This window comes from Electrophorus electricus, chromosome 16, assembly GCF_013358815.1.
Source record: "Electrophorus electricus isolate fEleEle1 chromosome 16, fEleEle1.pri, whole genome shotgun sequence".
Taxonomy (NCBI): domain Eukaryota; kingdom Metazoa; phylum Chordata; class Actinopteri; order Gymnotiformes; family Gymnotidae; genus Electrophorus; species Electrophorus electricus.
Window position 1 is genome coordinate 16,757,708 of NC_049550.1, and position 61,653 is coordinate 16,819,360.

Sequence of the window (61,653 nt, forward strand, 5' to 3'; positions counted from 1 at the left end):
GAGAGAAGTGTGGGTAATTGAGCTGTACAATAAGTGTCCTGATCAGGAGAGTTTGATGGTAGTGGAGCACTAGCAGAACCAGTATGTGTAAGATCACAGAGGTTTGTGGGTAATTGGACTTGGTCATAAACAGCTTGGGAGGGACCAGAGGGGTTTGTGGGTAGACTGACAATAGAGTAGACTGTAGGAGCTTTAGTGTCTGAGACAGCATGACTTCTGGTGTCTTTCACACTAGTTCGGTATATGTGATGCATACCTCCTATGGTGTGAACAGCTATGACGAGTTTACCAAATAAATAGATTTGGAAGGTTTATATTATGGAGACAAAGAAGACTCCACTAAAACCTATAAAATGGATACAAAGGGAAAGCCTTTTGAAAAAAAAATTAAATTCAGTAAATGCGAAAGAATGAAGATGGTCCCTCATCATTGCAAATATGGTTACATGATGGTAAGTAAACTTGAACTTATTTTGGAAATACTAATTTAGCATATAAATTCATCTTATAAGTATTGCAGTTGAAACCAGTATTATTTACAGTATTATACATTTACTGGTCACTTTATTAGACACATAACCATGTTGATGGGTTATCACCTCCATTTGACTGCACTCCAGGACATTTATTATTATTATTATTATTATTATTATTATTATTATTATTACATTTACATTTGCGGCATTTAGCAGATGCTCTTATCCAGAGCGACTTACAAAAGTGCTTTGTCATTTACTCATAGAATAAATCCTAGTACAGTACAGCAGGTTATTATTACAGGTTATTATTATTAATATTATTATTATTAGTTTTAATTTGTGGGTGGTGGGGTAACTATAATCTGTGTAGCTCTTACTCTGGTACTAGGTCTATCTTGGTATAAAGGCTACAGTTCTATTAAGGATGATCAGTGGAAACTGGATGCACCTGATCTCAGTTTTGAGTGTCATGGCAAAGGCTGTGAATACTTATGTACATGTGATTTTTAAAAAAAAATAAATTTGCAAAAATTCCAAACTAACTTTTTTCACTTTGTCATTATGGGGTATTGTGTGTAGAATTATGAGGGAAAAAATGAATTTAATCCAAAATCTGGCAAAAGGCAAGTGCTGTGAATACTTTCTGAATGCACTGTATATTCTCTTTGAAAACAGCTGGGTTGAGGATCAAGATTTAAATCCAGATTGGTCCTTGGGCAATTTTTCAGTACTGATGATAACAATTTGACCTCAGAATGCTTCAATAACCCCTGGTGTAATTAGAAACAACTGAAAAACAGTTTGATCAGTAAGTCCTTCTTCTAAGCCAAACTACTAGCAGCATCATTCAGTGAATGGAGGTCTTTAATAATGATCAACATCAGCTGTCAGGCATTACAAGAAGTCAACCTTTACCACTAAAATAATAATTTGTAATAAGTCCTAATTTGTACATGTAGACAGAGGTCTTGCAGATGATTTATAAAAAAACAAGCTGCACAAATGACAACATGTATTTAAATACATGTGTAAAGAAGATGTTTGTGTGTACTAAATGTTTCTCATTTTTAAAGCTCAGTGGATTAGGAAGATCAACTTAAACAGGTATTTCTGCGTTTTATCAATTTCGCATGTGTTTTTACACACATAAAACTTTTATAAACTAAGACCTCCAGCCTAAGGATGCATGTTGCCATTTTAGTTAAATACATGGGCTCACACACACACACACACACACACACACACACACACACACACACACACACTCACGCTCACGCACACGCACACGCACTCACACTCACACTCACACTCACACGCACACGCACACTCACACACACACACACACACACACACACACACACACACACAAAAAAAAAAAATACACTCTGTACATTGCTATCTGATAATAATATAACTTCTCTTGTTGTTTTGCAGGCATGACAGAGCTGATCCTTGTAGGTTCAATGCCAATCACCACTAGACAGGTATCAGGCCTTGATCTAAACCACATGCCATCCAGTGGACAGGGACAGTACTGAGGACAAAGTCAAATGTGATGCTAATACTGTTGTATACCTACTCTCTCCCAGAATTTTGTTAATGTTTCTGAAGGACACTCAATCTATTAAGGAGACTAGATATGCATTTAAAATGGCTGCAGAACACTGAATAAAGTGGTACTATGCAAACTTCTCTATAGCTACAATATTTGTGCTATAACAATTCCACAGTAATGTAGAAGGTTTCAACATACTTTAGCTTGACTGTATTGATGAACATAGATAGAATCTTTACACAAATTGTTCTTCTGCAGAATGAGTGCATCTATCAGGAGATTGAAGATCAGGAGCTGAGAACTGCAGTAACGTCCACACTCACCACTGTCTACAGCACAGTGGGGTCTTCACACACTGTAATCTACTCCAGTGTAGATGAACCGTCTGACTCCATCACATACTGCACTGTAAATGTGTCTTAGCAAAGCACAACCCACGCACTAAACTCCAATGAAGCTGAGGACTCTGTGATTTACTCCAAAATGACCTTCTAAGTGTAACCAAAAAACCCAGTCTGTCCACAGTCATCAACAGAGCAACACATAAGACTGAACAACGGCTCATTTAATCATCCATTTAAAGGTTGCAAACAGTTGACAACTCAGAAAAACTCTTCCCTTAAAAACTGCATAGCTATCATAACAGTCTATGCACAGCTGATCTGGGGAGGTGCAAGCCACAGAGTAATTGTAAGCAGAAGACACTCAGAGTAAGTGTGGGGAGAAGACAACACTCAGGGTAAGTGTGAGGAGGAGAAGAGTAAATATTTGTAGGTATTCGGATCTCCTTACTCAACTTGTGGAGCTGGCAGTACTGCACTGTTTAAAACTCTCAAACGAACGTTTGCCAGTGAGCTGATTCTGCACACAGGACTCTCAGTAATAATATAATAATATACATGTATCATGTAAATGTTATTCTGTTTGTTCTGTTTTTGTGGCAGTGGAATTTACCTGATGAGTTCAGGAGGAAACATTGCCATCTGGTGGAAATAATATGCTTTTTATATTAATATGCTTTCTGATATATTAAAGGTTTTCGTGTGTAAAAAACCTTTTACAAGCTAAAATAAATTGTCCAAGTGGATCTAATAACAGGGTGCCTAAGACAGACTCTAACAAGAAATTATGTGAAATGTATGCCTACTGTATGTGTATGTGTTTGCATGCGCATATATGTGTGTGTGTGTGTGTGTGTGTGTGTGTGTGTGTGTGTGTGTGTGTGAGTGTGTGTGTGTGTGTGTGTGCTTGTGAATTAAAGAAAAATGACAAAGTGAGGGAAAATAGGAGAAGGTGACTGTATATTTTAAACTCTGTATAACACAAAACACTTCCCTCAGTACTTAGTTATTCCAAAATCACAGACAGACACACCCAGTTCAGCACAAATGGCAGCCACACCCTACTCCTGCTGAACTGACCAGAGTATGTTTACAAGGGAGTCTATTGTAACAGGTACCACCTTAGGCCTTTTAAAAAGCAACATCACTGGTGTCAATAAACTACAGGTTTATTAATGCAATTTAACAACCATAAATGTACATACATACATATACACACACTAACACATTGTTCTGCATCGGACTAGTGCTGAAGTCAAACCTCACACAAATAAACTATGCACTCCTGTTGCAGTCTTGCACATTATCCTACTTGCTGTACTAAACCAGCACTGTACTCTGAACTGTTCTGGCTGCTACCGGTGACTGCTATGTTCAGGGTAGCATGTCACTGTTTCCTATGCACAACTGGCTTTACATATGCCCAGTACTGTGTACTGGACTAAATAATTGCATTGTCTACTCATTTTGTATTTGTCCTGTCCTGTATTTATTATTGTTTATTTAATGACATTTTTGCACTATATTGTACTGTTTGCACTTGTGTAGCATGTTGTCTGTTGCACTGTTGTTTTGTGTTGCACCATGGTCCTGGAGGAACATTGTCTCGTTTTTGTTGTGTACTTGTATATAGCTGAAATGACAATAAAACCTCTTTGAACTTTGAACTTTGAACTTGAATAAAGTAAAATACAATGAGCGGAAAATCTGGTTCTGCATTACAAGCACAAAGGGCTTCACTGACATTTAACGTGGTCACCATCACACATGTACATAAATCACTTCGTCAATACAATTCATGATATTTTAGCTTATTTCCACACCACGCCTAATAAATCCCTGCCATAAAATTCATTGCACTCACACCATTCAGATGAGGAAAAACACATACAAGTAAAACCTCATTTTACTGTGTGATTATTTTTCCTCAGAAACACATGATAAGTTATTAGGCTATACAGTCTATGCTGACAAACCTGTTGCACTCAGAGATTAAGTGTGTAGACATACTCTACTGCAGCTGTACTCGTACTGCAGCTGCAGTGATGCTCACTGAACTCTAGATGGCAGTACTGGTATGCTGTACTCTGGCATGGACCTTTGACTAACTGGGAATATCTTAACCTCTTCCTTTTCCTCTAGGGGGTACAGTCCCTGCTTCTCATAGGTGTGTGAGTGATTTGATTGTAACATGCTGGTTTCTGTCTGTAAAGAGTCCTTGTGTTGAGAAAGGTACTATATAAATGTGTCAGATAAGTGAAAGTTTGAAGTTTGGATACATTAAACTCTACTGGGTAAAATTGCTACAGGGGAATGGGGACCAGACAGAGGGCCCATTTAGCAATGCCAGGTTGCATAAAATGTTTTTACCACTAAATGGCACAGTGGTGCAGCAGAGTGTACAACTGTGGAACCAGCTACCAATAACTGTACAGCTCTTTGTTTGTGACAATGTGTCAAACAAAACATGAATCTTTTTTAACCTAAATGGAAACAAACAAATAAATAAGATGAGTTCGTCATTATCACAGACTATTTAGGACAGACAGCATCTGAGACCTTAGTCTTTGTCATAGCAACACAGACACATACAATACAGTTGCTGCTTTGGTCTGATGTACAGTAAAGCAAAAAGTCTAAAGTAAAGGAAAGCACAACAGTATATATATGAAATAATGACACACACAGGAAAAGGTGCAGGGAGGCTTAGAAATGAGTCTGAGAAAAAGAAAAAGGAAGTGGCAGGAGCTCACTGTGGCTTTTTTGTTTTTCTGAACATGCATATTGTTTATAAAACACCTGGACAAAACATGTCCAAGACTTCCTTCACATCATTGTTTAACATCAGTGTGTTCACCACTGTGTGTGAGGTCACATTAGGACTTAGGTGATGGCTCTCCAGATATATACTACACCTGATCTTGGACTACGTCACACTCTCAGTGAACTCAGTTCAGTCACACTCTGAAAGAAAGATAGAAAGAAAGAAAAGAGAAAGAAGTGAGAAATCCAAAGACAGAGAGAAGAGCTCTGAAAAAATGAGAGAGAATAGAGGCGGTGATTGGTTACACACACCACTTTAAGCAGTGATGAGAACTGAAGGGGGAAGTGTCAGACTATGAGACAGTTCTCACAGAACTCTCACCACCCAGTTCAACATGTGGACACTTATACTCGTCTTGTCCAGTCTATTCCCAGGTGAGTTGTCCATTTACTGCTCACTATCATCAGACAGGTTCAGCACATTATTAGTTTACCTGCCACACAGAGAGGGACTTGGTAGTGAAGTGAATAGTCATAACAGTGGATCTTCTGCATGTACTGTACATTACTAACACAATGATTTATTTTACAGCTGTAACTGCTGCTGTAACTACAGTAACTGGATACAAGGGCCGTTCAGTTCAGATCAGATGCCCCTATAAGTCTGGATATGAAACCCACATGAAGTACCTCTGCAGAGGAGAGTGTTATACTTTCTGGACTAAAGACATCCCTGTTGATTCTAAAACTGCTAAAGATGAGAGATTCTCTCTGAATGATGACACAGCAGCCAGAGTCTTCACTGTTACCATCACTGATCTGAGATCTGAGGATGGAGGAAAATACTGGTGTGCGACACAGCAGACACTGCATGATGACTACACAGAGATTCTGTTAGTGGTTAAAGTGGGTGAGTGATGAGCAGATAAGGACAATTATGATGATGATGATGATGATGATGATGATGATGATGATGATGATGATGATTAACTGAGGCAATTATGTGAAGTAGGGATTTATAATACATAAAAAACAAGATTTTTGTGTGTACTGAATATGAGAAATATTTGAAATTTAGAAGTCTGTTTCTGTCTTTCAGACACACCTATGAATGTTATTGTCTCACACTCCACCTACACCCCTCCAACACCTGATCCCAGCACATCGGTGTATACTGAGTCCACATGGTCATCTGGAGGTAGGCAGAGGTAGAAGGTAGACATCTATCTATTTACATGCCTAACAAGGGGTTTTTACATCTCCTTTGCTATGTTTTGATCATACGGTTTATAATGTCCCACTGTTCTTTTTACCGCTCACACAGTAAATGATGTAAACCTCCAAACCAACAGTCCCTCACTCCATGGTATGTACCATTGTCAGGCTGAACAGGCTGCAGTTCAGTCGAGTGTAGTTTCAGTAAAACAAAAGATTTACTGATAAAAGCTCACAGACCAGGAGGACATTACAGAAAACAAAGTAATAAACAGGCAATGATGAAAACTATTACAGATATCCATGTTAATTCTCAATCTGGAAAAGCAAAGAGCGTCTAAGATCCAGCAGTTAATGTACTGGACTAGTGAGCAGAAGGTTGCTGTTTCAAGCCCCAACATTGCTAGGTTACCACTGTTGGACACCTGAGCAAGGCCACTCTCATTTGCACATGTAGTTGTTCACTATAAGCTTTTCTTTTTTTGAATGAACGCTAACGTTAAATGCTGTAGAAAATTCTCTCTGAATGATGTAACAGAAGGCTGAGTCTTCAATATTACCATCACTGATCTGAGATCAGAGGATGGAGGAATATACTGGTGAGTGACGGTGTAAACACTGCTTGACCAATACACAGAGTGTGATTAAAAGTGGTCAGTGTAAGACAGGGGACAATAAATTAATTCTTACTATTAGAATATATACATATTCTTAAACACTGATACTACCCTGCTAAATAGTACCTCAACAGGAATATAGAAATATAATCAAATAATCACTGTGAATATGAATAGCTTCACATGGACCAAGTAGGCAAGTAGTTTAATGGTTCATATATGTTGGGCTGCTTTTATACACTTTGAGTTTGGCAGTTCTTTAACATGAGATAGAGACAGAAATAATGAGAGAGAAAACAAGCACAGCACCACCATAGAACCGAGAGAGACACAGGAAGTGTTGCCATGGTTACATATGAGTTTGAACCATGCGACTCACCACTGCGGGTTAGAGTGTGAAGAGCTTCTATTTTCTATAACTGTCATGTGTCCTGTCCAGCTGAGATGTTTGTCCTTAGCATTTTACAGTAGCATTCACTTCTTTAAAATGAACCCTCTGTAATAATGGCTTTCTACCTGCAGTTCTCTGTGATTCATACAGGATCATTAGCTAAATGTAATCATTGTTTTCCACTGACAACCAAATTTTTTCCTGAACATGGTTGTGAACTCCTGTCCACTGTCTCTAAGTAAGATGTAAGTAACACTGGATTTTTGAGAAACTTAATGTTTCAGCTGTAATGTCATCTTTTAATACTTCCAGCTGCATCTATATAAAATTATTAACATTAAATTCCAAGATGAATGGAATGTATCTACTTGCATATTTCCTGAAACCTAGAGTGTAATCTCACTGGTGTAGATTCCTGTGAGCTGTTCCTGAGCCATTTCAGTGGATAGCAAACTACACTCTATTACATAGGAAGGATATGCTTCTGTGAAACACAAAACTCACCACAAACTTATAGAAACTGAATTAATTATGGTAAAGAGTAAAAGCTAAAAACCTCTCTGTCAGTTTAGATGGCAGGCAGGGCCGTGAATAACATCACTAAAGGGACTCTATCTATCGCCCTCACACACTCATTCCTACACACTTTACACACACACAGCACATTTTATATAACAGCACAGCATATATGTACATCACTGTAGCATCTGTATGTCAACAACTATAACCCCAGCCTTACTGCTAGAGGAACCCCCCCCCAAAAAAAAAAAAAATAAATAAAAAATAAAATAAAAATACCAATACACGGTTAATATAATAATATCTTTCAGTAGGCATAGGTTTTCATCAGTGATCATGCTGTCAGTGAGTGTCATGTTCCTTCCTTTCTGTCACAGTCATGGGTGGGAATAACAGAAGTGGGCCACAGAAACAACATGCTGTAAAAATGCACAGTCAATGTTCAGAGGGAGATTCAACTTTGTTATTGCTCCAGTACAGTACAGTACCTATAATGTGTGTTCTCTCTGACACATACAGTATGTGCTTCTCTTACAATGAGTATGCTCACCACAACTTGTGCAATATAAAGTGCTGAAAATGTTCCAAAAAATATGAACTCTGCAAAGTGCATTTTGTTGCCTGTACTGGTCATGACCTGCATGACCTTTTGCTCTCTGTGTGCATATTTCCTTGTACAGTATTTCCAGGTCTGGCTGTGTATTTCTCTATTGGTGCTGGTTTAGTGTTGGTAACTGCTGGTGTGATTATAGCAATCTACTACAGAATAAAGAAAAAAGGTAAAATGCACTTTAAATTACAAACATAAGATGACCATATGCTAAACATATTCTGAATTACAATCAGTCGTTAGTGAAGAGTTCGGTGTGTAGACACTGCAGCACAGTGACTATGAAATAAGGTTTAGAATGACCTTTTGAATTCAGGGGTGTTTATGTTGGTGAATCACACAGGAATCTTGTCTTCAGAAAATGAGAAACATACTCGCATACATGCTCAGATAAATATTCAGATACATGATCAGTTACATGTGGGAATCTGTTCAGGTTCTTGTCCTGGCCAGTCGAGATCATTCCACTCTTTAGCTTTAAAAAAGGCTCCATCTGAACACAGCAGTATGTTTGTGGTCATTGTCGTCCTGTAAGATAAAGCAACACAGAGTCTTGAAACATCTGGAAGATGCTTTGTGGAAGTCGCTGTTGTAGAACAGTACATATGTTTACATATGCTTTTTATAACATGTAGCTTGACCTTTCTGTTCTTCAGTACCACTTCATCAGTGGTTTATCTCTTATTGCAAACACTTATGCTGGAAAGTTGTTTGTTGTTTTCTTTCACACAACTATATCTTGAACTATATCTATATCTTGATTGTTATCTGATTTCTGGTATAAATGTGTGTATCATTTAATTAATGCCTATAGTATCCACTATAATTGTAGAAAACCTGTTTCAGCCCAAATCCAGTATACTGAAGTGGGAGATCAGAGCAAAAACCAACCAAAAAAACCCTTATGGACAAATTCTAATTGTGGAGTCTGTATTAATACTCAGTGTATTAAAACTAAATATATTAATTCTCTGTCTGTTAATACTTAGTAGTGTTAATACTCAGTGTGTTAATACTCTGTTTGTTAATACTCAGTGTGTTAATACTCAGTGTGTTAATACTCACTCAGCTTTACTACACCTCTACTTTTTCTCTGTTGCCCTCATTTTCTCCCTACAGACCCAGAGACAGTAACACAGTCTAGAGAGGTGGGTACAAAGTCACATGATAAAATATGATCACATGATTTGCATCAGTCATTCATTAGACACATATCTACAACTGTTACATTTTAATTTGATCCCTTTCAGATAAATGAAGATTATGTAAACATCTCACCAAATTTTGCTTTTGAAAATAACCAACCAGAGTCTGTCTATCAGAATTTTGGCCTCAAAAATAATCATTAAGATTCCGTATAATAAGTCTGAGCCCAGAGACTAACCACAATCAACTTAGTCTAAAGAAGATTGATCATTTAGTTAAAAGCTTCAGAGGTGTCTTACATTTACCAGCTCACTACTGTTCACCTGTGTAACTGATTACCTGTGTAACTGATCATCTGTATACCTGTACATGTTGTTTCGTTAACTGATTTATGTAAGCATTGCGTAACTCTACTTAATTAGAAAAGTAATTACATTACAGCAATACAACCTATTACATTTACCACAGTGGTCTCTGTATAGAGAGGTAAAGTATTAAAATTAAACAAATAACAGACAGTATGATTTTGTTCAGTATAAATCAAAATGACAGTGCTTATCACCATGGTCAGCTCCAACAACACTGACCCAGACAACACAACTAATTCCATCTTTGACTCAATATTCGATCAGCCTGTGTACAAGGAAGAATTTAGGACCCTGATCCAGAATCCCTCACATTAATAATATGTAATGTGTTCAGTGTTTGTTGAAGCTTCTGGAGCATGCAGTAGATTAAAGGGTAACAGCTCACACTGAAAGAGTGACGGACCACACGCCACAGGAAGTGGTGTGCCATGCTCTTTGGAAAAGTAATTAATAATATTAGTCAGAGAATAGGAAGTGGTAAAGACAAAGTGCACATAATGTGTAAAGTACATATAATATATAGACAAACATACACATAGTGTTTAAAGTACACATATATATATATATATATATATATATAAATGTTCACATTATGTTTAAAGTGCATATGATATATAGACAAACTTACACGTAATGTATGTACTCTTCAATGTAAAATAATGTTGGTTGAAACCAAATGTTCCCCTTAAATAATATAAACAGCAAAATGTTAAGGTTTAGTTTATGTACTTGAGTTAGGGGAGCTTACACTGTTGCTGATTAATGTCCCCATGTGCTAAACAGAGGCAATAGTGCCATCTAGTGGAAATGTTCTGAAAATTAAAACCCTGTTCTCCTGCAGCAGGGTGCAACCTAGTGATGTATAATAAACACACGAGTGTTCAGATTGAATGTTGTTTCATGGAATTATTACAGAATTTTAATTCCACAAACTTGACAGTCCATGAGCGTACTAAGGAATATATGATTACATTTTTTAAAAATGTAACAACGACCTTCAGTAACAGAAATACAATTCTCTAAAGTTTTACAGGTCTGTGATTGAAGTGTTTGCAGGTTCTCATTCAACACAACCAGAAAATGTGGTTGATGTGGGTCTCAGTGATGCCACATAGACTACAAAGTGTTCTTTGGATCTCCATGAGAAGACTGAATAATATCCAGAGGCTACCAAATAGTGAAGTGTGGTGTATCTCTCCAGAAAACCGTTAGAGTGTTATCTCACTGGTGTAGATTCCTGTGAGCTGTTCCTGAGCCATTTCAGTGGATAGCAAACTACACTCTATTACATAGGAAGGATATGCTTCTGTGAAACACAAAACTCACCACAAACTTACAGAAACTGAATTAATTATGGTAAAGAATAAAAGCTAAAAATCTCTCTGTCGGTTTAGATGGCAGGCAGGGCCGTGAACGACATCACTACAGGGACGTGACACACCCGGCCCGGCTCAAACCACATTATCTCACTCTACCATATCACACATCCCTGTCACCTCACCCTCACACACTCATTCCTACACACTTTACACACACAGTATAACAGCACAGCATACATGTACATCATTACCTCTGTAGCATCTGCATGTCTACAACTATAACCCCAGCCTTACTGCTAGAGGAACCCCCCCCCAAAAAAAAAAAAAAAAAATTCTATTAATGCCAGTCTATTTTTCACTGCCCTCAAAAACAGAAATGAGAGTTTTTTTATATGAGTTAAGCCATAAGAAGATGAACAGAGTTAGTAAGCCCAGATACAGTGGTAGGGACCTATATAGACAGACACACACAATCTCTAACACACATCTAATCTAGGAGTTGGAGGCAGTAAACATAAAGCTGAACTCAGAATCTTCATTCTTCTCATCTTCACACTGCACGTGATCTCAGGTATGAAAATCAATATTTAATCATTATTATCAGCAGGGTGAAATATAGTCTTTGTTTAGATGGTCACTTTTGGTGAATTTTTAGATCTTACTGGGGTCTCAACAAACGTAACTGGATATTTGGGAGTCGCCATGAAGTGCAAAGATGAGACTTAAAGAGTTAACACAAACTCAAAGATAGTTTGATTAGCAGTTCATTGCCACTGTGTGTTGACTGAATCAGAAATGCATTTTGAAATGTGTAAAACAGGAAGATCAGAGGCCTCACTGTGGAAGTCAATAAAAGGTACGAGTGTGGAGCTGATGTATACTTGTAGTCACATTTGTTCTAAAGTGAAGCACACATTTAAATTATAACCAGCATATTACTAAATAAAACCCATAAGGGAAGATCCTCTAACCTTTCACCTTCTTAGAAATATGATATTGGCATGTTGCCAAACACCAGCAGCAGTTGGAGCTCACTCCCTCTTGATAGCTGTGAGTAACATCTTCAGGAAAGAGCAATCCTTGTGTTAGCAACAACAGACGCATGGGTGACACTACAGCAGTACAGTTTCTGAAGATGAAGCAATAGAACAGTGACAGAATTAATTTTCAATATCGGTAACCACAAAGACCTCATAGAAATACATTTTTTTTTCCACTTTTACTTGGAAGTCTCTGAGTCACTAGAGTTTCTGAGCCACAGAAGTCCTGAGTGTCCTTATGACAGTGTGACTGTAAGGGTTGGCACCAGGCACACTACTAATCAGGCTTGATGCCCAACAGCTGGGGTAGATCTATATAAGCCCAGTGACACAGTCACTCAGTGTTGGGTCTTTGCTAAAGTTTTGATCCAAGCTCATAGCTGGTAACTCTGGGTATTGAGGTCTGTGAGCCCTTGTGCTACACCTCTCTTCTGCGCTGTGAGGGTGTCTGTGTTTTTACATGTCCCCTCCCTTCTCCAGTTGTCCCCTCTTGAGTCTGGTTCTCTCCCAAGGCTCCCCTTAGCCACTAAAGGTCCTCCCTCTTTTCTGTTTTTGTTTGGGAAGTTTCAGAGTTTGGTTTTCCCCAGTGCATCGGGGCTATCATTCTTCCCGTGGCATCCTTTGTTTTCCCTTTTCCACGCTCAGCCTGGTGTTTAGTTTTTCCTCCTGTTTTGTCATCCTCCATTCCTGTGAAGTGCGATATATACGCGCAGGTTGTTTTAGTCTAGCGGGAGCTCGTTTGCTTTGCAACAAAGTGGTCGGGGTTAGATTCCCTACTGTTGTTTTTTTTTTACTTCTCTTGTTTTACCTGATCTAAGATCTAATTGTTTTGCACACGGGCCCACCTTCATTAAAGTGTGATAACTCACCCAGCAGTGTCAGGGTCATCACCTCTCTGTCCTGGGTTTGAGCCCCATTACAGTGACATTGTAATCATCCCATTTAAGATCACACCCCTCAAACACATGTTACAGTACTGATGATCAGTGGTACAATGGTCTTATAACTGATAACATCTCCCAGGGAATTTCATACAGTGGCATACAGAAGGTGCAGAACAAATCAAACCAAGACTAAAACACAGCTGAGAAAAAGGGAAGGATGAATTGAAACAAAATGAACAACTTCAACATGAAGCTGTTGCTTACATGGATGTTTGTCATGTCTTTCAGATACAGGAGAGTCCAAGGATATGGAGTCTATATCAGTGACTGCATGTGGAGGAGGAGGAGTCACCATCAAGTGCAAATATGAGGATGAATACAAAACCAAACTGAAATCTTTCTGTAAGAATGTAACAGATCAGTCATGTTTAGATCAAATAACAACAAATCCAAACAGTACATGGACTCATAAAGACAGATTCTCATTTCGTGATAACAGAAGTGTAGGATTCTTCAGTGTGTTTATCAGAGAGCTGAGTGTAAATGACACTGGAACATACCAGTGTGCTGTTAATGTATCTGATCAACTGCACACCTACACTGAAGTGAAGCTCAATGTAACAGCAGCTTAGTAGCGTGTAACATAGAGTTTAGCCACAAACGCTTTCAGAGAGAATAACCTAACCTCCAAACTGCACATTTGTTCTAGATAAGAGCGTGTGTTAAAAGCCAAAAATGTAAATGTACACTGGTTAAGCTAAACTTGATATTTTCATGGGTTTGTAGCAGTAAGGGAAGTGTGTCTGAAGTAGATCTGATCTCTGAATCAGATCATTGTTTTATGAATTCCTAAACCAGTCATCATCATGTCAGTCAGGTTAATACCAGTAAAGCAAAAAGTGTCACATTTCCTTTTTTATTATGATTATATTATTAATATTATTATTATTATTATTATTATTATTATAGTATTACTTTTTTATTAGGATGGTAAGTTCTAGAATAGAAATATTAAACATTGTTAATAAATGCAAATGTTTTGATCTGATAGGTCTGCACTATGGAAATCCCATCAATAAGACCTGCTATCTAGGAGGAAGTGTGAACATCAGCTGCAAATACCCAGAATCCCACAAGAATGAACCCGTTTTTCTGCAAGAGAGTGAACACTGCTGTTGGTTCTGATAAAACATTTGTTAATAAAACAGAGATACATATAACTAAGGGAAACATATCACTGTATGATGACAGAGAAAAGCAAATCCTGACTGTGACTATTAGATATGTAACAGTGCAGGACTCTGGTACATACTGGTGTGGAGCTACATCAAACTGGAAATCGAATCATGGATACCGGGTTTATAGTATACAGATCTACCTGAGAGTTACAGGTGAGTAGATAACATGACCTGTGTAATATTTGTTGTTTTCACAATGTAGAGGAAATCATGTTCAATTGTTCATGCTAAACTTGTCTAATATGTAAAGTCTAGTGTCTGTAGGTAGTTGTGAGCAGTTTGTTCACTGCTCCTGTCTGACCTGGGTGTCTGATCAGCAATTAATACTCTCTAAATGAGAAGAGTCTCAATTAGAAGTTGACCATTAGTATCCATCTAATTTATTCTGCTAAATGTATCTTCACTTAACAGTATTCAGCAGGTCAAAGCAAATGTGATCTGCATCAAACACATTCATAAGTGTGAGAGTCAAATGAACCACATATTTCATTACACGTTCAGAAATCTGTTAAAACACACATAGCCTTTTACTTTAGTAATCTTTAAGCTTTAAAGTGCTTGTCCAGAAATACAACCACGAACACCTCCATCATTTACAACCGCAGAGTATATAAGCAACTCCATGCACAACATCTGAAGCAACTGTCACATTCTCTTCTACAGCAAATCCATTAAAATATGTTACAGATGCACTGGACACATGTCACTGTCCACAGTCTATACCAATAATAACATGGACTCAGATTATCTGTCACTCCTGTGTTTATTTTTCTATTTATCCAGAGATTCCTGTTTCAACCTCATCATCACATTCATCATCATGCATCAGTCCACAGTTCACCACACCAACCACATTCTCAGGATCCAAACACACATCAGCTTCCTCTCCTGGTACAGGTGCTGACACACTGTATCAGGACTGTACAGCATGGAGTGAAACTACTCACATACTGTCAGCTTCATCAGACACTTCTGAATGATCAGGATAAAGGTTAAATGTGATTGGTTCACTGATTATGACTCTGTGTCCTCTCCAGGATTTCCATCTTCCACTGTGATCAGTGTTGTGTGTGTGATTCTGGTGCTGCTTCTGATGGGAACCTCATTCCTCATAGTGGCTCTCAGAAAGAGAAGCAGGAAGGAGCAGGGTATTACTACACACACACACACACACACACACACACACACACACACACACACACACACCCTTCAAAAATGATCACACAAAGCAATACTTATCAATCAACATGAGGATAACACATTCAAATCTGTATGTCCAGATGTGAGTGCAGCATTTATGTGTCCTGTAAGCATTGTACATTATACACATTTATTAGTCATGAACAGAACTCATTAGACCTAAGAGCTGCCTGCTGTTTCCCTCTGCTGGCTAGAAATTGACATGAATGAGCACTGATAAAATATGGAATAAAGACAACAAACTAAAGCCTATGTATTCCACTGTTTATCTGCATTTGAATAGTATCTACAGTTGAAGTGTTTAATGTGCTCAATATCATGTATTCATGTAACATTTTATTATTTAATTTATTCATTTGTGATTAATTCCTTAATTCCTTCTCAGCATCGTCCAAGGGCCAGTCCGTCCAAGACTCCTCACACAGCCATGGGGTGAGTCATGACTGTGGGTCATTAGCAGGCCTACACCTGTAATAGAATTACAATGCCTTTTCTAGCACAGTCACAAGGAGGCCTGATGTGTGTGAGCATGGTTACATACAGGCTACAAGAAATCTTAAATCTGCATGTCTTTATTATTTAAATTTATAAAATAATAAACAGATTTAGCTTTAAGATTTCAGACAAACATAAAAATGTAAAAAAAAAAAAAGAAAAGAAAGAAAAACAACAGTTCCAAATGTGTCTCCAGTCCAGTTTCTAGTGCATTTCTCATGACAGTGCCTGTTGCTCCCTTATACTGTATTTACACCTGCTACCTCTGACACCACACGGTGTTCAAACTGGGCAAAGCAAAGAAACTACAGACACTAGTGACCTTACTATGCCTCCAAAAATGAATTTTCATACCTCACATGAATGAAAAAAACTAGAAGACAAAAAAAAATCAATATCATAGTTTAAGTTCAAGTTCACCTTTTTTTCTTATTTCTTTGAGGTTCGACTTTCTGTCTGTGGCTATGGGGATATTAAAGACATCAGAAGCCATTCTGTCTCAGACACTGGAGCTCCTACAGTCTACTCTAATGATTGTCTACTCACAAATCCCTCTGATCCCTCGCAAACTGTTTATGCAAATGTGCAGTTACCCACAAACCCCTCTGATCTCTCCCAAACTGTTTATGCAAATGCACATTTACACACAAACCAGTTAGAGCCCTCCCAAACTGTTTAGGCAAATGTGCAGTTACCCACAAACCCCTATGATCTCTCCCAAACTGTTTATGCAAATGCACAGTTACCCACAAACCCCTGTGATGCTCCATGTACTGTTGACACTACTGCTCAGTACCATTAAACTCTCCTGATAAAGACATTTATTTCATGGCTCAATTACCCACAATTCTCTCTGATTCCTTGGTGTATGACACTCACAGTTTGAAATCTAATTGCAGTAACAGTAGTCAGCATTCTGAGGCAGGAAGGCACCAAGTCCAAATTGAATTTTGCATAACATATTGCCTGCTTAGGTTCCTCCATGAAACCGAGTTTGGAAGGCAAAATTGCTATATCCTCTGCTGTCCAACATCTCTCATAATCCTGTGTGTCACTGATGATTCGTCAATGTGCAAAACATGTCAGAAGCACCAGTGATGTGGTGGACAGCATTTTGTAAATGTTTCTTGACAAATATTACTAAGTTATTTATATTTATAGAAATATTTATATATTATATTTCTGACAGGAAATAGGCAGTAATCCAAGCCAGTATAGCCAGTAAGATGTCTTGCTAACATTAGCATAGCATGTTATTTGTAATTGTTTTAAGGTAACATTTTATTTCTATTGAGAAGTTCCTTGTGTAATCTTTGTATATTCAGTGTTATCTTCAATGAATTATGAAGATACACTTAGATACAGTTAACGGTTATGTTAAAATTCCACTGAGACTAACATATTTTTCTGTGTTAGCGAACTTTAACAGGGTGATTTTCCTTATCACTATTATGTTAGTCACTCCATCAGTTGATAGTCAGCTGTTGGTATTTTGGCAACTCCCTTTGAAGTGTGTCCTGAACATGGTTCAGTTTGTAGGGAACTTCATACCAAAATGTTGGCACAATACGAACTATATTTTTTTCATGTTCTTTTATATCTCCTTTTCATTCAAATGTGTGTGTGGTTTTTTTTTTATAAAGTCTGCTTGAACTTTACGCACGTGTCATGACCAGATTGTAGCTGTTATGTTTCAGCAGAAACAGGCAAGAGGCAGAATGCAAATGCAATTGGTGGCTTAATAAGTGAGGGTAACAAAATATGGAGGGTAACAAACCGAGGCAAAAGGAAACACAAACATAAATAATACACAAACGGAACAAACAGAAAATAAATGGCGAGCGTAATCAAAATACCACAGAACAAAAGTTTCAAAAGACTTTTGTCACTTCAACTATATACAAGTACACAGCAAAAACAAAACAATGTTCCTCCCAGACGATGGTGCAACATAAAACAAAACAGACAACACTCTTCATTAGTGCAAACAATACAATACAGTGCAATAATGTCATACAATAAATAAATACAGGATAGGATGCTGCAGCACCTTTTTTCCAGATGGCAAAAGGGTGAACAGTTTGTGTGAGGGGTGTGTGGGATCTCCCACAATGCTGATGGCTTTACAGATGCAACGCGTCATGTAGATTTCCGGGACAGCGGGAAGAGAGAACCCAGTGATCTTCTCAGCTGTTCTCACTATTCTCTGAAGGGTCTTGCGATCAAAAACAGTGCAGTTCCCAAACCAGGTAGTGATGCAGCTGCTCAGGATGCTCTCGATAGTACCTCTATAGAAGGTGGTGAGGATTGGTGATGGGAGATGGGCTTGCCTCAGCTTCCAAAGGAAGTAAAGATGTTGCTGGGCTCTCTTGGTAATGGAACTGGTGTTCAGGGTCCAGGTGAGGCTCTCCACCAAGTGAACACCAAGTTCCTTGGTGTTCTTGATGATCTCCACTGAGGAGCCATTGAGAGCAAGTGAGGAGTTATCTTTCCTTGCTCTTCTCAAGTCTACCACCATCTGTTTTGTTTTGTCAGCAAGGTTGTTGACCTTGCACCAGCTCACCAGTTCTTGCACCTCCTCTCTGCATGCTGATTCATCATCCTTGTTGATGAGACCCACCACAGTCATATCATCAGTGAACTTGATGTGGTTGAAGCTGTGCATTGCTGCACAGTCACGGGTCAGCAGTATGAACAGCAGAGGGCTGGAGTGTAGTGGAGATGGCATTATCTGTAGATCGGTTGGAGCGGTACGCGAACTGCAGGGGCTCCATGGAAGGGGAAGCTGGGTCTTGTGTCTCATGACGAGTCTCTTGAAGCACTTCACGATGATGGATGTGAGTGTGACGGGACGGTAGTCATTGAAACACGACACCGTGGGCTTCTTAGGCACAGGGATGATGGTGGTAATCTTGAAGCATGTTGGGCCAACAGTGCAGCTCAGAGAGATATTGAAGATGTCTGTCAGGACATCTGCAAGCTGGTCAGCGCATTTTCTGAGCACACAACCTGGGATGTTGTCTGGTCCAGCAGCTTTCACAGTCAGGCACAGCACCTGGTCATTTTTACGGAGAGATGGACTTTGCCATGGTAACATTGTTCTGTGCTTCAAACCGTGCATAGAAGTCATTCAGTGCATCTGGGAGGGAGGCATCACCATCACAGGAAAGTAATGTTTCCCTGTAGTTGGTAATGGCCCGAATACCCTCCCACATGCGCTGTGTGTCACCAGTGTCTCTGACGTGTCCTCTCGTTGATGGAATTTAGGCAGTACTGACTTGAGATTTGTGTGGTTGAAATCTCCGACAACAATAAACAGTCCGTCTGGGTGAACGTTCTGCAGTTCACTAATCGCTCCATACAGTTCCTGGAGAGCCTCGCGTCTGTTCGCGCTGGGTGAATGTACAGCGTGATTCTAAACATGGAGGTGAATTCCCACGGTAAATAAAAAGGTCTGCATCTAACAAACTCCACCAGCAGTGACAAGCACACAGTTTTTACACCAGGTCTCATTGATATAAACGCATTTACCGCGTGTTTTACCGGAGAGTGCGTTGTCTCTATCTGTACGGATTGATACTAATCCCTCCATCTGAATGGCGGCATCTGGAATGCTGTAGCTGAGCCACGTTTCAGTAAAGACTAAAACACAGCAGTCTCTGAACTCTCGCTGTGTAGTCTGCTGGAGTTTGATGCAGTCCAGTTTATTATCCAAGGAGCAGACATTTGAGAGGAATAGAGATGGTAGAGCTGGTCTGCTAGGATTAGCTGTTATTTTAGCACAGACCCCAGCTCGCTTCCCCCACTTCAAGCTAACTTACCAAAATAACCGACAACCTAGGGAACAAAACACAGGGCTTAAACAACCAAAACAATCAGGCACTAAACAAATAAAGGTGAACATGGGAACAGTGAAAACTAAAACAATGAATAGAATAAAGGAACAGACGGGGGAGGAGAAAATGAAACCAAGGAGCGGAACGAGGAAGTAAAGGAAAACAGACATGATAGGGAAACTAAAGAAACAGTGGCACCAGGAGGGTGGCCATTTATGACAGTAGCTTAGTACAACTACAACACGCTAGATGGCACAATGGGTCATCTATGGTTGGATCATGTTTGATCTACTGGCTTGGCTTTTGTACTGAATCTGCAGAGGATTCTTTCATGTTTTGACAGGGCAAAAAATATCTTTATATTTCATTCACATTGTATATGATTCACATTGTATATCTATATCACCTGTTTATTTCCTGATATTTTCCTATGACTATAGGGTATTATCATGCATGAGTTTGAATCACACTTCAGTAAATACGTTATGTAATTTCTAATTTAAAAAAGACAATTAAAAAAGTATGTTTAGTGAATAAATATCGATAGACTATCGAATTTCCTGAACAAATAAAGCCCAACAATACAATGTTCAGATGCAGTGAATGAAAACAGTGCTAGTAAAAGGTTTTAGCTACATATCTTCTGCCATTTCTTTCTCATCTGTTCTAGGAGAGCATCACACAAAGTCAGTAAGTCATCTGTGTAATCTTTTGAAGTTTGTGGTAGTGTTGAGCTCAAAGGAACACATTATAAAATATATATAAAAAAATTGAAATATGTTACTCTAAAGTATTATATTTAAACATTGAGCAAATTAAAAAAACACCAAACAAACAAACAAACAAACTATAAATGACCAGAAATATGAGAAAGACAAAAGAGCCAGTTTGGCTTGTCATTCTTAATGGAGAATGAACTAGGTGTGGGCCTAATATTCCAATATATTATATGTTTTCTATCAGGATCAAAAGTAAACTAAAGGCTTAAATACAAATACCTAACTTTGTGGATTGTGAAAAAACTGCATTGCAAAAGAACCTGATCTAATACCTGTTTTACATTTAGAAACTTATTGAACTTGATGAATAAACTTATTTTTCAGTGCAATCTAGATAGTTGGGTTTCAAACCCTAACTAGATAGGCTTTCCAGACTCAAAGCTGGTGTGAAAGCAGTACACAGAGTGGAGGGAAAGTGCAATCTAGGATCTTGCTCTAGAATGATGAGAGTAAAGCTTACCTAAGCTTTACACAACATAAGGGCCACCCATTTCACACCAGAAGGGGAAGAATTCAATAAAGGGTTAAAATAATCTAGTTAATTGCTGGACTTTGAAACAATATTCAAAAAAGGACACACTGTATATGTCCATTGTGTACAGAGAAGAGTAGGAATAATCTAATTATATATATATATATATATATATATATATATATATATATATATATATATATAAACAGATTTGGGTTTTTGGGGTGATCACATGGTTGTTTTCTTCTAACTTAGCAGGATACTTTATGTTCAGAGCTCTCACATTTAATGTTTTGACATTTCTCTCCAAGTTCCTGATGAGACCATCCTCACACCAAGCTCTTGAATGCTTCCATGTGTGTGTAGGTTTTGTTCCCCTACCCTGAACTCCATAAACCCCCACAGATGCATAAATTATATAAAGTACAACCTTATTTAATGCACAAAAACACCAGCTACTCTTGAATACAGAAAGATGCGGGATCCGACCGCCCTATACTGTGATAATGCTGGCGCCTGCAGTTCTTTGGATGTTGTTGTGGGGTCTTTTGTGACCTCTTCGATGAGTCGTCACTGCGCTCTTGGGGTAATTTTTGTCGGCCGGCCACTCCTGGGAAGGTTCATCACTGTTCCATGTTTTCGCGATTTGTGGATAATGGCTCTTACTGTGGTTCACTGGTGTCCCAAGGCTTTAAAAATAGCTTTATAACCTTTTCCAGACTGATAGATCTCAATTACATTGTATCTCATTTGTTCCTGAATTTCTTTGGATCACAGCATGCCTTCTAGTGTTTGAGGATCTTTTGGTCTACTTCACTTTGTCAGGCAGGTCCTATTTAAGTGATTTCTTGATTGAGAACAGGTGTGACAGTAATCAGGCCTGGGTGTGGCTAGAGCAATTGAACTCAGCTTTCCAAAGATGTGATAAACCACAGTTAATTTATGTTTTAACAGGGGGGTAATCACTTTTTCACACAGGGTCATGTAGGCTTGGATTTTTTTCCCTTAATAATAAAAACCGTAATTTGAAAACTGCATTTTGTGTTTACTTGTGTTATCTTTGTCTAATATTGAAATTTGTTTGATGATCTGAAACATTTATGTGTGACAAACATGCAAAAAAATAAGATATCAGGAAGGGGGCAAACACTTTTTCACACCACTGTTTATGAACCATTAGACTACTTGCCTGCTTGGTCCATGTGAAGCTATTCATAGTCACAGTGATTATTTGATTATATTTCTATATTCCTGTTGAGGTACTATTTAGCAGGATAGTATCAATGTTTAAGAATATTTATATATTCTAATAGTAAGAATTCATTTAGTGTCCCCTATCCTACACTGACCACTTTTAATCACTCTCTGTATATTGATCAAGCAGTGTTTACACTGTGTAATATTCTGTGTAATGTTTTGTAATACACTGTGTTATTTCAGTATGTGCTGTAAATATTTAATCGTCTGCCCTGGAAACGTTAACAAACAGTGTACTCATTAATATTATTAATATGAGTTTTATTAGCATAAACAAAATTAGCAACTCTGAGCAAGTGATAAATCTTAGAAGTGTGTGTGTGTGTGTGTGTGTGTGTGTGTGTGTGTGTGTGTGTGTGTGTGTGTGTGTGTGTGTGTGTGTGTGTGTGCGTGTGCGTGTGTGTGTGTGTGTGTTTTGCAGTGTGAAACTCTGAAACTCAGTGGCCGAAAAAACTGAAAATTCCTTTTGGCCCTGGTTAACTGCATTCCCTGGTTAACCTCTCTCCTTCAGTAGACTAAATTAATTCGTCACTTTCAATGTACAGTTAAGTTAGCTATATTCTGTTAGTGTTAGTCCTTTAAGTTCTCTTAATCATCACTAAAAAAACACATTTATGTAGAAATAACAGCAATTTGATGATGTCACGTGACCTCAGTATGACAGAAGAGCTGCCACTGACCATGTGATAGCTTTGGCATAGAGGCAGTGAGGGTTCACCACACCAAGTCACTTCACACACGTCAGAGCTCTTGGAACTTATTGCATTTCTCTGTCTCCATTTATCTCTACGTTTTGTCTGCATCTTAATAAACAGAACATAATGAACCAGAACATAAGCAGTCATGTCCAAATTTTATTTATGTTTTTATTTGTTTATTTATTTATTTATTTATTTAGTGCTTTAAACCTTTCAGCAAATAAGTGTTGAGAGGTTTATGAGTATAAGCAATGTTGTAGAAAAATACTCCCAAGTAGATTGAACACATTTACATTTACATTCACAGCATTTAGCATCCAGAGCAACTTACAGAAGTGCTTTATCATTTACAAGAAAACAAAAGAGGTCTTGTTAGAACACAATAAAACAAAAGAGGTGTTGCCTTCTCTTCCATTACAGCATGTAAAATCCTGCTATTGAAGGAAAACCAGCATTTTAAATTTTCAAGTAAGCTAAACATGAGAAAACAAAACACCTGCCCAAATGAACATTTACAAGTGGAAGATCCGTAGAGAGAAAGGGAAAGTTACACAAACTATGTTTGCTAAAATGGATGTAAATAAAAGCATAAACTGCTAAACTAGCCTGATCAAATGTCATGCTTGACAGAAGCATATTCTCAATTGTCCTCCTCCATCCTGAAGGTCTCCTTGGTAACAGCATCATTAGAACTGTCTGCATTCTTATAAAACTTCACTGTTCTATAAATTAGAGCTTCATCAGATGTCCTTGCTGACTGCTGTGTGTCACACACTGAGGAATTCTCAGAGAGAATTATAGCATTAGCCCAAACAGTGTGTGTAAAATCACAGGGGTTTGTGGGTAACTGGGTTTGGGCATAAACAGCTAGGGAGAGATCAGAGGGGTTTGTGGGTAGATTGACAGTAGAGTAGACTGTAGGAGCTCCAGTGTCTGAGACAAAATGGCTTCTGGTGTCTTTGATCTCACTGTCATAGTCAGAAAGTGGAACCCGAGTAAAGAGAAAAAAATGTTGTGACCTTAACAGCAGTGTCTATGAATGAGATTGAATGTTTGTTTTTTTTTGTTTGTCTACAACTCTTTGCATTCAAGTGAGGTACAAAAATGTAGTTTGGGGTCATATTAATGGAATATGTGTCTATAGTTTCCCTGGACTCCCCAGTTTGAACATTGGGTGGTGTCAGGAGTAGCAGGTGTTAACATTATGGTGGTTCCAGAGGGCTGCATGCCAAATGCATTATAATTTTACTACATGTGTAGAGTATTATAATTCTATTACAAATGTGGTGCACCTGTTCCAGTAGTGGCCTGCTAATGACCTACAATCATGACTTACCTTATGGATGTGTAATACACTCATGACTCACCCCATAGATGTGTGATAAACTCATGACTCACCCAGTGGTCGTGTGAGGAGTCTTGGAGGGACTGACACTTGGATGATGCTGATTCCTGACATTAATCACAAATGAATAAATTGTAATCACATACTACATGAATACATGGTATTGTTCACATTTAACAGTTAGATACATATATTTACATTAATCTGAGTAGGTACTGTTCAAATGCAAATAAACAGTAGAATACTTAGGCATTAGTTCATTGTCTTTAGTCCATATTCTAACAGTGCTCATTCATGTACATTTCTAGCCAGCAGAGGGCAGCAGCAGGCAGCTCTGGGGTCTAATGAGTTCTGTTCGTGACTAATAAATGTGTTTAATCTTTAATGCTTAATGCACAGATACATGCTACACTCACATCTGCACATACAGATCTGAATGTGTTATCCTCATGTTGATTGATAAGTATTGCTTTGTGTGATCATTTTTGAAGGGTGTGTGTGTGTGTGTGTGTGTGTGTGTGTGTGTGTGTGTGTGTGTGTGTGTGTGTGTTAATACCCTGCTCCTTCCTGCTTCTCTTTCTGAGAGTCACTATGAGGAATGAGCTTCCCATCAGAAGCAGCACCAGAATCACACACACAACACTTATCACAGTGGAAGATGGAAATCCTGGAGAGGAAACAGAGTCATAATCAGTGAACCAATCACATTTAACCTTTATCCTGATCATTCAGAATTGTCTGATGAAGCTGACACTTCATCATTGCTTGGGTGAACTGTGAACTGATGCATGAGGTCGAAACTGAAATCTCTGGATAAACAGCTCATCATCAACAGCTAATTCAGACTAATTCTAGTTAATTAGACAGTCATAATATTGTTGATCACTCATATGGGTTGGGAGGGCAGTGAACAAATAAAACACACAAAAGACACTTGGCTACAAACAGACACTAGTCAAATTTACAGCCTTGTCTACCTATAGACACTAGACTATTTTACAGCCTTTACTACCCAAGAATAAAAACACTTGATTACTTCCTGTCATCTAAACAGCATCAACTGATTCTGGACTCTGTATGATTGGCTAATATAGTATTTTAATTAAGTAATTTATAATGATGTATAGATGTTGCCTCTGCATTGTCAAAACAATAAAACATTACACATATCTTACTATCTACTAACCTGTAACTCTCAAGTAGATCAGTGTACTATAAATTTTGAATCCATGATCAGTTGTCTAGTCTGATGTAGTTCCACACCAGTATTCAGCAGAGTCCTGAACCGTGACATATCTGATAGTAACAGTCAGGATTTGCTTTTCTTTGTCATAATACAGTGATGTGTTTTTTTTAGTTTCTGGTTTTCCTGTTTTGTTGACCGATCCTATATAATTACAGCCACCAGTGTCCAGTCTGTTGCAGAAAAGCTTGGGTTCACTCCTGTGGGATTCTGGGTAACAGCAGCTGATATTCACAGTTTTTCCTACATAGGCGTTGATGGTCTTACCACAGCATGAGCCTGTCAATCATACACATTCAGGTCAAAACGTTTGCATTTTTAACAATTTTTAATGTTTCTGTTGTTCTGAATTGGCTATGTTAATAAAAGGGAAATATGACACTTTAGGAACACTTCAGCGATCAGATGTGCATCAGTCTCACTTCACTTGCAGCTACAAACCCATGAAAGTGTCAGATTTATCTTAACCTGTATACATTTATATTTTCAGCATTTAGCAGATGCCCTTATGCAGGGCGACTTACAAAAGTACAGTCTGGCAAAATTATTATTTCTGAAAGTTTTAATTGATGAAGTGATTGTGGCTAAATTTAATGTTACATGCTACTAACCTGCTTTTACATTGAGCTTCACTTCAGTGTAGGTGTGCAGTTGATCAGATACATTAACTGCACACTGGTATGTTCCAGTGTCATTTACACACAGCTTTCGGATAAAAACACTGAAGAATCCTGCACTTTTGTTATCATGAATTGAGAATCTGTCTTTATGAGTCCACATACTGTTTGGATTTGTTGTTATTTGATCTAAACATGACTGATCTGTTACATTCTTACAGAAAGATTTCAGTTTGGTTTTGTATTCATCCTCATATTTGCACTTGATGGTGACTCCTTCTCCTGCACATGCAGTCACTGATATAGACTCCACATCCTTGGACTCTGCTGTATCTGAAAGGCATGACAAACATCCTTGTAAGCAACAACTTCATATTGAAGTTGATCATTTTGTTTCAATTCATTCTTCACTTTTTCTCTGCTGTGTTTTAGTCTTGGTTTGATTTGTTCTATACCTTCTGTATGTCACTGTATGAAATTCCCTGGGAGATATTATCAGTTATAACACCATTGTACCACTGATCATCAGTACTGTAAAGTGTTTGAGGGGTATGATCTTAAATGGGATGATTACAATGTCACTGTAATGGGGCTCAAACCCAGGACAGAAAGGTAATGACCCTGACACTGCTGGGTGAGTTACCACACTTTAATGAAGGTGGGCCCGTGTGCAAAACAGTTAGATCTTAAAATGGGTGAAACAAGATAAGTTTTAAAAAAAACAAACAAAAAAAAAACAGTAGGGAATCTAACCCTGGCCACTTTCTTGCAAAGCAAACGAGCTCCCGCTAGACTAAAATGACCTGCGCATATATTGCACTTCAAAGGAATCGAGGATGACAAAACAGGAGGAAACACTAAATGCCATGCCAAGCATAGAAAACAGGAAAACAAAGGCCACCATGGGAAGAATGGCAACCTCGATGCACTGGGGAAAACCAAACTCTGAAATTTCCTAAACAAAAACAGAAAAAAGGGAGGAACATTAGTGGCTAAGGGGAGCCTTGGGAGAGAACCAGACTCGAGAGGGGAAAACTGGAGAAGGGAGGGGACATGTAAAAACACAAACACCCTCACAGTGCAGAAGAGAGGTGTAGCACAAGGGCTCACAGACCTCGATACACAGAGTTACCAGCTAGGAGCTTGAATCAAAACTTTAGCAAAGACCCAACACTGAGTGACTGTGTCACTGGGCTTATATAGATCTACCCCAGCTGTTGGGCATCAAGCCTGATTAGTAGTGTGCCTGGTGCCAACCCTTACAGTCACACTGTCATAAGGACACTCAGGACTTCTGTGGCTCAGAAACTCCAGTGGCTCAGAGACTTCCAAGTAAAAGTGGAAAAAATATATATATATATTTTTATTTCTATGAGGTCTTTGTGGTTACCCATATTTAAAATTAATTCTGTCACTGTTCTATTGCTTCATCTTCAGAAACTGTACTGCTGTAGTGTCACCCATGCGTCTGTTGTTGCTAAAACAAGGATTGCTCTTTCCTGTAGATGTTACTCACAGCTATCAAGAGGAAGTGAGCTCCAGCTGCTGCTGGATTCAGCACTTAGCCGATTTTGTTGTCCTGTAGTAAACTACAGCTGTTTGGCAACATGCCAATATCATATTTCTAATAAGGTGAAAGGTTAGAGGATCTTCCCATTTGAGTTTTATTTAGTAATATGCTGGTTATAATTTAAATGTGTGCTTCACTTTAGAACAAATGTGACTACGAGTATACATCAGCTCCACACTGGTACCTTTTATTGACTTCCACAGTGAGGCCTCTGATCTTCCTGTTCTACACATTTCAAAATGCATTTCTGATTCAGTCAACACACAGTGGCAATGAACTGCTAATCAAACTATCTTTGAGTTTGTGTTAACTCTTTAAGTCTCATCTTTGCACTTCATGGCGACTCCCAAATATCCAGTTACGTTTGTTGAGACCCCAGTAAGATCTAAAAATTCACCAAAAGTGACCATCTAAACAAAGACTATATTTGACCCTGCTGATAATAATGATTAAAGGTTGATTTTCATACCTGAGATCACGTGCAGTGTGAAGATGAGAAGAATCTTCATTCTGAGTTCAGCTTTATGTTTACTGCCTCCAATTCCTAGATTAGATGTGTGTTAGAGATTGTGTGTGTCTGTCTGTGTAGGTCCCTGCCACTGTAGCTGGGCTTACTAACTCTGTTCATCTTCTTATGGCTTAACTCATATGAAAAAACTCTCATTTCTGTTTTTGAGGGCAGTGAAAAATAGAATGGCATTAATAGAATGGCCTTAAACCTCATATTACAGAGAGAAACATGCATCTAAAACTCTCTCTCTCTCTCTCTCTCTCTCTCTCTCTCTCTCTCTCTCTCTCTCTCTCTCTCTCTCTCTCACTCTCACACTCTCTCACTCTCACACTCTCTCTCTCTCCCTCTCTCTCTCTCACTCTCTCTCTCAGCTCAGCAGTCAAGGGGACTTGTCCCTCCACACTTGCACACCCTGTCATGAAGAGATGTAGACCAGGATGAGTTCTCCATCCCACACACCCTGCACTCCACCCTTTTCTACTTTACCAAGACAGTAGAGACAGTCTGGGTTTGACTGCCTTTATGTATCTGAGTCTTGTGTTCATGCCTTTTCTGTGGTTCTGGGTGTGACAGTGAATTTTTACTTATATTTTTGTATTTCTAGAATGCTAGAATACATTTATATTATAAATAAGCAGAGGAGGAAGAAGAACTGGAATTTCATTGGCCTCATCCCCCATTTTAACCATTTTAACCAATAACAGTTTTAATCATAGAAATGATGGTTTGTTCCACAACACCATGTTTACACTAATCTAGTGTCTTATTTGTCTATATGATGCTAAGTCTAAGTGATCATAGGCTGTTAGTGGATGCTGTCCAAACAGTAATTTCAGCCCTGTAGACAGTGCCTGGCACTCTGCCCCCTGCTGCTGGGTGAAAGACCTCAGTGGTAGCTTGCTGGTTGAGGTACTTGACGTGTAATTGGATGGTCGCTGGTTCAAGCCCTGCCATTATTGGACCTCTGAGGAAGGCCTTTAACCCTCAACTTGTCATAAGTGTAAATTGCTTTGGATAAAAGAATCAGCTCAATACTATAAATATACAATAGTGTCTGAAGTTCCTAAGTGAATGTTGAATGTGTTTAACCAAATAGATCTTCTATATAAATATGGTCCACTATTTATTATGAACACACATGATTGCTACTAGCTCTGTAAGCCTAGAACTCAAAACTGCCTGCCACACCACTATATCAGACAACTAGATTAGCTAGTTAATTCTGCTAATAACATGCAGAAACTGTCTTTTACATTTCAATGTGTAGGCCCTACTAATTTAGTTATTGTGACATAGAGGAAGTAGCTTCACTATAGCTTTGGATCTCATACCTTGTATTAATAACACATCCAGTAAAAAGTTCTTACCCACTTCCTGAGTACATCATTATTTCATATGTGCTGCAGCCCTTTAGTTTACTGCCCTGGAAACTTGAACAAACATTGTACTCATTATTATTATGATGTATTGTAACTGCATCTACTTCTTTGGATGCAGTGACTGTGAGATGCTCACTTACTTTTAATACTTATCTCCTTCATACAGAAACCCAAAAAGCCATTTCAATTCTCTGCTCTGTGTCTGCAGAATGGAAATAATCTTTAATAGTTGTGTACTTTAAGTTAAAATCTGTACTAGCCTGACTTACAAGTTACTGATCATTTTTTGATATTACCTTGAGTGCAATATCCATCCCTGCTCAAATGTTCTGAACTGTATCTTCTGTAGGTAATTGGTAATTTCATGCTGCACTCTATTTTCTTCAGGTCAGTTTCCTTCATGTAATTTGTTCACTGTACTATATTTCTTCTGTTGTTTCCTACATTTTATACATGATGTCACCACCTTTCAGCGTACTGCTGTAATAAGAATATGAGCTCATCCCAAATTTGTTTGGAAACTCAAATATTTAAAATGTGAACATTTTACAGACATTTTAAAAAGTTTTTCTTTTATTTATTATTTTCCCTCATGAGCTGTTCACTATGTGGTTTGTAAGCACAAAGAAAGGTGTTTCCCCATCTAGTCGGGAAAAATGATGGAACTCCTGGATGTTTTGTGCTACTGAGCCACGGTGGTGTGGACATCACGTGACCTCAGAGCCCTTTGCACATAATTGATGGTTCAATAGAGCCACTGAGCGTTTAGCCCCGCCCACTGCTGCTGCCAATACGGTACAACATTCTAAGCACATTATTTACATTGTAATGCATTATTTACATCATTTACATCAAATATGGCTATCACAATTCAGATCTAGATACTGAATGACTTCAAGTACAAAGATAAAACACTGGCTCAAACACAAACAAAGCTGTAACCTTGCACACATTTTAATTAAATCAAATATCCATGATCAAGTTGCCAGTCTGATACAGCTCACCAGTACTGGTCAGAGTCCTGATCTGTTACATGTCTGATGGTCAGTGTGAAGATTTGCTTTGTTCTATCATCATATAGAGACATGTGTCACTCATTTATCCATCTCACACTCTCTTTAACTGATGTTTATAAGACAGGCTAATGTTAGAATAGAAAGATCTTCTGTCCATTTTAATGGCATATTAAGTGCCAGGATATGCAGTTATTATTAATAATTGTTATTTGATTAGAATATTTATCAGAATGTTCATGCTGTGGAAAGTCCATTAGAAAGTCTGGCATGTAAGAAGAACCGTAAGCATCAGCTGATCTTCTCAGTCATTCTGACAGTTTTATGTGTTCAGATGTTTGCAGTGAGTTACTAGTTTCTCAGGAGGAAATGTACAGTCTTCTTTACTTAACAGTCATGCTCCACTTAGGTGGGCTTTAAGTAGATCAGAAGTTTGTCTCTGGAAAAAATGTTAAAACCGTAGAAGGCATATGGTTTATACATAATATATTAACAATGAAAATAAAGCAATCGTCCCTTCACTCGTGAATTATATGATCCACTTTCTCTCTCCTACTTTTCCCCCGCCCTGTTCTCCTAGAAGCCATGCGGTAGCTGCATGTTGCAGGTGTTCCTTCACAAGTGTTGGAATGCTGGTCCAAAATAATGTTAAAATGTACAACGCTCTAAAGCTCTAATCCTAGAATCGCCGCTGCTTCTACTGAATCACTCTTATCCTAGAACCACGGTGATCACTGTAACTTACTCGCTTTGTGCTCTAGATGGTAGTACAGACTTTCTAGCTAAGAACAGCACAGGCTCCGTGACAAAGACAGGCTGGCTGGCCTTATCTTCTTGTAAATTAATTGATTGTTTGATTGACTGTATGATTCTTACTGTGGGTTCCAGAAGTATTCAAATGATCCAGTCAGAATCCACACAAACATGCTGCTGTTTCTCTGCCCCCGTACCACTGACAGTGCTGCAGCTAACAGACAGGGCAGCACACTGGTGACTTGTACTTCCAGCTCTCATCCCCAGCCCCTCCCCCTCTCCCTTACACAGTCTTCATAAAAACATGAAAGAATGCAAGGGTAACCAATTAAAAATGCAAGCCTAGACCCATCCTGTGACATGATTAACAGTGGAATATTCACATGAGTCCTCCTTGAAGGTCTCCCTGGTCACAGCATCACTAAAACTGTCTGCATTCTCTCAAAACTTCACTGATGCATAAATTTGAGCTTCTGCAAACAACCCTTCAGACTGATTTGTATCACACACTGAGGAATCAGAAAGAAATGTGGGTAATTAAGCCGTACAATAAGTGTCCTGATCAGGAGAGTTTGATGGTAGTGGAGCAGTAGTAGAACCAGTATGTGTAAGATCACAGAGGTTTGTGGGTAATTGGACTTAGTCATAAACAGCTTGGGAGGGACCAGAGGGGTTTGTGGGTAGACTGACAGTAGAGTAGACTGTAGGAGCTTTAGTGTCTGAGACAGAATGACTTCTGGTGTCTTTCACACTAGTTCGGTATATGTGATGCATACCTCCTATGGTGTGAACAGCTATGACGAGTTTACCAAATAAATAGATTCGGAAGGTTTATATTATGGAGACAAAGAAGACTCCACTAAAACCTATAAAATGGATACAAAGGGAACGCCTTTTGAAAAGAAAAATGAAATTCAGTAAATGCAAAAGAATGAAGATGGTCCCTCATCATTGCAAATATGGTTATATGATGGTAAGTAAACTTGAACTTATTTTGGTAATACTAATTTAGCATATAAGTTCATCTTATAAGTATTGCAGTTGAAACCAGTATTATTTACAGTATTATACATTTACTGGTCACTTTATTAGACACATAACCATGTTGATGGGTTATCACCTCCATTTGACTGCACTCCAGGACATTTATTATTATTATTATTATTACATTTACATTTGCGGCATTTAGCAGATGCTCTTATCCAGAGCGACTTACAAAAGTGCTTTGTCATTTACTCATAGAATAAATCCTAGTACAGTACAGCAGGTTATTATTACAGGTTATTATTATTATTATTATTATTATTATATTTGTTTTAATTTGTGGGTGGTGGGGTAACAATAATCTGTGTAGCTCTTACTCTGGTACTAGGTCTATCTTGGTATAAAGGCTACAGTTCTATTAAGGATGATCAGTGGAAACTGGATGCACCTGATCTCAGTTTTGAGTGTCATGGCAAAGGCTGTGAATACTTATGTACATGTGATTTTAAAAAATAAATAAATTTGCAAAAATTCCAAACTAACTTTTTTCACTTTGTCATTATGGGGTATTGTGTGTAGAATTATGAGGGAAAAAATGAATTTAATCCATTTTGGAATAATGCTGTAACATAACAAAATCTGGCAAAAGGCAAGTGCTGTGAATACTTTCTGGATGCACTGTATATTCTCTATGAAAACAGCTGGGTTGAGAATCAAGATTTAAATCCAGATTGGTCCTTGGGCAATTTTTCAGTACTGATGATAACAATTTGACCTCAGAATGCTTCAATAACCCCTGGTGCAATTAGAAACAACTGAAAAACAATTTGATCAGTAAGTCCTTCTTCTAAGCCAAACTACTAGCAGCATCATTCATTGAATGGAGCTCTTTAATAATGATCAACATCAGCTGTCAGGCATTACAAGAAGTCAACCATTACCACTAAAATAATAATTTGTAATAGGTCCTAATTTGTACATGTAGACAGAGGTCTTGCAGATTATTTATAAAAAAACAAGCTGCACAAATGACAACATGTATTTAAATACATATGTAAAGAAGATATTTGTGTGTACTAAATGTTTCTCATTATGAAAGCTGAGTGGATTAGGAAGATCAACTTAAACAGGTATTTCTGCGTTTTATCAATTTCGCATGTGTTTTTACACACATAAAACTTTTATAAACTAAGACCTCCAGCCTAAGGATGCATGGTGCCATTTTAGTTAAATACATGGGCTCACACACACACACACACACACACACACACACACACACACACACACACACACACCCACACTCACACTCACACACATTTACACACACACACACTCACACACACACACACACACACACACACACACACACACACACACATACACACACTTACACACACACACACACACACACATATTCACACACACACACACACACACACACACACACACATTCACACACACACACACTCACACACACACACACACACACACACACACACATACACACACACACACACAGAAAAATACACTCTGTACATTGCTATCTCATAATAATATAACTTCTCTTGTTGTTTTGCAGGCATGACAGAGCTGATCCTTGTAGGTTCAATGCCAATCAGCACTAGACAGGTATCAGGCCTTGATCTAAACCACATGCCATCCAGTGGACAGGGACAGTACTGAGGACAAAGTCAAATGTGATGCTAATACTGTTGTATACCTACTCTCTCCCAGAATTTTGTTAATGTTTCTGAAGGACACTCAATCTATTAAGGAGACTAGATATGCATTTAAAATGGCTGCAGAACACTGAGTAAAGTGGTACTATGCAAACTTCTCTATAGCTACAATATTTGTGCTATAACAATTCCACAGTAATGTAGAAGGTTTCAACATATTTTAGCTTGACTGCCTTGATTAACGCAGATAGAACCTTTATACAAATTGTTCTTCTGCAGAATGAGTGCATCTATCAGGAGATTGAAGATCAGGAGCTGAGTACTGCAGTAACGTCCACACTCACCACTGTCTACAGCACAGTGGGGTCTTCACACACTGTAATCTACTCCAGTGTAGATGAACCATCTGACTCCATCACATACTGCACTGTAAATGTGTCTCAGCAAAGCACAACCCATGCACTAAACTCCAATGAAGCTGAGGACTCTGTGATTTACTCCAAAATGACCTTCTAAGTTTAACCAAAAAACCCAGTCTGTCCACAGTCATCAACAGAGCAACACATAAGACTGAACAACGGCTCATTTAATCATCCATTTAAAGGCTGCAAACAGTTGACAACTCAGAAAAACTTTTTCCTTGGAAACTTAATATCTATCATAACAGTCTATGCATGGCTGACTTGGGGAGGTGCAAGCCACAGAGTAAGTGTGAGGAGGAGAAGAGTAAATATTTGTCGGTATTCGGATCTCCTTACTCAACTTGTGGAGCTGGCAGTACTGCACTGTTTAAAACTCTCAAAGGAACGTTTGCCAGTGAGCTGATTCTGCACACAGGACTCTCAGTAATAATATAATAATATACATGTATCATGTAAATGTTATTCTGTTTGTTCTGTTTTTGTGGCAGTGGAATTTACCTGATGAGTTCAGGAGGAAACAGTGCCATCTGGTGGAAATAATATGCTTTTTATATTAATATGCTTTCTGATATATTAAAGGTTTTCGTGTGTAAAAAACCTTTTACAAGCTAAAATAAATTGTCCAAGTGGATCTAATAACAGGGTGCCTAAGACAGACTCTAACAAGAAATTATGTGAAATGTATGCCTACTGTATGTGTATGTGTTTGCATGCGCATATATGTGTGTGTGTGTGTGTGTGTGTGTGTGTGTGTGTGTGTGTGTGTGTGTGTGCTTGTGAATTAAAGAAAAATGACAAAGTGAGGGAAAATAGGAGAAGGTGACTGTATATTTTAAACTCTGTATAACACAAAACACTTCCCTCAGTACTTAGTTATTCCAAAATCACAGACAGACACACCCAGTTCAGCACAAATGGCAGCCACACCCTACTCCTGCTGAACTGACCAGAGTATGTTTACAAGGGAGTCTATTGTAACAGGTACCACCTTAGGCCTTTTAAAAAGCAACATCACTGGTGTCAATAAACTACAGGTTTATTAATGCAATTTAACAACCATAAATGTACATACATACATATACACACACTAACACATTGTTCTGCATCGTACTAGTGCTGAAGTCAAACCTCACACAAATAAACTATGCACTCCTGTTGCAGTCTTGCACATTATCCTACTTGCTGCTAGAGTACTGTACTAAACCAGCACTGTACTCTGAACTGTTCTGGCTGCTACCGGTGACTGCTATGTTCAGTATAGCATGTCACTGATTCCTATGCACAACTTGCTTTACATATGCCCAGTGCTGTGTACTGGACTAAATAATTGTACTGTCTACTCATTTTGTATTTGTGCTGTTCTGTATTTATTATTGTTTATTTAATGACATTTTTGCGCTATATTGGACTGTTTGCACTTGTGTTGCATGTTGTCTGTTGCACTGTTGTTTTGTGTTGCACCATGGTCCTGGAGGAACATTGTCTCATTTTTGTTGTGTACTTGTATATAGCTGAAATGACAATAAAACCTCTTTGAACTTTGAACTTTGAACTTGAATAAAGTAAAATACAATGAGAGGAAAATCTGGTTCTGCATTTCAAGCACAAAGGGCTTCTCTGACATTTAACGTGGTCACCATCACACATGTGCATAAATCACTTCATCAATACAATTCACGATATTTTAGTTCATTTCCACAGCACGCCTAATAAATCCCTGCCATAAAATTAATTGCACTCACACCATTCAGATGAGGAAAAAACACACAAGTAAAACCTCATTTTACTGTGTGATTATTTTTCCTCAGAAAGACATGATAAGTTATTAGGGTATACAGTCTATGCTGACAAACCTGTTGCACTCAGAGATTAAGTGGGTAGACATACTCTACTGCAGCTGTACTCGTACTGTAGCTGCAGTGATGCTCACTGAACTCTAGATGGCAGTACTGTTATGCTGTACTGTAGCATGGACCTTTGACTAACTGGGAATATCTTAACCTCCTCCCCTTCCTCTAGGGGGTACAGTCCCTGCTTCTCATAGGTGTGTGAGTGATTTGATTGTAACATGCTGGTTTCTATCTGTAAAGAGTCCTTGGGTTTGAGAAAGGTACTATATAAATGTGTCAGATAAGTGAAAGTTTGAAGTTTGGATACATTAAACTCTACTGGGTAAAATTGCTACAGGGGAATGGGGACCAGACAGAGGGCCCAATTTAGCAATGCCAGTTTGCACAAAACATTTTTACCACTAAATGGCACAGTGGTGCAGCAGAGTGTACAACTGTGGAAACAGCTACCAATAACTGTACAGCTCTTTGTTTGTGACAATGTGCCAAACAAAACATGAAATGTTTTTAACCTAAATGGAAACAAACAAATACATAAGATTAGTTTGTCATTATCACAGACTATTTAGGACAGACAGCATCTGAGACCTTAGTCTTTGTCATAGCAACACAGACACATACAATACAGTTGCTGCTTTGGTCTGATGTACAGTAAAGCAAAAAGTATAAAGTAAAGGAAAGCACAACAGTATATATTGAAATAATGACACACACAGGAAAAGGTGCAGGGAGGCTTAGAAATGTGAGTCTGAGAAAAAAAAAAAAGGAAGTGGCAGGAGCTCATTGTGGGTTTTTTGTTTTTCTGAACATGTATATTGTTTATAAAACACCTGGACAAAACATGTCCAAGACTTCCTTCACATCATTGTTTAACATCAGTGTGTTCACCACTGTGTGTGAGGTCACATTAGGACTTAGGTGATGGCTCTCCAGATATATACTACACCTGATCTAGGACTACGCCACACTCTCAGTGAACTCAGTTCAGTCACACTCTGAAAGAAAGATAGAAAGAGAGAAAAGAGAAAGAAATGAGAAATCCAAAGACAGAGAGAAGAGCTCTGAAAAAATGTGAGAGAATAGAGGCGGTGATTGGTTACACACACCACTTTAAGCAGTGATGAGAACTGAAGGGGGACGTGTCAGACTATGAGACAGTTCTCACAGAACTCTAACCACCCAGTTCAACATGTGGACACTTATACTCGTCTTGTCCAGTCTATTCCCAGGTGAGTTGTCCATTTACTGCTCACTATCATCAGACAGGTTCAGCACATTATTAGTTTACCTGCCACACAGAGAGGGACTTGGTAGTGAAGTGAATAGTCATAACAGTGGATCTTCTGCATGTACTGTACCTTACTAACATAATGATTTATTTTACAGCTGTAACTGCTGCTGTAACTACAGTAACTGGATACAAGGGCCGTTCAGTTCAGATCAGATGCCCCTATAAGTCTGGATATGAAACCCACTTGAAGTACCTCTGCAGAGGAGAGTGTTATACTTTCCAGACTAAAGACATCCCTGTTGATTCTAAAACTGCTAAAGACAAGAGTGATGACACAGCAGCCAGAGTCTTCACTGTCACCATCACTGATCTGAGATCAGTGGATGGAGGAAAATACTGGTGTGCGACAGAGCAGACACTGCGTGATGACTACACAGAGATTCTGTTAGTGGTTAAAGTGGGTGAGTGATGAGCAGATGAGGACAATGATGATGATGATGATGATGATGATGATGATGATGATGATGCTGATGATGATGATGATGATGATGATGATGATGATTAACTGAGGCAATTATGTGAAGTTGGGATTTATAATACATAAAAAAGCAAGATTTTTGTGTGTACTGAATATGAGAAATATTTGAAATTTAGAAGTCTGTTTCACCTATGAATGTTATTGTCTCACACACCACCTACACCCCTCCAACACCTGATCCCAGCACATTGGTGTATACTGAGTCCACATGGTCATCTGGAGGTAGGCAGAGATAGAAGGTAGACATCTATCTATTTACATGCCTAACAAGGGGTTATGCTGTTTTAAGCCACAACATTGCTAGGTTACCACTGTTGGACCCCTGAGCAAGGCCACTCTCATTTGCACATGTACTTGTTCACTGTAAGCTTTTCTTTTTTTGAATAAACACTAACATTAAATGCTGTAGAAAATTTTCTCTGGATGATGTAACAGAAGGCTGAGTCTTCAGTATTACCATCACTGATCTGAGATCAGAGGATGGAGGAATATACTGGTGAGTGACGGTGTAAACACTGATTGACCAATACACAGAGTGTGATTAAAAGTGGTCAGTGTAAGATAGAGGACACTAAATTAATTCTTACTATTAGAATATATACATATTCTTAAACACTGATACTATCCTGCTAAATAGTACCTCAACAGGAATATAGAAATATAATCAAATAATCACTGTGAGTATGAATAGCTTCACATGGACCAAGTAGGCAAGTAGTTTAATGGTTCATATATGTTGGGCTGTTTTTATACACTTTGAGTTCGGCAGTTCTTTAACATGAGAGAGAGAGACAGAAATAATGAGAGAGAAAACAAGCACAGCACCACCATAGAACAGAGAGAGACACAGGAAGTCTTGCCATGGTTACATATGAGTTTGAGCCATGCGACTGACCACTGCAGGTTAGAGTGTGAAGAGCTTCTGTTTTCTATAACTGTCATGTCTCATGTCCAGCTGAGATGTTTGTCCTTAGCATTTTACAGTAGCATTCACTTCTTTAAAATGAACCCTCTGTAATAATGGCTTTCTGCTTGCAGTTATCTGTGATTCATGCAAGATCATTAGCTAAATGTAATCATTGTTTTCCACTGACAAACAATTTTTTTTCCTGAACATGGTTGTGAGCTCCTGTCCAATGTCTCTAAGTAAGATTTAAGTAACACTGGATTTTTGAGAAACTTAATGTTTCAGCTGTAATGTCATATTTTAATACTTTCATCTGCATCTTTATAAAATAATTAACATTAAATTCTAAGATGAATGGAATATATCTACTTGTATATTTCCTGAAACCGTTAGAGTGTAATCTCACTGGTGTAGATTCCTGTGAGCTGTTCCTAAGCCATTTCAGTGGATAGCAAACTACACTCTATTACCTAGGAAGATATGCTTCTGTGAAATACAAAACTCACCACAAACTTATAGAAACTGAATTAATTATGGTAAAGAGTAAAAGCTAAAAACCTCTCTGTCAGTTTAGATGGCAGGCAGGGCCGTGAATAACATCACTAAAGGGACTCTATCATACCACACATCCCTGTCACCTCGCCCTCACACACTCATTCCTACACACTTTACACACACAGTATAACAGCAAAGCATACATGTACATCACTACTTCTGTAGCATCTGCATGTCTACAACTATAACCCCAGGCTTACTGCTAGAGGAACCCCCCCCCAAAAAAAATAAAAATAAATAAATAAATAAATAATAAAAAAAAATACCAATACACGGTTAATATGATAATATCTTTCAGTAGGCATAGGTTTTCATCAGTGATCATGCTGTCAGTGAGTGTCATGTTCCCTCCTTTCTGTCACAGTCATGGGTGGGAATAACAGAAGTGGGCCACAGAAACAACATGCTGTAAAAATGCACAGTCAATGTTCAGAGGGAGATTCAACTTTGTTATTGCTCCAGTACAGTACAGTACCTATAATGTGTGCTCTCTCTGACACATACAGTATGTACTTCTCTTACAATGAGTATGCTCACCACAACTTGTGCAATATAAAGTGCTGAAAATGTTCCAAAAAATATGAACTCTGCAAAGTGCATTTTGTTGCCTGTACTTGTCATGACCTGCATGACTTTTTGCTCTCTGTGTGCATATTTCCTTGTACAGTATTTCCAGGTCTGGCTGTATACTTCTCTATTGGTGCTGGTTTAGTCTTGATAACTGCTGGTGTGATTATAGCAGTCTACTGCAGAATAAAGAAAAAAGGTAAAATGCACTTTAAATTACAAATATAAGATGAACATATGCTAAACATATTCTGAATTACACTCAATCGTTAGTGAAGAGTTTGGTGTGTAGACACTGCAGCACAGTGACTATGAAATAAGGTTCAGAATGACCTTTTGAATTCAGGGGTGTTTATGTTGGTGAACCACACAGGAATCTTGTCTTCAGAAAATGAGAAACATACTCGCATACATGCTCAGATAAATATTCAGATACATGATCACTTACATGTGGGAATCTGTTCAGGTTCTTGTCCTGGCCAGTCGAGATCATTCCACTCTTTAGCTTTAAAAAAGGCTCCATCTGAACACAGCAGTATGTTTATGGTTATTGTTGTCCTGTAAGATAAAACAACACAGAGTCTTGAAACATCTGGATGATGGGAGCAGTTAAGATGCTTTGTGGAAGTCGCTGTTGTAGAACAGTACAGATGTTTACATATGCTTTTTATAACATGTAGCTTGACCTTTCTGTTCTTCAGTACCACTTCATCAGTGGTTTATCTCTTATTGCAAACCCTTATGTTGGAAAGTTGTTTGTTGTTTTCTTTCACACAACTATATCTTGAACTATATCTATATCTTGTTTGTTATCTGATTTCCGGTATAAATGTGTGTATCATTTAATTAATGCCTATAGTATCCACTATAATTGTAGAAAACTTGTTTCAGCCCAAATCCAATATACTGAAGTTGGAGATCAGAGCAAAAACCAAGCCAAAAAACCCTTATGGACAAATTCAATTGGTAGAGTCTGTATTAATACTCAGTGTATTAAAACTAAATATATGAATTCTCTGTCTGTTAATACTCAATGTGTTAATACTCAGTAGTGTTAATACTCAGTGTGTTAATACTCAGTCTGTTAATACTCAGTGTGTTAATACTCAGTGTGTTAATACTCAGTGTATTAATACTCAGTGTTACTCAGTGTGTTAATACTCAGTGTGTTAAAACTCAGTGTGTTAATTATCTGTCTGTTAATACTCAGTGTGTTAATACTCAGTGTTAAAACTCAGTGTGTTAATTCTCTGTCTGTTAATACTCAGTAGTGTTAATACTCAGTGTATTAATACTCAATGTGTTACTCAGTGTGTTAATACTCAGTGTGTTAATACTCGGTGTTAATACTCAGTGTGTTAATTATCTGTCTGTTAATCCTCAGTAGTGTTAATACTCAGTTTGTTAATACTTACTCAGCTTTACTACACCTCTACTTTTTCTCTGTTGCCCTCATTTTCTCCCTACAGACCCAGAGACAGTAACACAGTCTAGAGAGGTGGGTACAAAGTCACATGATAAAATATGATCACATGATTTGCATCAGTCATTCGTTAGACACATATCTACATCTGTTACATTTTAATTTGATCCGTTTTAGATAAATGAAGATTATGTAAACATCTCACCAAATTTTGCTTTTCAAAATAACCAATCAGAGTCTGTCTATCAGAATTTTGGCCTCAAAATTAATCATTAAGATTCAGTGTAATATGTCTGAGCCCAGAGACTAACCACAATCAATTTAGTCTAAAGAAGATGGATCATTTAGTTAAAAGCTTCAGAGGTGTCTTATATTTACCAGCTCACTACTGTTCACCTGTGTAACTGATCACCTGTGTACCTTATCACCTGTGTACCTGTACATGCTGTTTCGTTGACTGATTTATGTAAGCATTGCATAACTCTACTTAATTACAAGAGTAAGTAATTACATTACAGCAATACAACCTATTACATTTACCACAGTGGTCTCTCTATAGAGAGGTAAAGTATTACAATTAAACAAATAACAGACAGTATGATTTTGTTCAGTATAAATCTAAATGACAGTGCGTATCACCATGTCAGCTCCAACAATACTGACCCAGACAACACAACTGATTCCATCTTTGACTCATTATTCAATCAGCCTGTGTGCAAGGAAGAATTTAGGACCCGATCCAGAATCCCTCACATTAATAATATGTAATGTGTTCAGTGTTTGTTGAAGCTTCTGGAGCACGCAGTAGACCTAAGGGTAGCAGCTCACACTGAAAGAGTAACAGACCACACGTCACAGGAAGTGGTGTGCCATGCTCTTTGGAAAAGTAATTAATAATATTAGTCAGAGAAAAGGAAGTGGTAAAGACAAAGTGCACATAATGTGTAAAGTACATATAATATATAGACAAATATACACATAGTGTTTAAAGTACATATATATATATATATATATATCTATATATATATATATATATATATATATATATATATATATATATATATATATAACCAATATATATATATATATATATAAATGTTCACATTATGTTTAAAGTGCATATGATATATAGACAAACTTACACGTAATGTATGTACTCTTCAATGTAAAATAATGTTGGTTGAAACCAAATGTTCCCCTTAAATAATAGAAACAGTAAAATGTTAAGGTTTAGTTTATGTACTTGAGTTAGGGGAGCTTACACTGTTGCAGATTAATGTCCCCATGTGCTAAACAGAGGCAATAGTGCCATCTAGTGGAAATGTTCTAAAAATTAAAACCCTGTTCTCCTACAGCAGGGTGCAACCTAGTGATGTGTAATAAACACACGAGTGTTCAGACTGAATGTTGTTTCATAGAATTATTACAGAATTTTAATTCCACAAACTTGACAGTCCATGAGCGTACTGAGGAATATACGATTACATTTTTTAAAAATGTAACAATGACCTTCAGTAACAAAACTGAGCAGAAATACAATTCTCTAGTTTTAAAGGTGTGTGATTGAAGTGTTTGCAGGTTCTCATTCAACACAACCAGAAAATGTGGTTGATGTGGGTCTCATTGATGTCACATAGACTACAAAGTGTTCTTTGGATCTCCATGAGAAGACTGAATAATATCCAGAGGCTACCAAATAGTGAAGTGTGGTGTATCTCTCCAGAAAATTTCCATTGCTCCAGGGTGCAGTGACAGCATACTTCAGTGAGTGAAACAACAGAGTCTGAATGCATGCAACACACTTGGTATAGCAAGATATTCACAGCACCAGTGTCATGGTATCAATGTCAAGGGAGTGCACATGCTATTTACTGACATGTGTATTTAAGTTGCTCTGGAAAAGAGCATGTGCAAAATATGGAAAATATATGATGGAGTGTTTGGACATGCTACAGCGCTCAGCTTACTCACTCTGTGTGTATGCACAGTCTACCACCGTGTGACTGAGATGCTTCCATTTTACAATAATAGCAAGTACAGTTGAGCAGAACATAAATTTTACCAACACACTCTGTCAAAGTCTGCAACCTATTACAGGGCCTAATTTAAAGTCACTTTGCTCTACAGTATGACCCAATCTACTGTTCTGTTTATGGAAATTACATTTATATTTATGTGTTAGCAATGAGTATAACTGAAACACCTGAACTCAGAATTCAGGAGGAGAGTTTGTGTGAGTCTGTGTGAGCAGGGGAAATGGATATCTGTCACATTGTAATGGCAGAGTGAATTTGCTGATCTAGAGACAAAGAAATAAAATAAAACAGAGACAGAAAGTTGTGATGGCAGTAGAGACACATAGTTACTGTACCAGTACTTCTGGTTGGTATTAATATTCAAACTGAGAACTGAGGATTGATATTAGAAGAACAACAAAAAGCCAGTCATTAACGTAATCCACAGTAAAACAATAATGATTTTGTTCAATTTACTGGTGTTAATACTCCTACAGAAAATTATGCATTCTGTTTGACACTAGCTGTGAAAGGAAGTGGCTGTTTTTGCCATCTTCCTGTGGTGTGACAGAACCATATATGCAGATAAACAGACCAGACACAGAAGCAGACAGACACATACAGATGCGGCCATGAAATGTTCAAACGCTTTAGCTCAAACACTCATCTGATGTGGAGTAAACAGACATAAATGTGAACTCAGAATGAAGACCCTCCTCATGTTCAGCTTTTACCTGATCTCAGGTAAGTACAGCTGCTTCAGATCAGAATCACAAAATTAAGGCATTACAAACCTTAAAACAACCTGAAAGTGCATTTCAATTGAGATGCATGACCATCTATAATGAATAAGTGGTATAATAAAAAGGTGAGCCAGTAAAATCAGGGCTTTAAAAAAATAATAATAATCTTAGTTAAGGTCGCTTAACAGTACATGAACAAAATTAAGGAACAACTGGTTGTCTCTTAGTTAAGACAGAATTAGATCATGGTGAACATGCACACAAGATGCACAAAGAGCTCAGCCAGTGGATCGCCGACATCATGATATGTCAGAGAAAACCATGAAGGAACGAACATCTTTGTTCACCCCAGCTGAGCAGGAATTGTTCGTTAAACTGCATAAATTGTATGCTGCAAAAGAACATTCAAAACCACAACCACAATCTGAGAGTCCTCAGCAGAAACACATAATTTAGTCTAAAACCAACTGCAAGACCTGTAGGACAGAGCCCAGCAGTGACACACTGACACATGCACAAACCTCAGCAACCCTGTAGTGCCTAAATGGTTGGTCGTGTTTTAATCAGGGGCCATGCTTGGAATCTTTGTAGTTTTTCAAAAGATTGGCATCCTTGCTGTCCAATCAAAATGCTACCACTGTGTTGAGCTCCAGTAAAGCTCTTGTTTCATATCCGCGAGCGTCTGACTTTGCCTGGTCTCTCACAAAATCTTGAAAACAATAAACTTTAGAGTAGGACACAGGGTTTGGATTTGACTGCTCCATTACATCACTTCATATCCATCTGACTACTGCAGTTATGGGGCTTATTTGCTTGTGATTGTTTGGCAGTGACACAGATTGAATAAGATGCGGTTTTAACAGTTAGCCATGTTGCCTTTTTGAGCAGAGAGCATTTTTGTTAACTACAGGATCTGTCAGGACCATCACAGGAAGTGCATGCACTGTTGGGCCTCCCTGGTAACATGGACATGCTCACAGTACTGCTGATGACACGCTTGTGGTCAAAACCATGACTATTAAAAACCCGTGAGAGAGTCCTCCTCACAAACACGTAATTTAGACTATAACCTTATATGAGAAAAAGCTAATAAAATTAATATGTAAGAAAACAAATTAAAAATGTTTTTTTCATTGACTACACATTTGATAAAGCCTAGTAAACACCATGTCCAGTTAGAGTGCAGCTATAAACTAGCTCATCTGTTGCCATGGATAATTTTGGTAGATTCTCCAACTCCTGAACGGGGAGGGGGGGAGTTTGAGTCCACTGTTCGTTGCTTCTGGCAGCAACTGCAAGACCTGTAGGACAGAGTCCTCTCAGCCCAACAGAGAAACAGACATATGCACAAACCCCAGCAACCCAATTGTTTTGACCGCTGTAAAATTGATGTATCATTCAAAGATCTTGAAATGTCAATAAACGTAGACATTCCTCCCAGCTGTAGCTCATGACATGAACGACTGAAGTATTTGGGGTTTTAATTCACCCTTCACTCAGTTTATAAGAGATGCGGCGGTAAGAGAATCCCCACTGCTGTTTCACATAGCAGCCATGTGCTGTATAATACAGAGAATGCCCCCATCTGCTGTATAACATAGCAGCCAATATTAAATTCAATTTCACTTTCAAGTTTAACTTTTATATTTTCAGACTCCATAGAATATGACAATACAAAGATAATGTTGTGCTATTCATTTATGTGGGAGGGGGGTCTTGAAAACAATAAACTTTAAGGTATGTTTCGTTTGGATTTGACAGCTCCATCATATCACATTATATCCATCTGACTACTGCAGGTACTGTAGTGGTACTGTGATACTGTGCTTCCTTCCTGTTCCCTTAATAAGGCTGAAAGGAACCTGCTGAAAATCTGCATTTTTTGCAACTGTTCTATTATTTATTTCCTGTCTTTTTTTTAAACAGTTAGTGTTTAGCTTGCCTTTGCTTGGCAGTGTCCTCATTTGATTTAGATGCAGTTTTAGCCATTTTAGTCTTTTGGCTTTCTTGATGACCACAGAATCCACCTCGTGTGTTAACATAAGCACCCTCACAAGATAACTGTTGGGCTCCTGTAGAAACATCTTCCAGCCTAAAGCAGCACGGTCAGTGAGCGTTCTCACGCTCACAGTACTGCTAATGACATGCCTGTGGTCTTCACTATAACAACAAGGGGTTCACAATCACGCTTGCCTTCATAAATGGAGGTCACTGAGGAGATTGTACACTTATACTGTTGTACACTTAGTGCTTCACTCTTCAATGTCTAATGCCACATTTTACTAATTTCATTATTAATATGAGCACAAGTACATTTATTATATTAGTTAATTTGGTTGTTGTACAGAAATAAATGCACCTGTGATGTATGTCGAGTAACGTAACAGGGGCTGTGATATTTAAAATCTGCCGGTACAACATTAGTTTTGAACCCATTTTGGCTTCAAACGTCATCTCCTCGTACCTGCTCTTATCAGAAATGCAAGAGCAACATGGTGTTTTCAAGTAGTAAATGAGAATCAGATAGTTGATGTTTCATTATACATAGAAAATGATAGAATTTAATATCTATTATTATTGGAAATGTGAATGGAAGTGAGACTGCAGACATAAAATACATAACCTTTAATAACATCTGTAAATTAAATTTACCACTGATAAACATCTGCAAATATACTTCAAAATAATCAACAGTATTAGCAGTAACAAAATAAGACTTCGCTTACATAGATGTTTGTCATATATCTCAGTGACAGGAGACTCCACCAATGAAGTGACAGCATATTCAGGAGGAGGAATCAGGATCAAATGCAAATATGACGACGGACATGAAACAAACAAGAAATATTTCTGCAAGGGTGAAAGTACACCATGTGCTGACCAAATTAAAACAGGAGCCAAACACACATGGGTGCATGAAGGCAGATTCTCTGTGCATGATAATACCAGTGCTAAAGTCTTCTGGGTGGTCATGAGAAACCTCACAGTGGAGGACTCTGGAACCTACCAGTGTGGAGTGGATATAGAGAGATGGACAGACACATACAGACCAGTGAAACTGAAGGTGAACGCAGGTGAGTTTTCATCCATGTCCTCTATTACTGCTCTTCTTCATCATACTACCTCTTCCAGCATTATTTGATCACAGAACGATCCCCTCTCACTGTCACGTGGTGCGGCCCGCCATGTGCAGTGGGAGTTAATTGTTTGTCTCGTTTGTAACCACGCCCATGTTGTTTAGCACACACCTGCAGCTGTTTAGTCTTGTTATGTTGTCTGTATTTAAACTGCTGTAGGGGTGTGTGCTTAGTTGTCAGTCATTGCATCTGTTCACGTTATCTTTGTTTGTTCCTTTTTTCAGTGTTGGTGTTTACGTTATGTGTCAGTGCCACCGTTGTATGTTAATAAACGTTTGTCACTGTCCAGGGAGTCTGTGCGTCCTGCAGCACTCGGGCCGTTACATATTTATGACCAACTTCAGGGAGGGTGAAGATCCAAGCTCTCATACAGGACTCATTATAACAGTGTGATGTCAATATGCTTTTGGCAGGTGGTGTGGCCTCTAAAATAGTGACTGCATATGCAGGGTAGGAGTCACCATGAAGTGCAGATATGAGGATGAATACAAAACCAAACTGAAATCTTTCTGTAAGACTGGATCAGTGGTGTTTAGGTGAAAACAACAAACTCAAACAGGGATTGGATGCGTAAGGACAGATTCTCAATTCATGATAACAGAAGTGTAGGATTCTTTAATGTGTTTATCAGAGAGCTGAGTGTAAATGACACTGGAACATACCAGTGTGCTGTTAATGTATCTGATCAACTGCTCACCTACACTGAAGTGAAGCTCAATGTAAAAGAAGGTGAGGAGCTATTGATTTGCACTTTAGCCCTGATAATGTGAACTATGGGAAATTATGTGCACATCAGGAAGATTTAAAAGCTTTAACTTCATGGCATTTAGCTGGCACTTTTATCCAAAGCAACTTACAATTATGACCAAGCAAGGGTCTTGCTCAGGGGCCCAACAGTCATACATTCTCAGTGGTGGGGCTTGAACTAGCAACCTTCTGATGACTAGTCAAGGAACTTAACCACAGAGATACCACTGCCCCCCCCCAAAAAAAAAAAAGGTTTTGGGAGTTAATGTCTTAGGGTTTTCTTCTCAATGTTTTTTGACAGACTCATGCTGTGGAAATTCTATGAGTGAGACTCTCTATGTAGGAGGAACTGTAAACATCAGCTACAGATTCTCAGAATCCACCAGAAGTGACCCTAAGTTTCTCTGCAAGAGTGTGGACACTGCTGTTTGTACTTATAAAACATCAATTACAGAGAGTAGAAGATGGATAAATGAGGGAAAGAGTTGTACTGTATGATGACAGAGCAAAACAAATTCTGACTGTAACTATCAGAAATGTAACAGTACAGGACTCTGGTACAAACTGGTGTGGCGCTGAATCAGACTGGGAATCTGGTCATGGATACAAGGTTTATATCATAGAGATCTACTTGAGAGTGACTGGTGAGTGGACACCATATTGAACAATTTTGTAGCATTATATTCAAGACTGAAGCAGTGAAGTAGAGGGATCAATATAATTTGCATTAGTTTTGGAGACTAATACTGAATCTTTTATCCATACTGTATGTTGACCAGCTAAAGCAGGTATTTTACTATAAAAACTCCAGTTTAGAAATGCCATGGGACGCTCCCCCCCCACGAGTCACGAGCTACGGCCTGCGGTGTGTGTCTGTGTTTAGTTAAATGTGCAAATCATGTCCTTCGTTAACGTTTTTCTTAGCCAAACTTATAATTAGAGCAAAACAATTTTAAGAAGACAAATTATATACAGAGTGCCAGAAATATGTAAGTCCATGCATGCAAGTAGATGGTCTGTATGCTATCACAAGTAATCAATGAATTATCAGATGAGGAATTTGAGGACGACCATTTCAGAAACTACAGGTTACTAATTAAAAGATAGAAGCGTATATACATGGTAGGAGAGTTCTCTCTTCCTAGTCTGGGACACCCACGCACATAGTTTATAGTGATCTATAAATTAATTTACTGACAAGCATTTCCAAATAAGTCACCTCATTGCTGAACACATAATATTCTGTGAAAGACAGGAAGTAGGAAGACACTCCCATATAAGCTCTTCTTCTTCTTCTTCTTATTATTATTATTATTATTATTATTATTATTGGCATTTAGTTATAAATGTAAACAACAACAACAACAACAAACTATTTGTTAGCCTTTTCTTAAACACAGTTTACAAAGTCTTTTACAGAAAATAGAATGAATAGAGGTATAATAAAGCTTATTACATCCTAAGATCTATAACCTCAACAAGAAAGTAAATTAAAAAGAAAATGTTATTTAAAGACAATTTAAAGCTGCATTTCCACCCATCAAAGTGCAGCTGCACTGAAAGCCAAAGTACCCTTCTTCTTGAAAGTGTTTTAAGTCATCATGTCCATCAGGTCATCTGGGAGAGAATTTCAGAGTTTGGGGCCATAGCAGCAGCCTCAGAGCTCTATAGTTAGGTGTTGGGTACCATCAGCATGTTTTTATCAGCTGATCTAGGGCCCTTGATGGTGTGTGCCTCATAATCATACTACTGAGATATAGAGGGCCAAGACCATGTAAGCACTTGAAAGTAAGCAGTAGTATTATAAATTCAATTCTAGATGACACAGTTAACCAGTGCAACTCTTTAAAAATAGATGTAATATGAGCTCTCATCTTGTAAACATAAATGTAAATCTCTCATCTTTGCACATGCTAGTACTCTGGCTGCTGCATTTTGAACCCTCTGTAGGCTTGAAATAGCATTCATAGGAAGAAATGGGAGCAGTGCATTAAAGTAGTCCAGACATGCAATAATTGCATTACAGTAGTTCAGACGTGCAATCATTGCATTACAGTAGTACAGACGTGAAGATACAAATGCATGGAGATTTTCACTATCAGTTGCTGTGAGGAGACTTCTGACCTTGGCTACATTACAAAGATGAACACTGTTCTGGGGACAATATGGTATTTAAAGCTTACATCATAGGCAAATTTGACATCTTGGTTCTTGATATAGTGTTTGATTACCCATTCAGGACTTGATATCTTCTAGGTAGTTAAAAATCAAGTCAGTGGAACCGTAGGGGTAAGGCAGTAGTATTTTTTTAATTCCCTGACTTTGGAATGCACCATCATAATGAAGCCCTTTTAACTGAGGAACTGAGAAAGGGCTAAATGAGAACACTGCCGTTATTACTGTAGCCATGCTGAAGACTTTATAGGACCCAGCAACCAGTATTTCTGCACAACACTGATCATTATTTCTGTAATAATGTTATTAGTTTTACATCATTATTTCTGTCTCTGGATGTCTGGGTTCCTGCAAGTGTACATGACATTCTCAGAATAACAGAAGTGCATGTAGGATGTGTGTATGGGTGTGAGAGAAACCCCATATATAACCTGTTAACTGTAACTGTAAATTTAACTGTAAACATGTCTCAGCAAAGCACAATCCACCCACTGATCTCTAATGAAGCTGAGGACTCTGTGATTTACTCCAAAATGACCTTCTAAGTGTAACCAAAAAACCCAGTCTGTCCACAGTCATCAAGAGAGCAACACATAAGACTGAACAACAGCTCATTTAATCATCCATTTAAAGGCTGCAAACAGTTGAGAACTCAGGAAAAACTCTTCCCTTAGAAACTGCATATCTATCATAACAGTCTATGCACAGCTGACTTGGGGAGGTGTAAGCCACAGAGTAATTGTGAGAAGACGACACTCAGAGTAAGTGTGAGGAGGAAAACACACAGACTAAGGTTGAAGCAAAGAAGACACTGAGAGTAAGTGTGAGGAAAAGACAACACTCAGGGAAAGTGTGAGGAAGAGAAGAGTAAATATTTGTAGGTGTTCAGATCTCCTTACTCAACTTATGGAGCCGTTTAAAACTCTCAAGGGAGTTTTTGCCAGTGAGCTGATTCTGCACACAGGACTCTCAGTAATAATATGATAATATACATGTATCATGTAAATGTTATTCTATTTGTTCTGTTTTTGTGGCAGTGGAATTTACCTGATGAGTTCAGGAGGAAACAGTGTCATCTGGTGGAAATAATATGCTTTTTATATTAATATGCTTTCTGATATATTAAAGGTTTTTATTTGTAAAAAACCTTTTAACAGCTACAAGAAATTGTCCAAGCAGATCTAATAACAGGGTGTCTAGGACAGACTCTAACAAAAAATGATGTGAAATGTATGCCTACTGTATGTGTATGTGTGTACATGCACATATGTGTGTGTGTGTGTGTGTGTGTGTGTCCATGTGTGTGTGTGTGTGTGTGTGTGTGTGTGTGTGTGTGTGTGTGTGTGTGTGTGTGTGTGTGTGTGTGTGTGTGTGTGTGTGCTTGTGAATTAAAGAAAAATGACAAAGTGAGGGAAAATAGGAGAAGGTGACTGTATATTTTAAACTCTGTATAACACAAAACACTTCCCTCAGTACTTAGTTATTCCAAAATCACAGACAGACACACCCAGTTCAGCACAAATGGCAGCCACACTCTACTCCTGCTGAACTGACCAGAGTATGTTTACAAGGGAGTCTATTGTAACAGGTACCACCTTAGGCCTTTTAAAAAGCAACATCACTGGTGTCAATAAACTACAGGTTTATTAATACAATTTAACAACCATAAATTAAAATACAATGAGTGGAAAATCTGGTTCAGCATTTCAAGCACAAAGGGCTTCACTGACATTTAACGTGGTCACCATCACATATGTGCATAAATCACTTTGTCAGTACAATTCATGATATTCTAGTTTATTTCCACACCACGCCTAATAAATCCCTGCCATAACATTCTACATCACAAGAGCCTGATCACTCCCTATGATCTTGTATGCTGTCAGTTTATCATTATATGAGTCAAGACTTCTGACATTATTTATTCAACTGGACTAATTACATATATCCATTTGAATATGAATATGATGATAATGAATCCATATGAACAATAGTTTATTGTGAGTAAATTTTATGATAAATTATAATAATATGAATTATAAAATAAATTATGAATTAATAAGACTGCTACTTCCACTTCCTCACATACTATGCATTACTGTGGCGTCAGTGTTATAAATTAGATCTAATTAATTTTTTAAAATGTATCATCTGAGTAAATGTTTGAATATAAATGTTTGACTCCAAGGTCAGAGAGCCAACACGGAGAGCCCAGACATACATAGTAAACATAGTACACAAGCAGCAATATGAACTAAACAACTAAACAACTAAACAAGCGAACACATAACAGGCTAGGAATACAGTTACCACAGGTAGAGAAACCACATACAAGGAGTAGATTAACAAAGACCAGCAACAAGACTGAAAAAAACACAGGGTATATATACACAAGTAGAAGTGAGAACTCACAAGAAACAGGGGATTTAAATGAGACAGCAAAAACCAAAACAAGGACCGGAACAGGAACGGAGAAAATGAAACAATGAAAAAAGACTATGGAGGTAGATGGTAGGAAGGGACCAATCATGACAGACAGACGACAGGAAGAGTAAACACTGAATCATTCATTGTGCTCACACCATTCAGATGTGGAGTAACTGAGGAAAAAACACAAAAGTAAAATTTAATTTTATTATGTTATAATTTTTCCTCAGAAACACATGATAAGTTATTAGTGTATACAGTCTATGCTGAAAAGCCTGTTGCACTCAGAGATTAAGTTTGTAGACATACTCTACTGCAGCTGTACTTGTACTGCAGCTGCAGTGATGCTCACTGACCTCTAGATGGCAGTACTGGTATGCTGTACTGTGGCATGGACCTTTGACTAACTGGGAATATCTTAACCTCCTCCGCTTCCCCTAGGGGGTACAGTCCCCAAAGGGATTGTCGTTTCTGATTGAGAGTAAGCTTTGCACAAATTGGCTCCTGCTTCTCATAGGTATGTGAGTGATTTGATTGTAAAAAGCTGGTTTCTGTCTGTAAAGAGTCCTTCTGTTGAGAAAGGTACTATATAAATGTGTCAGATAAGTGAAAGTTTGAAGTTTGGATACATTAAACTCTACTGGGTAAAATTGCTACAGGTCAGAGGGGACCAGACAGAGGGCCCAATTTAGCAATGCCAGTGTGCAGAAAACCTTCCCACGAGAGCAGCAGAGCATACAACTGTGGAACCAGCTGCTGATAACTGTACAGCTCCTTATTTGTGAGAATGTTTCAAACAAAACATGAGACTTTTTAACCTCAGTGGAGATAAACAAGTAAATAAGCTGAGTGCATCATTACTGCAGGCTGTTTTAGAGAAGTTGCACAGCAACTGTGAAAGCATCTGAGAACTCAGTGTATGACATAACAACACAGATACAGACAATACAGTTGCTGTGTTGGTCTAATGTAAATCTGCTAAAGACCAGAGATTCTCTCTGAATGATGACACAGCAGCCAGAGTCTTCACTGTCACCATCACTGATCTGAGATCAGAGGATGGAGGAAAATACTGGTGTGTGACACAGCAGAAAGTGCATGATCACTACACAGAGATTCTGTTAGTGGTTAAAGTGGGTGAGTGATGAGCAGATAAGGACAATTATGATCATGATGATGATGATGATGATGATGATGATGATGATGATGATGATGATGATGATGATTAACTGAGGCAATTATGTGATGCTGGGATTTATAATACAAAATATACAACTGCTCAAGATAAAAAAGCAAGATTTTTGTGTGTACTGAATATGAGAAATATTTGAAATTTAGAAGTCTGTTTCTGTCTTTCAGACACACCTATGAATGTTACTGTCTCACACTCCACCTACACCCCTCCAACACCTGATCCCAGCACATCGGTGTATACTGAGTCCACATGGTCAACTGGAGGTAGGCAGAGGTAGAAGGTAGACATCTATCTATCTACATGCCTAAAAAGGGGTTTTTACATCTCCTTTGCTATGTTTTGATCATACGGTTTATAATGTCCCACTGTTCTTTTTACAGCTCACACAGTAAATGATGTAAACCTCCAAAGCAACAGTCCCTCACTCCATGGTATGTACCATTGTCAGGCTGAACAGGCTGCAGTTCAGTCGAGTGTAGTTTCAGTAAAACAAAAGATTTACTGATAAAAGCTCACAGACCAGGAGGACATTACAGAAAACAAAGTAATAAACAGGCAATGATGAAAACTATTACAGATATCCATGTTAATTTTCAATCTGGAAAAGCAAAGAGCGTCTAAGATCCAGCAGTTAATGTACTGGACTAGTGAGCAGAAGGTTGCTGTTTCAAGCCCCAACATTGCTAGGTTACCACTGTTGGACCCCTGAGCAAGGCCATTCTCATTTGCACATGTACTTGTTCACTATAAGCTTTTCTTTTTTGGAATAAACACTAACATTAAATGCTGTAGAAAATTTTCTCTGGATGATGTAACAGAAGGCTGAGTCTTCAGTATTACCATCACTGATCTGAGATCAGAGGATGGAGGAATATACTGGTGAGTGACGGTGTAAACACTGATTGACCAATACACAGAGTGTGATTAAAAGTGGTCAGTGTAAGATAGAGGACACTAAATTAATTCTTACTATTAGAATATATACATATTCTTAAACACTGATACTGTCCTGCTAAATAGTATCTCAACAGGAATATAGAAATATAATCAAATAATCACTGTGAGTATGAATAGCTTCACATGGACCAAGTAGGCAAGTAGTTTAATGGTTCATATATGTTGGGCTGTTTTTATACACTTTGAGTTTGGCAGTTCTTTAACATGAGAGAGAGAGACAGAAATAATGAGAGAGAAAACAAGCACAGCACCACCATAGAACAGAGAGAGACACAGGAAGTCTTGCCATGGTTACATATGAGTTTGAGCCATGCGACTGACCACTGCAGGTTAGAGTGTGAAGAGCTTCTGTTTTCTATAACTGTCATGTCTCCTGTCCAGCTGAGATGTTTGTCCTTAGCATTTTACAGTAGCATTCACTTCTTTAAAATGAACCCTCTGTAATAATGGCTTTCTGCTTGCAGTTATCTGTGATTCATGCAGGATCATTAGCTAAATGTAATCATTGTTTTCCACTGACAAACAAATTTTTAAAATCTGGCTGCTTGAACATGGTTGTGAACTCCTGTCCACTGTCTCTAAGTAAGATTTAAGTAACACTGGATTTTTGAGAAACTTAATGTTTCAGCTGTAATGTCATCTTTAATATTTCCAGCTGCATCTATATAAAATAATTAACATTAAATTCCAAGATGAATGGAATGTATCTACTTGCATATTTCCTGGAAATCTCACTGGTGTAGATTCCTGTGAGCTGTTCCTGAGCCATTTCAGTGGATAGCAAACTACACTCTATTACCTAGGAAGGATATGCTTATGTGAAACATAAGTTTACAGAACCACAAATTTACAGAAACTGAATTAATTATGGTAAAGAGTAAAAGCTAAAAACCTCTCTTTCAGTTTAGATGGCAGGCAGGGCCGTGAATGACATCACTACAGGGACGTGACACACCCGGCCCGGCTCAAACCACCTGATCTTACTCTACCATACCACACAGAGAGATAGATCCCACATAATGTGTGAACTAATTATGTTAAATATCTTTATGACATTTAACTGCTTGTACTAAAGAAATCGCCATTTTTAGATGTGACATTGTGCATCTGCTCCACTTTCACTGGTAAGAAATGGGGTTCATTAGGCCCCAGTGTGTCTAACAGTGACATCCTGTTGCTGCCCTCTACTGGCTAGAAATATACATGCATGTGGATAGCTGAATCAGGAAGCTGGGAGGGGGGCTTCTGGAGGAGGATCATGACTGTATTACAAAGCAGGCCTCTACTGGAACAGAGATACCAGTTTCACCAGAGAAACATGCATGACAGATAATGCTCTAGCTGAAGCATTTTATTTCTTAAAATTTATAACAACATTTTGATGCAGACTCAAATAATTATTGTTATTTATTATTTTTTTCTCTCAGGTTCCACTTATTGTCAGCAACTATGAGGAGGTAAAAAACACCAGAAGTCGTTCTGTCTCAGACAATCTAATTCCTACAATCTACTGTCCGTTTACCCAAAAACCCCTCTGATCCCTCCCAGACTGTTTATGCCCAAGTCCAGTTACCCACAAAGCCTTGTACTATGTATACCACTGCTCAACTACCATCAAACACCTATCAACAGAAAACTACTCTATGGCTGAGTTACCCACAAGACTCTGATGCTTCACAATGAATTTCTATCAAACTCTTCATAAATTCCATGACTCAATTACCCACAATTCTCTCTGACTCTTCAGTGAGTGACGCATAGCAGTCTGCTGGGACAATGGTGCAAGGTCAATCTTATGCAGTTCCATAAGAATTCAAACATGGTTTAATAAAACCATCTTCATTATAGACCTGGGACCATGTGACTATAATTCCTGTCCATCAGGTTTATGAATATGGTTAGATTGACGTTTTATTTTTATCTGTTCTTAGCAATAATGAGGAGCCTCAGTATTCTGTAGCAGTATACATATCTATCTGAGCAGACGTTTTGTTTCTTTTGATCAAGATGGTGTGTATAGCTGATGTGCAAGCTAGGAAAGCTTTCATGTCTAAGATAAGATAGAATCTCTCAATTTTACTTGCTATTAAAGTTAACAATTTGATATATATTGTTATGGCTTGCAATGTATTTAAATAATGCAGTTGTCTTACTGCTTTATTTTATAACTTTTTTTATGTATGTTTTGAAAAGAATATAGCTTTTTTTTTAATTAAAATATTAAGATGGAGGGGTGGTGTACTCTCTCCCCTGTCAGTAACAGTGACAATGGCCAGTCACAGGTTTCATTTTGCTTTCTATTCTGATTTGCTCCAAGGTTCCTCTTACTTATTACTATGAGAAAATTAACACTAAATGCCATTTTAACTATTTTAACCAAAATAAACTCACATTAAACTCCCATTACCACAGTTTATTCTACTGTTCATCTAACCTCAAGGACTCTTGGGTCCTTCCAGAACAGTCAACACCAGGTCCTTCAAGAACTACTGAATGGTGTTTAGTTTACCCTAAGCCCATCATCTGACCAGAAAATATTTTGCCTTGTTCAATTACTGTGAGGTTGACACAGCAGGATCCGTTTGCAGATTTATTTTTAGACAAAACAGTAAAATCCACAGAGCAATAATCACATGAGGTTAAAAAACCCAGGAAAACAATGTAATGGGGTAAGATAAAAACTGAGGGCAAGCAAAGTTAAAACCTGAGAGAAAACCCTCCAGGTGATATAAAAGGCTCAGAATCCCTCACAAGAAAGTTGCCAAGCTGTCACAACAATATTGAGGAAAATGAGTGTAAATAGCAAAGATAATGAGTCCTTATAATCTACAGGTGAGTGTAATTAGAGTGTATGGCAACCAGCCCTGGTCGTGAGAGATGAAATTGCACACGGGGTAGGATGCTCAAGCAGTGGCATGCATGCCAACGGCCCACAAAGACAAACACTATATCAGGACAGCAGGATGAAAAATCACTTATCTGATTTGCATGTCCAGTTAAATCTATTTGTTGTTCATCACTGGTAAAATGGGCTGTGTATTAAAATGGTGATGAAGCGCAGCAAATTCACAGCTTCCTCCCTCATGAAAAAGGCAGTCTGTCTGCAAAGTTGCCAGGTCATGGCCTAACAAGGCAGACCCAACGGGGTGATTGTTGTTGATAATACATCTATTAGGATGCAGTCACATGAGTACCATAACAAACCTTTCTGCCAAAAACACTGCCAGCATGTCTGGAATACTGGACATGCTCATATAGTAGATGAACAGTGAAGCTGATCCCAGTGAGGCAACTCTTGAATTTCAGACTTATACCTACACACACACACACACACACACACACACACACACACACACACACTATTTTTTTTTCTTTGTAAAAGCCTAATGGGTAACTTTTTTAAAAGAGAACATTTTTTATTTACATTGTGGCATTCATTCATACTTAATAATATGAATAATAACATCTCTTATCTACAATAAATGAACCTGGCTAGCACCTGAGCATATTCTTTCCATTTTGTTAGTTTCTGAAGCGGGTTTAACATGTTTGCGAGTAAAGAATCCCACAGCGGCATGGTTGCGGTTTTATTTTAATTGGTACTGCAACTCCTTTAGTCACTCCTGCTTTGTAATGTTGAACGGTTATGTGGGTAGGTCATGTACTGTTGTTATTTCACAACTGAAGTTTATGCATAATGTTGAACCAACAGCAGAAATGTAGTATTTGTTTCTATGCTCTCTATGTATTTATTCAGTGAATGAAGGAAAACTTTGACATCCAACAGAAGGCACTGTTTCTCTTATTCCCTCTATCACTTGAAAGGAGACAGAGTGTAAATGTTGATTTGAGTGTTACTGAGATGCTCTAGTAACAGTGGATATTCCCAACATTAGTGTTCCCAAACAAATACAAATTTTAAATTTATGGAACTATAAAAATAGTTTGTGTTGCAAAATAAGATCTTGACTCTAAATTGACTCTAAAACCAAATCTCAAAAAGAGAAATCTGCACTCTTAGATTACAGACTTCGAGGTTTTATAGTACCCAGTGAATCTCATATCTGAAACGATATCAGTCCTTGGTGATCTTGCTCATAGTTTTTGTATGGAAACAAAATACTCGCAGACTGTGCACATTTTCTGTATTGTTAACCAGGTTTTTCACCCCTTTCAGCTACATTTACTGAACTTACTTTGGTTAGTAGTCAAGGTGAGGGGAGGGGGGAGGTTTAGCATCAGCAGACAGGAAGCGGCCACAGCCCAGAAAACTAGACATAAATACAGAGACGTGAAGAGAGCTATACATTATAAAGACACAGTTTCACTCCAAAGACAACAAAGGGGAACCTCCAGGAGTTTGAAGATGAAGTGGACAGGAGTTTATGTGAAGAGAAATGAAAGTGAACTTCACTTCATCATCACAGTGATGTTCATTGTCACTCTCTACATGGTTTCAGGTCAGAAACACTGTTCTAAACTGAAAAATGAATGTCTGTGTTTAACTTAATCTCATTCCACCTAGTAGTCTGTATAAGTAATAAAGTTCAGGTTGAAGTTTCTAATTTATAGAGCACTTGGTAACCTTACATACTTTAGAAGTGAGAGAATTCGGAGGCATTAAATGATATTAGACATATGATTGAGCTTCTTCAATTTGATTGGCAGGTCAAGTAGGCAGATTTGATGTGATTGGCTGCTCAGAAGGTAGTCTTATGATTTTCTGCAGCCATCAACAGCATGGGGTGCATACAAAATATTTTTGTAAGATAACACAAAGCAAGTGTATAAATATGTTAGGCATGCAGAACCAAAACACGTGGGTCAGTAAAGATAGGTTTTCATTGTTTGACTCCCTTGAAGTACTTGTGGTGAGATTTAGTCAGCTGAGCTTGCAGGATTCTGGGGTGTATCAGTGTGGAGAGACTGGAGTATGGCATTATAATATGAACCTGATAATAAGCAGAGGTGAGAAGCTCTGATAAATCTATCAAACTGTGTCATTATATTCTAGTATAATATAATAGCCTTAAGTAGGCCATAATATCATTTTGTATGGCTGACAGAGCCATGCTATGTATGGGTTAGCACAGTGCATGCCTATTTGAAAGAGACTGTCACTATCAGCTGCAACTACCCAGAGACATTTGAGATGAACAGTAAGCACTTCTTCAAGTTGACTGACAGTGTTAAAGTCATCTGTGTGAACAACAGTGATGTGTAAGAAGCTGATGGTACAGTTTATTCCTGAAGCATCAGGAGCACAGGGCAGTCTATCCATTATTTTTCCTTCTTACCATAAAAAAAATTATCACCATGTTATTGGAGAGACATATACATTTTCCCAAAGCTCAATTCCATTGTGTAAAACTTTGAAAAAAAACAGCTTGCATATATATATTCACATTTGTTAGTTGTATTTAACACTCAGATGTGTTACTTGGCATGAGAAGACAAATCTTTATGCATAATATGTGTAACTGACCATTAACAAAACTTTAAACTGCAAAGAACAGGGCGAGCTAAAGACAAAGTCACAGAGAAGAAAAAGGCACTCAGTTCAGGCTTTGACTTTCTAACCACAAGCAGATCTTTGGTTTTTCACAGGAAGACAGACAGAACAAGATAAACACACACAGAGAGAAAGCAAGCAAGCAAGCATCAGATAAGATGCCAGATACTAAATGTATCATATCTGGCTGATATAAGAACATTAGATTAAATTAATCAGTATTAATATCGGAAGATGGAATTAATGTAGTTTAATTTTCTAAACAAGTAAAAGAAGTATCACCTGCAGAAAAACCTGTGGCATCAAGACTGAACACAGCCAAGACACCAACTGCCACAAACACACCTGGCCACACAGACTTTAGTAAGAATGTATTCTTACTCTTTCATCTCTCTGTCTGTCCACAAATTTTATGATGATATGATGATATCATAACTGATCCATGTTTTCTACTTGTTCAAGTCCAGGCAAACAGCTATTAAGACAACAGCCAAAGTAATTGACATTTGACACTTGACATCCAGGTCCCTGCACAAACAATTTGAAAGTAGGTTGATTACAAGGTGACATTTATAGATTAATTCTGCAGTGGACATACTCTGAATTTGGGACCATTGTGTGAAAACATATAAGACATAAAACCTTGTACACATGGCAGAAACTGCAGTTTCCTCTGTGGGAGGTCACACAGATACATTGCTGTGATACATTGCTTATGGCTCAGGGAATTCTACTGAGTGAATTGTTCTTAGTGAATCACAGTGACTCATATTCAGTTAATCATATTCAGTGTGTCATACTCAGTGAATCAGAGGGGACTAAGCTGTAACCTACCACATATATATTTATGGGAACTGTTATCATTTAGTTCTGTTAATGCTGGATGGCTACTGACATGTTCAGCTGATACACTAAACACTAAATTTTATTGGTAGT

At 38.1% G+C, this 61,653-nt stretch overlaps 3 protein-coding genes and 2 long non-coding RNA genes across 6 annotated transcripts; all 5 read left to right on the forward strand.

Moving 5' to 3' along the window:
• The first annotated feature begins 1,553 nt into the window (after positions 1 to 1,553).
• Positions 1,554 to 2,360, forward strand: LOC118242766. The gene is made up of 3 exons (XR_004777028.1): positions 1,554 to 1,583; positions 1,914 to 1,963; positions 2,293 to 2,360. It is a non-coding gene; the product is annotated as an uncharacterized LOC118242766 (long non-coding RNA).
• Positions 2,361 to 5,533: 3,173 nt separating this feature from the next.
• On the forward strand, positions 5,534 to 10,895 carry LOC118242763 (CMRF35-like molecule 5). The gene is made up of 5 exons (XM_035535184.1): positions 5,534 to 5,573; positions 5,731 to 6,048; positions 6,238 to 6,336; positions 9,610 to 9,638; positions 9,741 to 10,895. The coding sequence occupies exons 1-5, from the start codon at positions 5,534 to 5,536 to the stop codon at positions 9,837 to 9,839; spliced, it is 585 nt and encodes a 194-aa protein (XP_035391077.1). The 3' UTR covers positions 9,840 to 10,895.
• A 22,844-nt stretch (positions 10,896 to 33,739) lies between these two features.
• On the forward strand, positions 33,740 to 34,958 carry LOC118242765. Its single transcript, XR_004777027.1, has 3 exons — positions 33,740 to 33,767; positions 34,217 to 34,266; positions 34,596 to 34,958. It is a non-coding gene; the product is annotated as an uncharacterized LOC118242765 (long non-coding RNA).
• Positions 34,959 to 37,777: 2,819 nt separating this feature from the next.
• Positions 37,778 to 38,288, forward strand: LOC118242667 (CMRF35-like molecule 1). Its single transcript, XM_035534726.1, has 2 exons — positions 37,778 to 37,817; positions 37,975 to 38,288. The coding sequence occupies exons 1-2, from the start codon at positions 37,778 to 37,780 to the stop codon at positions 38,286 to 38,288; spliced, it is 354 nt and encodes a 117-aa protein (XP_035390619.1).
• Positions 38,289 to 44,435: 6,147 nt separating this feature from the next.
• LOC113591737 (CMRF35-like molecule 8) lies at positions 44,436 to 57,323 on the forward strand. Of its 2 annotated transcripts, none has more exons than XM_035535185.1 (5): positions 44,436 to 44,568; positions 47,318 to 47,641; positions 54,413 to 54,511; positions 54,629 to 54,679; positions 56,633 to 57,323. In XM_035535185.1, the coding sequence occupies exons 1-5, from the start codon at positions 44,529 to 44,531 to the stop codon at positions 56,656 to 56,658; spliced, it is 540 nt and encodes a 179-aa protein (XP_035391078.1). In that variant the 5' UTR covers positions 44,436 to 44,528; the 3' UTR covers positions 56,659 to 57,323. The 2 variants fall into 2 exon arrangements, with proteins under 2 accessions (XP_035391078.1, XP_035391079.1); XM_035535186.1 differs by having other exon boundaries at positions 47,324 to 47,641.
• The last annotated feature ends 4,330 nt before the right edge of the window (positions 57,324 to 61,653 follow it).

Coding starts and splice junctions, on each gene's coding strand:
- LOC118242667 (XM_035534726.1), top strand. CDS start 37,778: ATGTGGACACTTATACTCGTCTTGTCCAGTCTATTCCCAG. Junction 37,818..37,974: donor CTTGTCCAGTCTATTCCCAG/GTGAGTTGTCCA, acceptor TTTATTTTACAG/CTGTAACTGCTGCTGTAACT.
- LOC118242763 (XM_035535184.1), top strand. CDS start 5,534: ATGTGGACACTTATACTCGTCTTGTCCAGTCTATTCCCAG. Junction 5,574..5,730: donor CTTGTCCAGTCTATTCCCAG/GTGAGTTGTCCA, acceptor TTTATTTTACAG/CTGTAACTGCTGCTGTAACT. Junction 6,049..6,237: donor TCTGTTAGTGGTTAAAGTGG/GTGAGTGATGAG, acceptor TCTGTCTTTCAG/ACACACCTATGAATGTTATT.
- LOC113591737 (XM_035535185.1), top strand. CDS start 44,529: ATGAAGACCCTCCTCATGTTCAGCTTTTACCTGATCTCAG. Junction 47,642..54,412: donor GAAACTGAAGGTGAACGCAG/GTGAGTTTTCAT, acceptor TCTGTCTTTCAG/ACACACCTATGAATGTTACT. Junction 54,512..54,628: donor GTCCACATGGTCAACTGGAG/GTAGGCAGAGGT, acceptor TTCTTTTTACAG/CTCACACAGTAAATGATGTA.